The sequence below is a fragment of the Saccopteryx bilineata genome, chromosome 6, assembly GCF_036850765.1.
Source record: "Saccopteryx bilineata isolate mSacBil1 chromosome 6, mSacBil1_pri_phased_curated, whole genome shotgun sequence".
NCBI classification, from domain to species: domain Eukaryota; kingdom Metazoa; phylum Chordata; class Mammalia; order Chiroptera; family Emballonuridae; genus Saccopteryx; species Saccopteryx bilineata.
The window spans coordinates 170,628,107-170,700,195 of NC_089495.1; the positions used below are offsets into that span (position 1 = coordinate 170,628,107).

The 72,089-nt window shown below is 40.5% G+C and overlaps 1 protein-coding gene across 1 annotated transcript; it reads right to left on the minus strand.

Annotated features, from left to right (window-relative positions):
* Positions 1 to 16,850: 16,850 nt before the first annotated feature.
* Positions 16,851 to 55,156, minus strand: ZNF133 (zinc finger protein 133). Its single transcript, XM_066237924.1, has 6 exons — positions 55,082 to 55,156; positions 49,908 to 50,055; positions 31,404 to 40,880; positions 24,169 to 24,295; positions 23,937 to 24,032; positions 16,851 to 18,758 (listed from the first exon to the last, which is right to left on the minus strand). Exons 3-6 carry the CDS (start codon positions 31,560 to 31,562, stop codon positions 17,158 to 17,160), a joined length of 1,983 nt encoding a protein of 660 aa, XP_066094021.1. The 5' UTR covers positions 31,563 to 40,880; positions 49,908 to 50,055; positions 55,082 to 55,156; the 3' UTR covers positions 16,851 to 17,157.
* Positions 55,157 to 72,089: the final 16,933 nt, after the last annotated feature.

Below are 72,089 nucleotides of genomic sequence, written 5' to 3' on the forward strand. Positions count from 1 at the left end.
TGTCCCACCGAATATATCACCTCCCACCCCTGTGTTCCCCTCAGCCCCGCCCCCTTTGCCACCTTCCCCCAATGCCTTCCCCGTTCCCTCCAGGATTTGCTGTCCTGTTCTTTATAATGCTGTGTTATGTATACCTAATTTCACTAATCTCTTCCCCTTCTCTGATCCATACTCTCATTCCCTTTCCCTCTAACCGCTTTTCCTCTGGTCCCTTTGATCCCACCTCTGCCTCTATTCCATTCCTCAGTTCACATTGTACATTGGGTTCCTCAAATGAGTGAGGTCATATGATATTTTTCTTTCTCTGCCTGACTTATTTCACTTAACATAATAGGTTCCAGGTCCATCCATGTTATCGCAAAAGGTAAGATTTCCTTTTTCCTCATGGCCGCATAGTATTTCATTGTGTATATGTACCACTGCTTTTTAATGCACTCGTCCACTGACGGGCACTTGTGCTGTTTCCAGATCTTGGCTATTGTAAACAATGCTGCAATAAACATGGGGGTACATTTCTTCTTTTGAATCAGTGATTTGGTGTTCTTAGGATATATTCCTAAAAGTGGGATAGCTGAGTTAAAGGGTAGTTCCATTTTTAATTTTCTGAGGAATCTCCATACTGTTTTCATTTCATACTGTATCTCATTGTGGTTTTGATTTGCATTTCCCTAATGATTAGTGATGTTGAACGTTTTTTCATCTGCCTATTGGCCATCTGTGTATTCTCTTTGGAGAAGTGTCTATTCATTTCTTTTGCTCATTTTTGATTGGATTGTTTACCTTCCTGGTGTTGAGTTTTACAAGTTTTTTATAAATTTTGGTTATTAATCCCTTATCAGACGTATTGATGAATATATTCTTCCATTGTGTGGGTTGCCTTTTTATTTTGTTAATGGTGTCTTTTGCTGTGCAAAAGCTTTTTAGTTTGATATAGTCCCATTTGTTCATCCTGTCCTTTATTTCACTTGCCAGTGGAGATGAATCAGCAAAAATATTGCTATGAGAGATATCGGAGAGTTTGCTGCCTATGTTTTCTTCCAAGATGTTTATGGTTTCACAACTTACATTTAAGTCTTTTATCCATTTTGAATTTATTTTTGTGAATGGTGTAAGTTGATGATCCAGTTTCATTTTTTTGCAAGTACCTGTCCAATTTTCTCAACACAGTTGGGAAAATTTGTTAATGAGACTGTCTTTACTTCATTATATGCTCTTACCTCATTTGTCAAATATCAATTGATCATAAAGGTGTGGGTTATTTCTGGGTTCTCTGTTCTGTTCCATTGATCTGTATGCCTGTTCTTATGCCAGTACCAAGCTGTTTTGAGTATGATGGCCTTGTAGTATAACTTTATATCAGGAAGTGTGATACCACCCACTTTATTCTTCTTTTTCAGGATTACTGAGGCTTTGTGTTCTTTTTTGGTTCCGTATAAATTTTTGAAATATTTGTTCTAGATCTTTGAAGTATGTCATTGGTTTTTTAATAAGAATTGCATTGAGTTTCTAAATTGCTTTGGGTAATAGAGACATTTTAATGATGTATATTCTTCCTATCCATGAACGTGGTATATGCTTCCACTTGTTTGTATCTTCCTTGATTTCCTTTATCAATGTTTTATAATTTTCTGAGTATAAGTCTTTAACCTCTTTGGTTAAATTTACCAAAGAGGTAAATTTTTTTTTATTTATTGTTGCAATAGTGAAGAGGATTGTTTTCTTTATTTCTCTTTCAGACAGTTCATTATTGGTGTATCAAAATGCCACTGATTTCAGAATATTGATTTTATATCCTGCCATCTTGCTGAATTCATTTATCAGATCTAGTAATGTTTTGACTAAGACTTCAGGGTTTTAGATGTACAGTATCATATCATCTGCAAATAATGATAGTTTTACTTCTTCTTTTCCAATTTGGATGCCTTTTATCTCTTCTTCTTCTCTGATTGCTGTGGCTAGGAATTCCAGAACTATGTTGAATAAGAGTGGTGAAAGGGGGCATCCTTGCCTTGTTCCTGATCTTAAAAGGATTGCTTTAAATTTTTGCCCATTGAGTATGATGTTGGCTTTGGGTTTGTCATAGATGGCCTTTATCATGTTGAGATATGATCCCTCTATCCCCACTTTGCTAAGAGTTTTTATCATAAATGGGTGCTGGATTTTATCAAATGCTTTTTCTGCATCTATTGATATTATGTGATTTTTATCCTTTCTTTTGTTTATGTGTTGAATTATATTGATTGATTTGTGAATATTGTACCAGCCTTGATTCCCCAGAATAAATCCCACTTGATCATGATATGTGATTTTTTTCATGTATTGCTGGATCCGGTTTGGTAATATTTTGTTGAAACTTTTAGCATCTAAATTCAGCAAAAGTCATAGGGTACACCAAGGCCACCCCCACCTTCCTGGGGTCTGCCAACCCTTGTGGTGTAGCAGGGGTTTCAGGGAGTCACCAGTGTGGATCAAGTAGAGTTCATCAAACTAAAACAGATAAAGACTTGGCTTTGTGGAGGAAGGGCTCTATACAGGAACTCTGACACCTGCCAGGCATGTGGGGGAAAATGGACCTTGCTCTAAAGCCATACAACTCAGTCTCTCTCTGTATTCCTCTGGCACTCCATGGGTTTGCTTTGGTTTCCTCGAACATTTTTCAAGAAAGACTACCTTGTGGGCCCAGGCTGGTTGCATCCAGCAGATTACTGTGCAAGATGTGGACTTTTCAGGGCAGGTTCTCAGGGAGTCAGCAGGATGGGGTTAGTGCATCTCCCCAGGCTGCTACCATATAGAGGGGATTGCTTGATCCAGGAAAGATGGTGTCTATAGGTGGTATAGGAGAGGGACTCAGCACAAGAACATTGCCAGTCATCCCTCCAGCCCTTTCTCTGAAGCCACACAATTCAATCTCTCCCTATACTACTCTGGTCCTCTCTGAGCTGCTGTTCCTCCACCAGAGTTCAGGGTGAATGTCTGTGAGCAAGATTTTGTGTACTGGCCCTTTAAGAGGGCATCAGGGTTTCCAGTTGTCTTCCATATCACCCTGGTGGATAAAATTCTGCTGATTTTCACAGCCAGGTGTTACATGGGCTCTTCTTCTTGACATTGGTGTTCTAGGCTAGAGAGGTCAGCACAGGGCTGAGACATTTCACTCCTCAGGAAGGAATCTCTGCAGCTGAGACATCCCTTCAGATTCTCAACCATGGCACATGTGGGGTCAGCCCTTTCCATGTCTCCACCCTTCCTACTCGTCTCTATATGGCATCTTCTTTAAATATTTTATTGTAAGACTTCTGTTCAGCTAGCCTTCAGATGTCTATTCATGTTGGTTGTTCCATAATTTAGTTGTAATTTTGATGTGATCATATGAGGAGGTGAGTGTAACTGTCGCTTACTCTGCCAATATCTTGGCCTCTCTTTGGTATAATTTTAATCTTTTCAACTTTATGTGGTCTGTCTGGAGAATGTTCAGTAAGCACTTGAGAAGCATGTGGATTCTGTTGTTGCTGACTGGCATGTTCTACAGAGCTGTAGGGTCTGTTAGGTCCAGTTAGATTATAGTGTTCAGTTTCTTATTTTCTTGCTAATTGTTTTATCCATTATTGAAAATGAAGTGTTAAAGTCTCCAATATTTATTGTTAAACTGTTTATTTCTCTCTTCAATCTTGTCAGTTTTGCTTCATGTATTTCAGGGTCTGTGATTAGATGCATATTATGCTTACAGAAAGAGCTGGTTGGGACAAGTTAGTCATCTTTATTTTATTTTCTCTAAAATCTCTTTGTTGAAAATACCAGCAATGACATAAATTAAAAACTCAGAAATATTGGGTGAAAACAAATCCTTAGTGATACCAGCCCCACCTTTAGTTCCTCTAAGTCATTTATTAGTGAGACTGTCTTTATTATTATTGATTCTCAAAAGGGGGAGAGAGAGAGAGACAGAGAGAGACAGAGAGAGACAGAGACAGGAAGGGAGAGAGATGAGAAGCATGAACTCAGAGTTGTGGCCCTTTTGTTGTCATTGCTTCTCATATATGCTTTGACTGGGGGGATCAAACCGAGCCAGTGACTCCTTGCTCAAGCCAGCAACCTTTGACCTTAGGAGCATGTCAATGATCCTGTGCTCAAGCCAGCAACCCTGCACTGAAGCTCGCAGGCCCATGCTCAAGCCAACAAGCCCATGTTCAAGCCAACGACCTTGGGATTTCAAACTAGGGACCACAGCATCCCAGGTCAACACTCTATCCACTGTACCACCATCAGTCAGGTTAGACTGTCTCTTCTAGAGAATCATATTCACAGTGGTCAGTTGCCATAACATCCCACCAATGTCCCCTTACTGCCTTACTAATGGTATTCCAGAATGTCCTTTTATGAGGTCACACATTCTGAGTTCCAGATTCCTTGAAGACAAGGACCACAAACACCTCAAAGTGCAAGCTTCCTCTGGAAAGGCAGTGGGTGTGTTCCCAGCTATAATCTAGTAATGGTGATTCCCTCAATTTACAACAAGGCTTCTACTGTCAAATGTTTGGCCCCTCTTCCTGTGAGTGTCAAGCCTGTTTTTCTAGTAATGCCAGAGTCAGTACTCAGTTACTGAGGCTTCTCTTTAGTAGGTACTACTTAGTAGTTTTAGTAGGTACGACAATGCCCTTCCAGAATTTAAGTTGGGGAGTGCTATAAAGTAGACAATGTAAAGTATAAGCTGTAGCTTTTAAGAACACTTTAATAGTCTTTCCTTTTCACTCTTCCATTGAAATGTAGTATTTGTCATAAACTCAATGCCTATAGAAGTTTGTCTTATTATGGCTCTCTAGTATGCTTCTGAAATGTCTTAGATGCAGTCTCTCAACCTTTTCTTTGCTTTTTTCAGAAATTTTCTCTTCTACATGATCTTTAGAATCTAAGATGGCTCGCTAAAAATCTTATTATTATTATTATTATTTTGTATTTTTCTGAAGCTGGAAACGGGGAGAGACAGTCAGACAGACTCCCGCATACACCCGACCGGGATCCACCCGGCTCTGCCCACCAGGGGGTGACGCTCTGCCCACCAGGGGGCGACACTCTGCCCACCAGGGGGCGATGCTCTGCCCCTCCGGGGCGTCGCTCTGCCGCGACCAGAGCCACTCTAGCGCCTGGGGCAGCGGCCAAGGAGCCATCCCCAGCGCCCGGGCCATCTTTGCTCCAATGGAGCCTTGGCTGCGGGAGGGGAAGAGAGAGACAGAGAGAAAGGAGGGGGGGGGGTGGAGAAGCAAATGGGTGCTTCTCTTATGTGCCCTGGCTGGGAATTGAACCCGGGTCCCCTGCACGCCAGGCTGATGCTCTACCGCTGAGCCAACCGGCCAGGGCCAAAATCTTATTATTTTTATTTTGTAGATCAATATATGTGGGGGGAGAAGGAGAGAAATCTATACTTCTAAAACATTGAGTCTTTCCAAACATTATAATTTTATCTTTTCAATTAGATGTGCCCTTTAAGATATCTTTCAGAAAATTTTATAGTGTTCTTTTAAATCTTAGATTTTTTTCACAGATTAATTCTTAGGTACTTAGTTTCTTGATGTCTAAATGATATATGTATCTTTAATGATGTTTTCTTATTGGATTTTTCAGATACATGAGAATTTTTCATTTATGCATTTATTATATGGTTTTCTTACTAAAATGTATTTTTTTTTCAAGTTGAGAGGAGGGGAGATAGAGAAACAGTCTCTCAATGAGCCTTGACCGGGATCCTCTTGGCAACCCCCATATGGGGCAGATGCTCTGCCCATCTGGGGCCATACTCGCAACCAAGCTAATTTTAGTGCCTGAGATGGAGGCTCCATGGAGCCATCCTCAGCATCTAGAACCAATGCACTTGAACCAATTGAACCATGGCTGCAGGAGGGGAATATATATAGAGAGAGAGCAGAGAGACAAAGAGAAGCAAGAAGGGGAGGAGAAGCAGATGGGCCTTTCTCCTGTGTGCCCTGACCAGGAATTGAACCTGGGACATCCACACACTGGGTTGATGCTCTACCAGAGTTAACTGACCAGGGTCTAAAATGTTTTTGTTTTCTTTTTTTAATTAGATTTTTTCACCACAATTGTGTGTGTGTGTGTGTGTGTGTGTGTGTGTGTGTGTGTGACAGAGACAGAGGGACAGATAGGAACAGACAGACAGGAAGGGAGAGAGATGAGAAGCATCAGTTCTTCATTGCGGCACCTTAGTTGTTCATTGATTGCTTTCTCATATGTGCCTTGACTGAAGGATACAGCACAGTGAGTAACCCCTTGCTCAAGCCAGAGACCTTGGGCTCGACCTTAAGCTTCAAGACAGTGATCTTTGGGCTCAAGCCAGTGACCATGGGGTCATGTCTATGATCCCATACTCAAGCCAGAGACCCCACACTCAAGCTGGTGAGCCCTCACTCAAGCTGGATGGGCCCGAGCTCAAACTGGTGACCTTGGGGTTTAGAACCTGGGTCCTCTGCATCCCAGTCCAACACTATCCATAGTGCCACTGCCTGCCAGGCTAAATAAGATTTTTTCAAAGAACAGTTTTAGGTTTACAGAAAATGTGGGCAGAAAGTGGAGAGTTCCCATCTATCTCCTTCTCCCAGCCACATCAGATACACAGTCTTTATTAACATCTTTTATTAATGTGGTATATTTATTATAATTCATGGGCCACTATTACATTATTTTAAACTACAGTCAATAGTTTACATTAGGGTTCACCCTGTTTTTGTACAGTTGTATGGGCTTTAACAAATGTGTCTACCATTGCAGTACCACACAGAATAGCTTTTCTGCTTTAAAAATCCCCTGTGCTCCACCTTCCAAATCACTGGCAAACCCGATTTAGTATTATTGGCTATAGCTTTGCCTTGTCCAGAATGTCATATAGTTGGAATCATACAGTGTGTAGCCTTTCCAGACTGGCTTCTTTCACTTAGCAGTTTGCATTTAAGACTAAAACCTCATTTTAACTTGTAAGAGCTTTTCAATTTGTTTCATCATATTTTGGAAAGATCTATCATTTGCAAAGACTGACGGCTTTGTTTTACTATAACTTTATATAATATAATAATTACAAACCTCATTCTTTGTCCCAGTTTTCTGAGTGGGAGCATAATAATGCAAATTCTAATAGTTTTGATTGTATTATCATTTCTTGTAGCATTTTACCACTTAAAGATGTTTATTCTATAATCTTCATTGATGTCATTAGTTATGGTAAGTGTCTTCTCTTCCTACACTTCTAAAATCTGGGGAGTCAGGAATGAAATGACTTGGTAAGGGATAACATTTCAGCATCTGTTGAAATAAATACACTCTTTTACTTAAAAAAAATCAGTTTCTTTATTATTAACTATATTCCCTATATTGTATAGTCAGTAATATTGTAACAACTACAGTGTGTCCGTAAAGTCATGGTCACAGGAAAGCAACAAAAGACGATAGAAATGTGAAATCTGCACCAAATAAAAGGAAAACTCTCCCAATCTCATACTTATTCAGTGCAGTTCAATGTGGGCTCACGCACAGATTTTTTAGGGTTCCTTAGGTAGCTATCCCGTATAGCCTCTACAGACTCGTCACTGACTGATGGCCTACCAGAATGGGGTTTCTCAACCAAACTGCCGGTTTCCTTTAACTGCTTATCCCACCGAGTAATGTTATTCTTATGTGGTGGCGCTTCGTTATAAATGTGCCAATACACGTTGCACTTTGTCACAGATTCAAATTTAGCGAGCCACAAAACACATTGAACTTTCCTCTGTACCATCCACATCTCTACTGGCATGGTCTTGGGTTGCTCTGCTATATACACGGTGTTACGTCATCATCTACGCATGTGCACATGCTGCCACATCATCCTACAGAAACTGGGAGGGTTTTCCTTTTATTTGGTGCAGATTTCACATTTCTATTGTCTTTTGTTGCTTTCCTGTGACCTGTCAAAAGTGCACCATGATTTTACGGACACACTGTACGTGTAGTGCTAGGCGGGTATTAAATTTATCAAGTGGATCACTTCATAAATTATACAGATGTCTAATCATTATGCTGTGCAACTAAAGGTAATATAAAATAATACTGAATATAAACTATAACTGAAAAATAAAAATTCAGTTCATTTACATCATTACAGTGATGGGTTTTGCTAATGCTGAACTGTCTTTTTATTTCTTGGTATACCTATTCAGCCCTGCCATTGTTTTCTTCTCCTTCTGCACCCCAAAAGGCAACCCTGTGTCATGAATGGAGAGCAGTCTCTCCCATTTCCCCTTCCTCTTAGTTCCCAGGAAGCACTAATTTACTTTCTGTCTCTGTGGATTTGCTTGTTTTGGATAATTTGTGTTAATGTGACATTGATTTCCACATGATGAACCAGGAACCCACTTAGTCAAGGTGTAAAACCCTTTTAATATGTTGCTGGATTTGGTTGCTAGCATTTTGTTAAGGATTTTTCTATCTATATCTATAAGGGGAATTGGTCTGTTCTTGGGTTCTTTGTAATGCTTTGTTAGACTGTTATCAAAGCCTCACAGAATGAGTTAGAAAGTGTTTCCTACTCTTCTACTTTTTGAAAGACTTTGAGGAAGATTGATGTTAATTCTTCTTTAAATATTTGGTAGAATTCACCAGTGAAGCCACATGGTCCTGGGATTTTCTTTGTTGAAAAGTTTTTGATGGCTGATTCAGACTCCTTAACTTGTTATTGGTCTGTTCAGATTTTCTATTTATTCATGATTGTTTTTTGTAATTTGCATGTTTCTATTAGTTTGATCTTGGTTAACTAATTTGTTGACATACAATTATTCATAGTTGGCCCTGGCCACTTGGCTCAGCGGTAGAGCATCAGCCCAGTGTGTGGAAATCCCAGGTTCGATTCCCAGCCAGGGAACACAGGAGAAGTGCCCATCTGCTTCTCTACCCTTCCCCCTCTCCTTCCTCTCTCTCTTCCCCTCTCTCAGCCAAGGCTCCTTTGGAGCAAAGTTGGCCTGGGTGCTGAGGACAGCTCCATGGCCTCCACCTCAGGCACTAGAATGGCTCCAGCTGCAATGGAGCAATGCCCCAGATGGGCAGAGCATCACCCCCTGGTGGGCATGCCAGGTGGATCCCTGCAGGCGCACGCGGAAGTCTGTCTAACTCCTCACTTCTAACTTCAGAAAAATACAAATAAGTAAGTAAATAAATAAATAAATAAAATTATTCATGATATGCTTTTATTACTTATTTCAGTGAAATCATTAGTAATGGCCCCACTTTTAATTTTTAATGTTAGTCATTAGAATGTTCTCTTTCTTTCTCTTGTAATCAGTCTAAAGATTTTTCAGTTTTAAAAATCTTTTCAAGAACCCAAATATTGAGCTTGCTGAACTGAGGTGCCATTTTCTCTCCACCAGCATTATGCCACCATGACTCGAATACTCTTACCTAGACACGGATTGTCTTATCGTGGTGTAATACAGCAGGATTCCAGAAAATCCCACCCCGGACCACCTTGCAGACCCAGACCTGTATACTAGGTGCCTATTCTGCTCCACCTGCTGCTTGCTGTGCATTGGGTGAATTTGATGAATTTCTTGGAATTCCAGACCCACCTGTTTTAAAGTAAGAGGCTGATTTTCCTTTAGCTGTTTTTTTTTTTTTTAAATTCTTGAGGTGGAGCTAAATGTTAGGGTGAGAGAACCTAGGCTAAAGATAAAGGTTGAGGTAACTAAGGACAAGGGGGTAAAATGGGTGGCTGATTTTGAACTTTGGCTTTTCAATTGGAACTACTTTCTGAGGGTCTGAACAAAACCTTTTGCTAGGTAAATGAGAGCCTGAAATCATTTGGATCTGAAGATAAGGGGCACTTCCTCCCTCCAGCTCCTATCTCAGACATTCTTGCCTGACCTGTGGTGGTGGAGTGGAGAGAGTGTCAGCCTGGAACACTGAGGTCAAAGGTTCAAAACCCTTTGCTTGCCTGGTCAAGACACATATGAATGCTTCTTGCTCCCTCCCCACCCACCCCCTAAAATCAGTAAATAAAATTAAAAAAGAAATCTCAGACATTCTTAGGTGACTAAGGCTCTTTGTAGAAGTCTCAGAGGGCACCCCTCTCAACATGCACAAGCCCCATAGGGAATTCCAACTCAACTGTAATTAAATAATTAACTCGTCCAGGGACGTGCACATAAGGGTTGGTTACCTAGCGCTCTCAGTCCTCAAGGCTGTATTAGAGAGCCAGAAAAAGAAACTGAGACATGTAAGAGAATTTGAGGTGACTCTGGAAGTGGCAGTATCTTGAAACTCAACCCACAAGCAGCACACTTTAACCCATTACACAATATCCCTACAAATGTGTTCAGACTCTATAGATATCAAAATAAAACTAAAATTGACATAGGAAATCATGTCTCCAAGCCTGGAAACTCCCACAGCCCAAGTCTCATTAATCCTTTGTGAGGCAGTCCAGTTAGCCAGAACAACTGGAAAAGGGAAACTGAGACAGTGAAATGGCCAAGCAGTTTACAGCTACCTACTCAATGAGACTTAAGAGTAAAAGGTTTACACTCTTCCCCAACCAGAGGATCAATAGTTTAAATCAGTGGTAGTCAACCTGGTCCCTACAGCCCACTAGTGGGCGTTCCAGCTTTCAGGGTGGGTGGTAGCAGAGCAACCAAAGTATAAATAAAAAGATAGATTTAACTATATAGTAAGTTGTTTTATAAAGATTTATTCTGCCAAACTTAGCAAAAATCCGACATAAAGTACTTGGTAAGTAATTATTATATGCTTTAACTTGCTGTAACTCTGCTTTATAAATTTTATAAAGTAAAGTTATTTCCCTACTTTATAAATCATCATTACTCTGGAACTGCTGGGCGGTTAGAAAATTTGACTACTAACAGAGATACAAAAGTGGGCAGTAGGTATAAAAAGGTTGACTGCCTCTGGTTTAAATCATCCTACTCTGGGAGATAGATAGCAGAAATCCAATTAAGTGCCATTTTCCAACCACAACCAAGGATAGATGAAGAAAATAAATCTCATTTTGGTTCATCAACATAAAGCTGATGAATATTCTTTTGGGTTTATCTCCCAAGAACTCCCCTCAAACCCCAGCCTTTAATACCCCCAAAATGAAGGTTATAGCATGTGCTCTCCATACCAGGACCACACCTGTGCCTTTTTTCTTCCTCCTCTTCTTTCCCTTTGCCCTCTCCTTCCTTCATGGGCATGGATCTCCTAAACTTTAAGGGTCCCCACAAGACTTGCAACCAGGGGAGCAGTGGGCAGTGACAGCTTATGTTGGGCTAACCCCCTGGACCTGCCTCTAAAGTCCCCTTTTCTGTGACTCCCCAGGGAGCCAAAGCAGTTCCCCCACCCCCATGCTCTCCTGTTGCTTTTTCCATCCTAAATCCTTAGTTGTTGCACTGTCCCCAGCTTTACTCAACATACTATCACCATTAAAAAAAAAAAACCTTTTCAAAGAACCAGCTTTTGGTTTTATTGATTTTTTTATTGATTTCTATTATCTACATTAATTTCCACTCTAGTCTTTATTATTGCTTTTCTCTTTTCTTCAGGTTGAGTTTGCTCTTTTTGTAGTTTCCTAAAATCAAAGTTTAGGTTATTGATTTGAGATCTTTTTTTAATGTAGGTAATTTAAAGCTATACATTCCCTTCTAAGAACTACTTTTTCTGCATCCCATGTTTTCAAATATCATGTTTTCATTTCACTTATCCCAAAGCAATTAATTTTGCTATTGAAGAATCATTGGTTTGGTTTTAATCTAAATTAGTTTTGATCTTTAAGCTTTTAAAATAAAATCAACCAGAAGGCAAAGGTGTAAGGGAAATAATTTTGAAGCACTTTTTTTTTTCAAGTGAGAGGAAGGTAGATAGCGAGACAGACTCCTGCATGCACTCCGACCAGAATCCACCTGGCACCCCCATCTAATGCTGATGCTTGAATCAACCAAGCTATCCTCAGCGCTTGGAGCTGACTCTCAAACCAATCAAGCCACCTGGCTGCGAGAGGAAAAGAGAGAAAGAAGTGGAAGAGGAAGGGGAAGAGGAAGCAGGGAAGAAGCAGATGGTAACTTTTCATGTGTGCTCTACCAGGGCTCAAACCCAAGACATCTGCATGCTAGGCCGAAGCTCTATCCACTGAGCAAACCAGCCGGGACTTGAAGCACTTTTCATGTAAACTCAACGTTGGGCTTCAAACCAGTGACCTTTGGGCTCAAGCCAGCAACCATGGGGTCATGTCTATAATCCCACACTCAAGCCAATGATCCCGTGCTCAAGATGGTGAGCCTGCACTCAAGCCAATAAGCCCATGCTCAAGATGGCGACGTCAGGGTTTCACATCTGGGTCCTCAGCATCCAAGGCCGATGCTTTGTCCACTGTACCACCACCTAAAGCAAGGGCCCCTCCTGGGGGCAGGCCTGGGAAACCTGGACAATTCATGTCTAATGCCAAAACTTAGCAGATTTGTATAAAATATTTTGTTTTCATAGCACTTCAGAAATACAGCATATCATTATGTTTAAAAACCATCTTTCTGAACCATTATGAAAGAAAAAAATCACAAGAGATATATCCAAAGAAATTTAGTGTTTGGGAAAAAGCTGGCATAGAACTTACATATAAGAAACTGCATTCTGGGATAAATTTGAATTTAAAAAATGTGTTTAGGGGCCACATTGGAAGAAAACCTGGCACAGGACTTATGTCTAATAAACCTCACAATATTAGTAATTTTTTAAAAAAACATTTCATGGACATTTTCTTTTTTTTTTATGGACATTTTCAAAGAACAATTTTGCACAGAACTTACCCCAAACACCACAATTTGAGAACATCTGGACCAAATACCACATTTTTAGGCCACTCTGGTACTGGTAGAAAATCTGGCATAGGAATTACTGTGTCTAAGAACTCTAAAAACCAATTGGAGCCAATTTTAAAAATCAAGTTTCTAGGCCATTTGGAAGATATTTCTTTTCATTGGACTTATGTCCAAAAGATGCCAAGATTTGAGAAAATTTAGATGAGAAATCACATTTCCTGTATATTTTAGAAAAAATATCTATTGTAGGACCTACTTCCAATAAAGCCCCAAAGTTTGAGCAGATTTGGTTGAAAACATCACAATGCCAGGGCATCTGGGGACAAATATTTGGCATATGATTTATTTACCAAAACTCCACTATTCACATGAAACTGGATATTAAAAATCATGTTTTTTGTCCATTTGGAGAATTTGCACTTCCAAACCAATGATTTGAATAAATTTGGATGGAAAAGTGTATTTCTTGATCATTTTGTGAAAATAATTAGCATAGAATTTATAACCACAGCACTCTAACATTTTCAGCAAAGATATAAAAAATCCCATATTTGGGTCATCTTAGAAAAATCTGACATAAAAATTATTTTCAAAAAAACCTAAGACATTGAATTTGGGTAAAATATTAATTTTTCAAGACCAGTGTGGTATGTATTACAGTCAGAAAATCCCACATGCCAATTTGGATGGAAAAAAAATGTCTTCCTGAGCCATTTTAGAAGAAATATCAGGTGTGTTTAAGTTTAGGTGCAAAAATTAAACTTTAAATTAATTTTGTGTGTGTGTGACAGAGAGAGAGAGGACAGATAGGAACAGACAGGAAGGTAGAGATGAGAAGCATCAATTCTTCATTGCAGCAACTTAGTTGTTCATTGATTGCTTTCTCATATGTACATTGATGGGGGGGCGGGGGGTCTACAGCAGAGTGAGTGACCCCTTGCTCAAGCCAGTGACCTTGGGCTCAAGCCAGCGACCTTGGGTTCAAGTCGGTGACCTCGTGGTTTTGAACTTAGGTCCTCTGTGTCCTAGTCTGACTCTCTATCTGTTGCACCACCGCCTGGTCAGGCTAAACTTTCATTTATTAAAAATTGCATTTTCTGTGCTATTTTGGAAGAAAATTCTGCTGTATGGTTTTTGATCAAGAAACTCCAGATTGATTGGTGTAGCTTAAATAAGTTTTGAAATTGAGACGTGTAAGTCCTTTGACTTAGTTCCTCTAAAAATGTGTTCTATCGCTTCTTTTAAACCTAAAACAGCACACTGGATGTAGTGTTCATAAACTGTTTCCCCTACTGATTACTCTTGGGAGATTCTCTCATTTAAGTACACTGCTTATTCTCTGACAAGATAACATACTGCATGGTTGGCTTTTATTTAATGAGTTCTTCTATTGGAGCACATTTTTTCTTTACTAAAATTTGAAAATACTACTGCACTAAAAATACAAGCCATTTTGCACTTAAATATGTATAGCTATAGAATAAATTCCATTAAGTGAGATTTGGGGCTCAAGAGGGATATAATTTTTAACTTTGGTAGAAATCACCTAGTTGTCCACCATAAGGCTTGTACCAATTTATATTCCCAAGATTAATCGTATGTGTGTATCTGTTTCCAGGCTATAACAGTATGTTTTCAAATTTTGTAATTTTGCCAACCTGGTATCTGTGTGGTTTTCGTTTGTACTTTTAATGATATTAAGGACATTTTCAAATGAAAGGATTTCCTTATACTGTGATCTGAGTCTGATCAGTCTGAGTATTTTTTTGTTGCATCTGTTTTTAAAATCCCATGTCTAGAAATACTATGCAGTCCCTTAGTGATAGGGACTGCAGTTTTCTCCTCCAGTTTGCCTTTTGTTTTGGCTTAAGGTGTGGGTTGCCTTGCAGAATTTATTTTTCTGTTGCAAACCTTGACCAATTTTCATCATGGCTTCAAGATTTGAGTCCCAGTTAGAAAAGTCAGTCCTGTTATAAAGGTGTTACAATTATATCATCACTCACAGTTCCGTAGGTTGACTGAGCTCAGCAGAGTGGTTCTCATTTGAGATCCTAAGGCTTGACAGAATGGGACTTCCAAGATGGCTCAATCATATGACTGGGGTCAATGTTCACTATTGGCTAGCTCAGCTAGGGCTGCTGACCAGAGTGCCTCTATGAGGCCTTCCTGCGTGGCTTTAGGTTTTCACAGCATGCAGCAGGTTCAAAGAGTAGAAGCTCTAAGGCTTCTTATGAACTAGTAGCAGAAGTCCCATATTATTACTTATCCTACATTCTACTGATCAAGCAAGTCACTAAGGCCAGCCCAGATTCCTGGGGAGGGAAACCAGTTTCTGTGTCATCATATATATTTGAGATTATATGAAAAGAAATTGATGATAGTGTTGGGGACTATCTCCACAGTTCACCCTCTGAACACCAAGCTTCATGTCCATCCATATATACTCATCCCTAAGACTCCCCAAAGTCTTATCCTATTATGGCATTGCCTCAAAGTTTAGGACCTTTTTATTTGAATCAGGTCAAGGTGTGGATGATACTTTATCTGAAGACTTGGGACTAAAGCATTATCTCACATTCAGTGTTGATTCAGGGGTAGGATAACTACAATAAATGCTTCTGTTAAAAAAATAGAGAAATAGCATATATACAGCAGGTGCTGGTTCGTAGAATTTATGAAATTCAGCTGGGCACATGCCACCGGCTCTTAGATTAGTGCCCAGTACTGCCCCAGGGAGTGCTTCTCCATAGCTTTTGTGTATACAGTTACTCCTTTTCTATAAGAAATCACCCGTTTGCAGCTTCATATATTTCTTAGCCTGTCTATCATCCCTAAGGGGTTTTTCTATGTGCTTTTCAGACTAAGCTGGTGTTTTTATTGCAAATGTCAAGGCTTTCCCGTGGCTCTTATTGAAGTTCATTTCATCAGATGAAAGGATAACTACAAAGTTCTTCAAGTCAAGCCCCTCTTAAGTTTGGGTTGAGGGTCAAAGTGCTATAGGACGATATCCTTAAAATTCATAGAGACAATTTTGTGTAGTTGAGAGGGGTCTAGGAACTGCACACTTAAATCTTCTGTAGTCTTTAAAAAGGATATTACACCCACATCCTTGAGATAATCATTACCTTAAAGGCCACTTGTTGTGGGCAAAACCTTTGGATGGAAACACAATGGAAGAGGTATGATAGAGAATCTTTAAACATGCATGGTTGAATATCTTTAGCTTTGTAATTAGAGAACTGCTGCATGTGTGTGGCTAAGGGACTGCAGACCAGTTGTTAGATGGCTGGCATGGAGACTGGGCCTGAGATGGAGTGCTAAGAGCATGACTGTAAGTTCTACACCCTCATATTATAGGGCTAATTTGGGAATGTGGCTTCAAGCGTCTTACCCCGTTATTGGAGGGCTGAGGAGAGAACGTGGTTCAAGGCCATTATATTGTGAGTACCGATGAGGAGGTATAGAGAGGGGTGGTCTGATATGGGTGTGATTGGAGACCCAAGGCTCTGAGATGAAGGAATTGTTAGGTCAGAGCTGAAAGATCCCTGGGAATGGAGCGCTGGGGACAATGTATTGTTAAAGAGGCTCCATGACGGCAGAGCTGGGGACTAAAGCCCAACAAAAGCAAGAAAGGTGGTCAGGAGATGATTCAGCAAAAATAACAGACAGCTGAGAGCTAAGAGGAGAAATGCAAGGAGGGGAGCTGTCACAGAAGCCAAGGAGAGGGCAATCATGACGAAGGGGACTGCAGAGGAAGGTGTACTTTCTGGAAGAAGCCTGGAAGGTCTCCTCTCCTCACCTGAAACTCCTGAAACAGCTCCTAAATATTCTCCCTGCACAAGGGATCAGACTTTCTAATAAGTAAACTTGTAACTCAGTTCTTATGTCTCCCAAGAAATTGAATTCTTGTAGAATAGTGGACTTAGGAGTTCAAGATACCTGTACCGCTCCTTAATACCTACCTTCATAGATGAGGAAATGAGGTACACAGCCAAGGTTAGAGATTTGTGAAGAAGCAAAGTTTATTAGAACAAAGGCCACAAAACTAAGACTTGGTGTGAAGAAAGTAAACTAAGCCAAATATTCTTTGCCTGCTTTATGTAATGCATTTTTCTATTCCATTTCATAAGAGTGGAAAAATTTTGGTTATATGTCCTCTCCACCATCTTCACTTTCACAGAGAGTGTAACAGGTTGGAAGATTGTCCCAAATAGGTCTCAGAGTCAGTCTGGAGTGGCAGTTTGTGGTGGAGAGATTGCATCCTCCCGTTCGTTGAGGTGAGACATCTAGCTAAAGCCTTGCCCACATGTCCTAACACCTACAGCTTCTCCTCCTGGTGTGTCATCTGATGTAAGATGAGGTATGACTGCTGGATAAAGCCTTGGCCACACACTCTGCACACACAGGGCTTCTCTTTCGAGTGTACCCATTTATGCACGATTAAAGCTGACTTATTGCTAAAGCCCACTCCGCACTGCCTACACACGTAAGGCTTCTCCCGTGAGTGTTTCCTCTTGTGCCTGATGAGGCCTGCCTGGTGACTGAAGCCTCGCCCGCACTCCCTGCACACATACGGCTTTTCCCCTGAGTGTGTCCTCTGGTGTGCAATGAGGTTTGACTTCTGGCTGAAGCCTCGCCCACACTCCTCACACACCATGGGCCTTTCCCCTGAGTGTGTCCTCTGGTGTCTGATGAGATTGGACTGCTGGCTGAAGCCTCGCCCACACTCCTTGCACATGATGGGCTTATCCCCTGAGTGTATGTTCTGGTGTCTGTTGAGGTGTGACTTCAGACTAAAACCTCGCCCACACACTCCACACACATAAGGCTTCTCCCCGGTGTGTGTCCGCCTGTGTGAGATGAGGGTGGAATTCTGGCTAAAGCTATGCCCACACACGCCACACACATAAGGCTTCTCCTTGGAGTGTGTCCTCTGGTGGTTGACAAGGGTTGTCCTCTGCCTAAAGCATCGCCCACACTCCTTGCAGGCGTAAGGCTTCTCCCCTGAGTGCGTTCTCTGATGTGAGATGAGGTTTGACCTGTCACTGAAGCCCAGTCCACAGTCACTGCACACGATGGTCTTCTCCTCTAAGTGTGTCCTCTGGTGTCTAACGACAGCTGACTTCTGGCTAAAGCCTTTCCCACACTCCCGGCACACATAGGGCTTCTCCCCCGAGTGTGTCCTCTGGTGTATGATGAGGTTTGACTTCTGGCTGAAGCCTCGCCCACATTCACTGCACACATATGGCTTTTCGCCCGAGTGTGTCCTCTCGTGTATGATGAGTGTTGACTTCCGGTTAAATCCTCGTCCACACTCTCTGCACATAATCGGCTTCTCTCCCGAGTGTGCCTTCTGGTGCCTGGCAAGGCTCTTCTTTAGACTGAAGCCCTTCTCACACAGCCCGCACATGTACGGCTTCTCTCCTGAGTGGATCCTCTGGTGACTCAGCAGGTTTGTCATCTTGCTGAAGCCCAGTCCGCACTCTCCACAATTGACTGTTCCAAACCCTAACACCTCTATCCTCTTCAACAATTTGTCTGTTTCCTCAGGACTCCCCATCTGAGCAGGGCTGGCCTCCATTTCCACCCCTCTTACGCCATTCTTAGAGCTGGCTGGCTGCCTTTGGGGTGGCTTGGGGGATGCTGCTAAAGGTCTTTTCTTTGTCTTTCCAAACGATGGCTTGGCTCCTTCTCTCTCCTGACGTTCTGCTTTATCATCCCAGGAACTGGAATCAGAGGCCTGTCGCGGCTTTCCCTGGTCTCCTGGGCACAGATCCCCTTGCAGGACGTGATTTTCTGCACACAAGCACGGGAAGATCCATGGAGGATGATTACACAGCACGTGCTGCACGTGGAAGCTCTGGCTAGAGAAATCCGGAGGGCGGAAAGCACACAGGGGAAGTTCCGGCTGGGGCTCTCCTGCAGAGGAAGGAGTCTGAGTCAGAACTGAGACGAGTGGGGCAACCCGGGTAATTCTGCTGAGTCTGACAGCAAGACTCAATTCTCTGCTCTTCAAATGCTTAAAATTTAAGTCTACCCAAACAAGATCTTCCCTCGCATGACCACTTTTCCAGCCATCGCAACATCTTCCATTAGAATCTAGAAAACCCTCTCCTAAACCTATTCTATGTATCAGATGGTTAAATCATCACAGGCAGTTTCGGCTCTGTAAATAAGACCAACACTCAACAGTCTTCCCCCCATGCCATTACACTGATCTTCTAATGCACAGCCACCCACACTAATATAAACTATGTCCACAAGTGTTTTCTTGGAGAGATATCTAACCAGAGGACCCATGTGGAAATGTCATGTTGTTTCCTATTTCCCTACAAAGACAAATGGATAAATTGAGAGTAGCCATTCAGACTGAAGAACTCCTGTGCAAAAAGTGGCTAAAGAGATCACATGGGAAATGACTGAACTATTCCCCCACTCACTAATAGACATTTATTCGAGGATTACTTTGTACAAGAGTTCCTACAAGGCAGGCATTTTCAGCAATGGGCAACACTGTGGCAAGATGTGCTCCTTCCTAGTGCTCTGGACCAATTCAAGCCCCGATGATTTCCAAAATTAATCTAAATAAAAGTTTCCCCAGAAATCAATATAAGGAAAAATATTCTTCTTGTAGTATCTGTTGTGTAGGAGATGTTTCATCACAATTGGTTCTAGTCAGCCAAAGGCAGGACATGACCACACAATTTGAAAAACCAGATACAGACCTTACTGGATCCACCTGAACACTCATGCCTTGATCAATGAACTGAAAATTTAAAAACCAACTGTGTATCCCTCTACATTCCAGAATCAGTTCATCCTATATAAAATGTTGCTGTATTTGGAGGTAGGGTCTTTTTTTTTTTTTGTCTTTTTCTGAAGCTGGAAATGGGGAGAGACAGTCAGACAGACTCCCGCATGCGCCCGACCGGGATCCACCCAGCACGCCCACCAGGGGGTGATGCTCTGCCCCTCCGGGGCATCGCTCTGTTGAGACCAGAGCCACTCTAGTGCCTGGGGCAGAGGCCAAGGAGCCATCCCCAGCACCCGGGGCCATCTTTGCTCCAATGGAGCCTTGGCTGCGGGAGGGGAAGAGAGAGACAGAGAAGAAGGAGGGGGGGGGGGTGGAGAAGCAAATGGGCGCTTCTCCTATGTGCTCTGGCCGGGAATCGAACCCAGGTCCCCCGCACGCCAGGCCGACGCTCTACCGCTGAGCCAACCGGCCAGGGCCTGGAGGTAGGGTCTTTAAAGAGATAGTTAAGTTTAAAAGAACTCAGAAGGGTAGGGCCCATTATATAAGTGACATCCTTGCAAGAGAAAGAAGAGACAGTAGAAATGTGTATGCACAGAGAAAGGGCCATGCAAGGTCACAGTAAGAAGGCAGCCATCTGCAAGCCAAAAGGAGAGGCCTCCTGAGCACCCAAACCAGCTGACACATGGACTGTCCAAGAACTCTGAGCTTCCAGAACTGTAAGAAAATGAACTTCTGCTGTTATCCCGCCTTCTCTGTGGTATTATGTTTTGGCAGCCTTTACTTCCTTTGCCTCAACCTTTCCTATCTCTATAGTCAAGCACCCATGCATCTGCCCCTCAGTAAGTCCCGTGAAACTTATCAGTGAGTACAGTAATATGGAAGGGTCACAGTCCCTATTATAAAAGACAACATTTGGTTTGGAAGAAATGTAGTACCAGGTACATGCTTCTGCTTAAAGTAGAACACCCAAATCACATTATTCTTATTTAAAAATAAAAGGATGAACATAGAAATACTAAATCAAAAATAAAAATAATACACAAGAAAGTAAGTGCTAAGACTAACCAGAAAGGAAACTTAAAGGAGTATCACATGGAAAAAGAGAATTTTAATGTTAAAAACTTCATTAATAAATGAGAATGAATTGTGCTGAATCTTTATATACCTAACAGTTTAATGAAATAAAATGTAAGGCAAAAACTTAAAAATGAAGGATTTCGTATAAATTACAATGACTTTGCAGAGCTTTATGACTCCTCCAGTAGGTAAAAAAATAAGGACATCACTTAGAAAATAAAATAATTTCTATTATATGTGCTATAATCCTTTGATTCTAGAAAAAATAATTGTAAAGTTCTCTTTTAAATTTAATAAAGCATATGCCTGACCAGGCAGTGGTGCAGTGGATAGAGCGTCGGACTAGGATGCGGAGGACCCAGGTTCGAGACCCTGAGGTTTGAGCAAGGCTCACCAGCTTGGACCCAAGGTCTCTGGCTAGAGCAAGGGGTTACTCAGTCTGCTGAAGGCCCACGGTCAAGGCACATATGAGAAAGCAATCAATGAACAACTAAGGTGTCGCAAGGAAAAACTAATGATTGATGCTTCTCATCTCTCTCCATTCCTGTCTGTCTGTCCCTATCTATCCCTCTCTCTGACTCTCTCTCTGTCTCTGTAAAAAAAAGTAAATAAATAAAAAATAAAGCATAGAAACAGTTAATTTCTCAAACACAAAAAACATATACTGTGTGTATGAAACATTTATAAAATTGTTGAAATATTTAAAAATTAAAAAATGCACACATAATTCCCTAAAGTTATCTACACTTCTATCATTTAAAAATAATCCCAAGTAGAAAGAAAATTTTCCAGAATCCTTGACCCAATCTCTCCAATTATATCTCCACCTAGATAAGTACTAGTCACAGTAAATAACAATACAGACCTTTATTTCACATAAACATATTGGTATATAGTCTTTCACATGCTTCTCCTTTTTTAACAAAAAACTGAACAACACTGTTCTGCAACTTTTTCATTTAATACTATATCCATTAAGTATCTGAGTTATTCTATTAAAGAAGATTAAAAAATCTACTCATCATTAATAACATGAAATAGCAACACATAAGGCATAAAATTATAATAAAAATAAATGGAAATGATAAAACTGAAAAATATCTGAAATGAAAAATGCACTGGCCACAGTTTAACAGCATATTAGAGATGACAGAAGAGATAGTAAATTTCAAGACAGATAAAAAGTAATCACCTAATCTGAATAACAGAGAGAAAAAGACTTAAAAATATGAACAGGCTCCAATACCTGTGGGACAATGCCAAAATGACTAATACACATTTAACTGTATTCCTCAAAAGGGAGAGAGAGAATGGAGTAGAAAAAACACATGATGGAATAATGGCCAAAAATTTCCCAAATTTGACTCTAGTCATAAATTTACAGATCCAAAAATCTCAGCAAACCCCAAGCAGGAAAAAGAAAAAGCATGCCTGAACTGTCACATCATAGTCAAACAGCTGAGTACCCAAAATACAGAGGAAGGTCTGAAAGTAGCCAGAGCAGGGAAAAAAGGTAATAAAGAATAGGTTAACAATTATGGAAATGACAGCTGACTTCTCATCAGAAACAATGGAAGCCAGAACAGGGGAACAGTATCTTAAAAGTGCTGAAAAGATAATAACAAATCTATAATTCTATATCCAGAGAAAATACCCCTCAAGACTGAAGGTGAAATAAAGACATTTAGAAAAAAAAACAACAAAGTATACTGCCACCTGCACCACAAGAGATGTTAAACAAGTCCTTTAGGCCAGGGGTTGGGAACCTATGGCTTGTGAGCCAGATCTGACTCTTTGGATGGCTGCATCTGGCTCACAGACAAATCTTTAATAAAAAAAAAAATGTTAAAAATATAAAACATTCTCATGTATTACAATCCATTTATTTCCTACCGCTCATGTTCATGGTTGCAGGTGGCTGGAGCCAATCACAGCTGTCCTCCAGGAAAACACCAAATTTTTATTGGATAATATGTAATGTACACGGGTTGTTGTATGGCTATCACAGAATTACATTTTAAAATATGTAGTGTTCATGGCTCTCTCAGCCAAAAAGATTCCTGACCCCTGCTTTAGGCTAAAGAAAAATGATGCCAGGTGGAAACTCAGATCTCCAGCAAATAAATGAAGAGTACAAAAATGATAAATTATCTGAGTGCATATACAAGAAACAACAACTGTAGAATAGAGGCTGTTGGGGGAAGAGGTAACTAGAAAGGTACAATGGCAAGGTTCTTACATTTTTCATGAAGTGGTAGCCAGAATAAGTAGAGTAAAAGTTACAGCTGTACATCATAATTCCTTAGAGCACAGGTCAGCAAAATTTTTCTTAAAATTGTCAGCAAATAGTTCAAGCTTTGAGGATAAGAGGTAAAACTGAGGATATTAGTTACTTTTATAAAAACTATTTTTTAAAGATTTTAATTATTGATTATTTTTAGAGAGAGAGAAGAAAGAAAGGGGTGGGGAGGAATGGGAAGCATCAACTCGTAGTAGCTGCTTCCCGTATGTGCTTTGGGGTGTCGAACCAGTGACCTCAGCATTCCAGGTTGACGCTTTTATCCACTGTGTCACCACTAGTCAGGCTAAAAACTATTTTTGACTCACAGTTTTTTAAGAATTCCATTTCAATTTCTCAGCTGGATTTTTAGCCTTCATCCCCACCCCAGGCTTGCCTTATTTTTTAGCTCACTCAGTTTTCCCCCACACTCTTGATTTCTTTCCTTCCTTCCTTCCTTCCTCCCTCCCTCCCTCCCTTCCTTCTTCTCTTTCCTTCCTCCCTTCCTTCCTTTCCTTCCTCCCTGCCTTCCTTCTTCTCTTTCCTTCCCCCCTCCCTCCCTCCCTCCTTCCTTCCTTCCTTCCTTCCTTCCTTCCTTCCTTCCTTCCTTCCTTCCTTCCTTCCTTCCTTCCTTCCTTCTCCTTCCTTCCTTCTTTCTCTTTCTCTTCTCTCTCTCTCTCTCTCTCTTTCTTTTTTTTAAGGTAGGAACAAGAGGAAGAAGCCTACAAATGTGGAAGAAAACTGAGTGACGCAGAGAAGGCACACTCAGTAGGAGGAAGAAAGGTTTCTCGTGGAGGAGGACGCACCAGGAAAGCCCACATGGAGCAAGGATGAGATCTGGAAGGGAGGCTGTGCCAGGCGATGCGAACAACAGCCCAGGAGGTGAGGAGAACATCTTCCCTCTCCAGGCCCTGAGCCCTGGCTCCTCTCCCCTACTCCCAAGCCGCTCGCAGCTCTGTGATCTATTTGCACAGTGTTCCCCACTCACCTGGACGGGTGGCTGGTGGGCATTTTCTCTCCTCTCTCCAGGTTTCCTTCCCTTGCTCCAGCTGGCTGATGAGTTTTGGTTTAGAAAATGGAATCCCTGCTCACAGGAAGAGAAAACAAGGTGGCTGCAGGTTATGGACTCTAGGACCATGTCAGAGGCAAGATGGCTGCTTCAACCATATCCTAAAATGCCCAGCAGCATGAATGGAAGTCCTAAGAGATGCCAGGCTTACCCAGCGAGACCAGGTTGCTGTAGTTCTCCAGCATCACCTCCTTGTACAGGGACCTCTGAGCAGGGCTGAGCAGCATCCACTCCTCCTGCGTGAAATCCACAGCCACATCCCTGAATGCCATGTGTGCCTGTAACACAAAACAAAGCCTTTCTCACTGAGGAGCCAGCTTTGTCATGACTCAGGGTGGAGGCAGGAGAGATCTCTAGGTCCTGCTTTTCAGTGTGACCTTGGGTGCCATGTGTTCCAAGACCTTTATTATTATTTTTAGAACAAAAGTGAGGTGGGGGGAAAGGAGATGAGAAGCATCAAGTTGTAGTTGACTTACTTTAGTTCACTGACTGCTTCTTGTATGTGCCTTGACCAGGGAGCTCAAGCCAGTGACCTTTGGCATCAAGCCAGTGACATAGGATCATGTTGATCCTGCACTCAAGCCAGCAACCTCAGGGTTCTGAACAGGGGACCTCAGCATCCCAGATTGATCCTGTATCACTGTCCCACCACCAGTCAGGCTGTTCCAAGACTCTTAAAGTTCTGTTGCTATTCAGCCAGTTGCAATTGTGAATCTATACGTTCAAGATCCTGGCTGAGCTGTTTGGAGAATATATGCCAGAGTCCCTAACTCTCAGGAATTTTAAGCAGCGAGAAGAGCAGACAATATATAAAAATTAAATGACAGTAAAGCATAACAGACTGCATTTTAAGAATTTATAAGATGCTCTGGCCATTTGGCTCAGTGAATAGAGCATCAGCCCAGTGTACAGATGTCCCAGCTTTGATCCTGATCAGGGCATACATAAGAGAGCATCTGCTTCTCTTCCCCTCCCTCTCCCGCTTCTCTCCCTCTTCCACTCCCATAGCCAGTGGCTCAACTTATTCTGACTCAAGTGTCGGCCCGATAGGGGTTGCCAAGTGGATCCTGGTCAAAGTGCATGCGGGAGTCTATCTCCCCTCCTCTCATTTAAAAAGAAAAAAGAATTTAAAATATTAAATAGTATCCTGACCAGACAATGGTGCAGTGGACAGAGCATCAGATGCTTCTCATTCCTCTCCCTTCCTGCCTGTCAGTCCACTCTCTGTCTGTTGCAAAAAAAATAAAATAAAAAGTATAACTAAATAAATCACTATTGAAGCACTTAAGTGATTAAAGTTCATACAATTCATTAATGGCATAGACTAAACTACAACTCAGTCCTTCCCCTAAATCCCATGGCCTCCCAGCCTTCTCAGGCCTGAGAGGCACAAGCAGGAAATGGTGAAGAGCAGGGACCTGAATCATACTGCCTGGGTTTGTGGCTCAACTGCCGTCAGCTGGTGCTTCGGTTTTCTTTGCTGTGAAATATGGATAACAAGCTTACAGCCCACACTGTGCTCAGGACGAAGCTTCTTGGCCACTCAATCTACAAATTCATTTCTAAACCCTATTTTCACTCCCTGAGCAGTTCTATATCCTCAACGCTATTTCAAATTAGAGGTCACACAGAAATACAGACATCAGGAAAGATTCCATGAGAGAGGCCCAAAAACTTGGTCTTGAAGGATGCACCAGAACCACAGCAAGAGAAAAGTACTAAGTATTGCAGAGAAGGGAAGCAGAGGAGAGGACTCTGAGCAAAGAGGAAGCCACAGTGTGGACAGGGAGGACTACCTGGGTGGAATAAAAGGCACTGAGAAGTACACAGGCAGAGTGTGGCATTAGCAGGGTTTTTATTTTCACCATAAAATATACAGAAAACATTTTATTTTTATCATTTTCAGTATACATTTCAGTAAGATTAAGTATATTCACACTGTTATATAACCATCACCACTATCCATCTCCAGAACTCGCTCATCATCCCATGCTGAAACTCTATAACCATTAAATAACTTTCATCCCCTACAAACCCTGCTGTCATTTTACTTTCCATCTCAATGTTTGTGGCTATTTTATGTACTGCAAATAAGTGAAAACATACAATATTTGTCCTTTTGTGTTTGTCTAATTAAACTTAGTGTATGTCTTCAACATTCATTCATGTACTCAGAATTCCCTTCCTTTTAGCTCAGGGGTCGGGAACCTTTTTGGCTGAGAAAGCCATGAACACCACATATTTTAAAATGTAATTCCGTGATAGCCATACAACGACCCATGTACGTTACACATTATCCAATAAAAATTTGTTGTTGTCCCAGAGGACAGCTGTGATTGGCTCCAGCCACCTGCAACCATGAACATGAGCGGTAGGAAATGAATGGATTGTAATACATGAGAATGTTTTATATTTTTAACATTATTTTTTTAACTAAAGATTTGTCTGTGAGCCAGATGCAGCCATCAAAAGAACCATAGGTTCCCGACCCCTGCTCTGCTAAAGATATTCAGTTGTATGTGCATATCATTCATCCACCAATAGACATTTGGTTTGTATCCATCTTTTAACTATTACAACCTGGTATATAATTACCTGTGTAAATCTCTTTCAATCCTCTTGTGCATATACCCAAAAGTGGAATTGCAATATCTAAGGGTAATCATTACATTTAATTTTTTACTATTTCTAACTACTGTACTGTTTTCCAAAGCAACTGCACCATTTTACATCCCCACTAGCAGTGCAAAAGGGTTATAATTTCTTCATATCTTTGCCAACATTTGCTGCTTTCTGTTTTTTTTTTATCATAGTCATCCTAAGTGTGTAAATTGGTATCTCACTGACATCTTGATTTGTATTTCCCTAATGATTAGTGGTTAGCATATTTTCATGTGCTTATCAGCCATTTGTATATCTTCTTTACAAAAATGTCTATTCAAGTTCTTTGCCCATTTTTTTGTGTGTGTGACAGAAAGACAGAGGGACAGACAGACAGGGAGATGAGAAGCATCAAGTCTTCGTTGTGGCACTGATTGCTTTCTCATATGTGCCTTGATTGGGGGGCTATAGCAGAGCGAGCGACCCCTTGCTCAAGCCAGAGACCTTGGGCTTCAAGCCAGCGACCTTTGGGCTCAAGCTAGTGACCATGGAGGATGTCTATGATCCCACACTCAAGCCAGATGAGCTCTTGCTCAAGCCAGTGACCTCAGGGTTTTGAACCTGGGTCCTCTGTGTTCCAGTCTTATGCTTTATCTTTGCCCATTCTTGAATTGGGTGTTTGGTTCTTGAGTTATAATTCTTTATATATTCTGGACATTCATCAGTTACAGATGATTTGTAAATACATTCTCTAGCTTCAATGCACAAAGGTTTTAATTTTGAAGTCCAATTTATTTCCTTTTGTTGTCTGGGTTTTTGGTGTAATATCCAAGAAATCATCACTAAATCCACCTCCATAAAATTTTCCCCTATGTTTTTATAGTTTATATTTCCCCTAAGTTTTATAGTTTTGGCTCTTACCTATTGAGATCTTTAATCCATTCTCAGTTAATTTTTGTATATGATGTAAGGCAGTGTTTTTCAAAAGTCTGTGGACCACTCTGCAAGAGTTAACCATCCTGATGTTATATGAAGGTTATAGACCTGATGATCTTAGTCAAATCTGCTTATGCTCAAGGTGATTTCTGCCTTAGCGGTCCCTGAAATAATTCTATTTTCACTAGTCCCCAAGTGTAAAAAAGTTAAAAACCAGTGGGGTAAAGTAATGGTTAATTAATATCCTTTTACTTTAAGGAACAGTTTGCTGAGCAATATCTATGAAACAGACTGTTTCCCATTGAATAGTCTTGGTATTCTTGACAGAAATTATTTGACCATTACGTGAGGATTCAATTATGAGCTCTCTGTTCTATTCTTAGTCTGTAATTCTCTTTATTCCATTATCGCCCAGTTTCAGTATTATAGTTTTGTAGTAAATTTTGAAATCAGGAAGTGTCAGACACCCAACTTAATTCTTTTTCAAGACTGCTTTGATTATTCAGAATCCCCTGAAATTCCATATGAATTTTAAATGAATTTTTCTATTTCTGGAAATAATGTCATTGGAATTTTGATAGGGATCACACTACATTGGTTTGGGTAGTTATCTTAGCAATATTAAACTTTCCAATCCATAAACATGTAATGTCTTTTCACTTAATTCTTTATGGCTTAATTCTTTCAGCAATGTTTTGTAGTTTTCAATGTACAAGTCTTTCACACCTTGCTTATGTTAATTTCTAAGTACTTTCTTCTTTTTGATGCTATTGTAAGATTATTTTAATTTCAGTTGATTGTTCATTATTAGTGTATAGAAATGTAACTAATTTTTCCGTGATTTTGCATCCTGCTACTTTGTTGAATTATATACCAGTTCTTAGTTTTTGTTTTGTTTTATTGTATCTGGAATCTTCTATATATAAGATCATGTCATCTGCAAACAGATACTTTTATTCTTCCTTTCCAATTTAGATGCCTTCCCTCCCTCCCTTTCTTTTTTGGACACACGCTCTGGCTAGAACTTCTAATTATGTTCAACAAAAGTGGCAAAAGTGGGCATACTTGTTATATTCCTGATCTTACAGGAAGAGCTTTCAGTCTTTCACCATAGTCTATTTCAGCTGTGGCCTGACCTGTGATGGCTCAGTGGATAAAGCATTCAACCTGGATTGCTGAGGTCACCAGTTCAAAACCCTGGGCTTGCCCAGTCAAGGCATAAGTGGGAAGCAACTATGAGTTGATGCTTCCAGTTCCTCCCCACCCCTTTTTCTGTCTCTCTAAAAATTAGTAAAATCTTTTTTTTTAAAGTATGTTAGCTGTGATTTTTCATGTACGGCCTGTATTATGTTGTATTTCCCTTCTATTCTTAGTTTGTTGACTGTTTTTATCATAAAAATTGGTGTTGAATTCTGTCAAGTATTTTTACATCAACAGAAATGTTCATGCAATTTTTACCCTTCATCTGTTAATATGGTATATCCACTGATGTTCACATGTTGAACCATCCTTGAATTCCAGAAATAAACCCCACTTGATCAGTGGGATTATTTAATATGCTACACTGTATAAAATACTTTTAATAGTGTTTAAAAAATTTTTATTTACTGATTTTAGAGAGGGGAGAGAGTTATACAAGAGGAGGAGTGAGAAGTATCAACTCATAGTTGCTTCCCATACGTGCCTTGACCAGGTAAGCCCAGGGTTTTAACCCGGCAACCTCAGCATTCCAGGTCAATGCTTTATCCACTATGCCACCACAGGCAGGCACTTTTAAGTTTTTAGCATGTAATTCTTTTAAAAAGCAGTTAAATTCGGTTTGTTAGGATTGTGTTCAGGATCTTTACACCAGTGTTCATACGGATATTGGCCTATCTTTGTCTATTTTTGGTATCAATGTAATGCTGGATTCATAGAATGAAGGTAAACAGTCTTTCTTCTTCAATTTTTTTGAAAATATTTGAGAATTGGTATAATTTCTTTAATTGTATGATAGAATTCACCAGTGAAACCAGGGCTTTTGTCAGAAGGTTCCTGATTTCTGTTATTCATCTACACAGAATTTCTATTTCTTTGTAATAGAAAGAAACCTTCTTCAAGGTTTATCTTGATAGGTTTGTTTCCAAGAAATTGTTTATCTCATCTAAGTCATCTGATTTCTTGGTGTATAGTTCATAATATTCTTATATTCCTCCACATTTTGTACAATCAGTAGTAAGGTCCACATTTTCATTTTTGATTTAGTAATTTGTAATTTGTGTCTTACTTTCTTAGTCAAGCTACCTAAAGGTGTTGTTGCTTTTATAATTTTTCTATTCTCTATTTAACTCTGCTCTAATCGTTATTTCCTTCCCTCTGCTGGCTTAAATTTAGCTTGTACTCTTTCTAGTTTCTCAGTTTGTAATAGGTTGTTGCCCATAGATCTTTTTTCTTTTTCAATGTGTTTATAGCTACAAGTTTACTGCTTTGTACTTTTGCTGCAACCCATAAGTTTTATGATAGTATGCTATATTCTGTTTTCATTTGTTATTTTTAAATCCCCATTGTATTTCTTTTTTGGTCAACTAGTTCTTTATGAGTATTGCTTAATTTCCACATATTTGTGGGTTGTTTTATTTTATTTTTTTTCATTTTCCATCTACTTTGGTTACTAACTTTATCTCATTTGGGGAGAAGAACTTTACATTTTTCTTTTTTTGTGACAGAGACAGAGAAAGAGAGAGGGACAGATAGGGATAGACAGACAGGAAGATGAGAAGCATCAATTTGTTGCGGCACCTTAGTTGTTCATTGATTGCTTCCTCATATGTGCTTTAACCAAAGGGATATTGCAGACCGAGTGACCCCTTGCTCAAGCCAGTGACCTTGGGTTCAAGTTGGTGACTTGTGCTCAAACCAGAAGAGCCCATGCTCAAGCCGGCAACCTTAGGGTTTTGAACCTGGGTCCTCTGCATCCCAGTCTGATGCTCTATCCACTGTGCCACTGCCTGGTCAGGTTGTATATCTATCTTTTTATTTTTATTTATTTTTTTATCTAGACAATTAATTTTAACAGGGTGACATTGATTAATTAGGGTACATAGATTCAAAGAAAACATCTCCAAGTCATTTTGACATTTGATTATGTTGTATACCAATCACCCAGTCAAATTGTCTTCTATCACCTTCTATTTGGTTTTCTTTGTGCCGTTCCCCTACCCCCACCCACTCCCATTCTTCCCTTCCCCTCCCCTTGGTAACCACCACACTCTTGTCCATGTCCATGAGTCTCATTTTTGTGTCCCACCTATGTATGGAATCATATAGTTCTTAGTTTTTTCAGATTTACTTATTTCACTCAGTATAATGTTATCAAGGTCCATCCATGTTGTTGTAAATGATCCTGTCATCATTTTTTTTTTACACCAACATGACAAATCACACAATTTCAACAATTACTAAGGTACATTTCATCAGTCCCTGAGCACTTTGCCAAAAGCGTAATATGTCCTCGGCCTTCTTTTTAGCCATGGGAAAAAATTCCCAGCAGGGGAATGCTTCCAGCAAAGCAGCCCCCCACCCCCATCAGGGTATTTCACATTGTCCAAAATCCATATGTCCATTCAACAAAAGAGCCAGTTCTTATTCCGGTCATAGTCTAAAAAATTGGTCCACGCATATGGGGCATCAGCCACCCCCCTCATTCCTGCCATCCTGGCAGGTCTGATACTGTCCTAAAAAGGAGCACATGGCAATGGCAGTCAGCATTTTCATCTCTGTTCCAGAGAGCATAATGGCGCCCACCGCTATGTCCCAAAATCAAAGACCTAGCAGGAACATAGTAAGTATTACTTTCTACTGGCCTCTCACCTTCTGGAGACTGCGGATCACCACTCCAGCCTGATTCTCCTCATCCTCCAAAGAGGAACTAAAAACACCAGCTCCCGCTGCTGTTTGAGCCCTGGGCTGCCACGGTCTTCTGCTTTGCAAAACTTTTGGTTCTGGACCCAGCCTCAACCATGGCATCATACCGCTGCTGTCTCTCCATAACGTCCAGGACAATCTCCAACTCACAAACCTGTGATTTCTTCTCCAGCATCTGCTCCAGTTTCAAACGAGTCTCATGAACCTGATCAACCTCCTCCGGTGCTTGCTTCAGTTCCAAGGTCGGCACCTCTTTCTGCCATGTTTGCTCCAGCTCCTTCCACTGCTCAGTTTTCAGGTCCCAAGCAGCCTCTTCCACAGCGCTCCTGATTTTCTCACACATGGTTGTAAAAGTAAGCAAGCCTACAGCCCCCAAAAGGACAGCCATAGAGAACCATAACAGCAGCCAGTCCTCTACTTTATTGCTCAAAGGTGGTGGTGGCTCCATACTCATATGAATTAAATCCTGCCATACTACTCCAAATGTAAAGCCAGTATCCATGGCACCAACACAGCTGCCTGGCCCATGCAGGTCCGTGTTGGATTCAGACAGAGAGTAATAAAACAATGGAGCCAAAAGCTGATGGGCCATCATCTTTAATCCCAGCTTGAACCAGTGGGTAAGTAAAACACACTGGGATCCAAAACCCACTCATTCAGTGCTCACAAAGCTAATGACTTATTCGTTTCCTAGAATCAAAGGTTTCTAGCTCATCACACTTATTTACCTCTGTTCCCCATCACCATCCTTCACCCTGCACAAACTGGCTTCTCACTCAGCACTCCACCGTCTTGGCTGCTTCTCCTGTTGTCCTCCATGTGGCCTTACTCTGCTATCTTCTCTAATGCTAAACTCAGGAACCAAGAGCCCCGTCATCATTTCTTATGGCTAAGTAGTATTCCATAGTATATATGTGCCACATCTTATTTATCCAATCATCTCTTTACGGGCTTTTTGGTTGTTTCCATCTCTTGACCACGGTGAACAATGCTGCAATAAACATGGGGCTGCATGTGTCTTTACATACAAGTGTTTTTTAGTTTTGGGGTATATATCCAGTAGAGAGTTGCTAGGTCACACAGTAGTGCTATTTTTAATTTTTTGAGGAACCACCATACTTTCTTCCATAATGGTTGTACTACCTTACATTCCCACTAACAGTAAATGAGGGTTCCTTTTTCTCCACAGCCTCTCCAACACTTATTACCTGTCTTGTTGATAATAACAAATCTAACAGGTATGAGGTGGTATCTCATTGTAGTTTTGATTTGCATTTCTCTAATAGCTAATGAAGATGAGCATGTTTTCATATATCTGTTGGCCATTTGTATTTCTTCCTGGGAGAAGTGTCTGTTCATGTCCTCTTCCCATTTTTTTATTAGATTGTTTGCTTGTTTTTGTTGAGTTTTATGAGTTCTTTTATATTTTGGATATTAGGCACTTTTCTGTGCAGTTGTTTGAAAATATCATCTCCCATTTCGTTGGCTGTCTATTTTGTTTCTGTTTCTCTTGCTGTATAAAAGCTATTAGTCTGATGTGGTCCCATTCACTTATCTTTACCTACAGTTCCCTTGCCTTCGAAGTCAAATTCATAAAGTGATCTTTATGGCTAAGGTCTATGAGTTTAGTACCTATGTTTTCTTCTATGTAATTTATTGTATCAGGTCTTATATTTAGGTCTTTGATCCATTTTGAACTAATTTTAGTACAAGGGGACAAACTGTAGTCGAGTTTCATTCTTTTGCATGTGGCTTTCCAGTTTTCCCAGCACCATTTGTTGAAGAGGCTTTCTTTTCTCCATTGTGTGTTGTTGGTCCCTTTATCAAAGATTATTTGACCATATATATGTGGTTTTATTTCTGGGCTCTACTCTGTTCCATTGATCTAAGTGTCTATTTTTCTGCCAGTACCATGCTGTTTTGATTATCATGGCTCGGTAATATAATTTGAAGTCAGGTATTGTAATGCCCCCAGCTTCCTTCTTTTTCCTTAGGATTACTTTGGCTATTCAAGGTTTTTTATAGTTCTATATAAATTTGATTTTTTTGTTCCATTTCTTTAAAAAATGACATTGGAATTTTGATGGGAATTGCATTAAATTTGTATACCACTTTGGGTATTATAGTCATTTTGACTATCTTTATATTTCCTATCCAGAACAAAAAATATTTTTTCCATTTCATTGTATCTTTTTCAATTTCCCTTAACAATGTTTTGCAGTTTTCATTATATAGGTCCTTTACATTCTTTGTTATGTTTATTCCTAGGCATTTTTTTTGTTGCAACCATGAATTATATTTCTGAGTTCATCTTCTGATGTTTCATTGTTGGCATATAGGAAGACGATAGACTTCTGTATATTAATTTTGTATCCTGTGACCTTACTGTATTGGTTTATTGTTTCTAATAGTCTTTTTGTGGAGTCTTTGGGGTTTTATATCATCTGCAAAAAAGTGAGACATTTATTTTTCTTTCCCAATATGAATGCCTTTTATTTCTTTCTCTTGTCTGATTGCTCTGGCTAGAACTTCCAGCACTACGTTGAATAAGAGTGGAGTGAGCAACCTTCTCATGTTCTTGGTTTTAGAGGTAAAGTCCTCAGTTTTATGCCATTTTATGAGTTTAGCTGATGGTTTATCATAATTGGCCTTTATTATGTTTAGATATTTTCCATCTATACCCATTTTGTTGAGTGTTTCAAACATATAATGCTGTTGTATTTCATCAAATGCCTTCTCTGCATCTATTGAAAGGATCATATGGTTTTTGTTCTTTGTTTTGTTGCTATGGTGTATTATGTTAACCATTTTATGTATGTTGAACCATCCTTGTGATTCTGGGATGGATCCCAATTGATTATGATGCATTATTTTTTTAACATGTTGTATTAGATTTGCTAGCATTTTGTTGAGTGTTTTAGCATCTGTAGTCATAGTGGTCTGTAGTTTCCTTTCTTTGTGTTATCCTTCCCAGGTTTTGGTATGAGGGTTATGCTGGCCTCATAAAATGTGTTTGGGTGTATTGCTTCTTCAATTTTTTGGAAGACTTTGAGTAGAATAGGAACCAAGTCTTCTTTGAATGTTTGATAGAATTCACTAGTATAGTCGTCTGGCTCTTGACTTATTTCTTAGGTGGTTTTTGATAGTTGTTTCTATTTCCTCCCTTATGGGTCTGTTTAGGCTATCTACTTCTTCATGACTCAGTCTAGGAAGATTGTATTGTTGTAGGAATTTACCCATTTCTTCTAGATTGGTAAATTTGGTGGCATATAGTTTTTCATCGTATTCTACAATAATTCTTTGTATATCTATGTTATTTGTGGTGATTTCTCCTCTTTCATTTTGGATTTTGTTTATATGAGTCCTTTCTCTTTTATCCTTAGTGAGTCTTGCCACAGGATTATCAAATTTGTTGACATTTTCAAAGAACCAGCTCCTTGTTTTATTTTTTCTAGTTTTTCTGTCCTCTATTTTTTATTTCTCCTGTTATTTTTTTATTATTATTTTTCTGAAGCTGGAAACGAGGAGGCAGTCAGGATGACTCCCGCATGCACCTGACCGAGATCCACTGGGCATGCCCACCAGGGGGCAATGCTCTGCCCATCTGGGGCATTGCTCTGTTGCAACCAGAGCCATTCTAGCACCTGAGGCAGAGGCCATCCTCAGCGCCCGGGCCAACTTTGCTCCAATGGAGCCTTGGCTGTGGGAGAAGAAGAGAGAGACAGAGAGGAAGGAGAGGGGTAGGGGTGGAGAAGCAGATAGGTGCTTCTCCTGTGTGCCCTGGCCAGGAATCGAACCCGGGACTTCTGCATGCCAGGCCGATGCTCTACCACTGAGCCAACTGGCCAGGGCCTCTCCTCTTATTTTTATTATTTCATTTTTTTTCTGCTGGTTTTGGGTTGCCTTTTTTCTTCTTTTTCTAGTTCCTTAAGATGTGAAGTTGTTTACTTGGGCTCTCTCTTGTTTGTTCATATAGACCTATAGTGATATGAACTTCCCTTATTACTGCTTTTGTTGCATTCCAGAGATTCTGATGTCATATTGTCATTTTCATTTGTATGTATTCTTTGATCTCTGCTTTTATTTCTTCTTTACCCACTCATTTTTTAGAAGTATGTTGTTTAATTTCCACACTTTTATGTGTTTGTTTACTTCTTTTAGGCTGTTGAATTCTAGTTTCAAAGCTTTATGGTCAGAAAATATGCTTGGTATAATTTCAATCTTTCTGAATCTGTTGATGTTATTTTTGTGGCCCAACATATGGTCAATTCTTGATAATGTTCCATATACACTGGAGAAAAATGTATACTCTAGCGCTTTGGATGAAATATTCTGTAGATGTCTATCATATACAATTGTTCTAGTGTTTTGTTTAAGACCGTTATTTCTTTATTGATTTTCTGTTTGGATGAACGATCTTGAGCCGTCAGTGGTGTATTGAGGTCTCCAAGCATGACTGTATTTTTGATGGCTTTTATTTTTAGGTCAGTCAGTAGCTGTCTTATCTATTTTGGTGCTCCTTAGTTTGGTGCACATATAATTAGAAGTGTTGTTTTTTTTATTCAATGTCCCTTCTATCATTATGAAATGACCATCTTTGATTACCTTTGCTGTCTTGTAGTCAGCATTGTTCGATATCGGTATAGCTACACTTGCTTTTCTATGGAAGTTATTTGCATTGAGAATCGTTTTCCAACCTTTCACTTTGGATTTGTTTTTAACCTTGTAGCTTAGATGTGTTTCCTGAAGGCAGCATATAGTTGGATCTTCTGTTTTAATCTATTCTGCTACATTGTCTTTTTATTGGTGAGTTAGATCCATTTACATTTAGTGTAATCATTGACCCTTGAGGGTTTCCTATTGCCATTTTATATATTGCTTTCTGATAGCTTTGTGTCTTGTTTGGTTTTTCTCGTTTGTCTATCATTTGTTTTTGTTTGGTTGTATTCCATACTGTTTTCCTGTTTCTTCCTTTTTTTAAGTTAACTTATTCTGTTTACACAGATTCAAGTGTCCCCCCGAATACATACTCCCCTCCCTTATTTTCCCCAGTACATTCCCCCCACCCGTCCTCCTACCTAACACCCTCCAACCTTCGCTCTAGGATTTGCTTTTCTGCTCTCATCCCATCCTATCAGCCTATCATCCTCTTTCCCTTGGCTCGCTTTCCTTCTGGATCTTGTGATCCCATCTCTGTCTCTATTCCGCTCCTCAATTCATATTGTTCATCAGATATCTCTGATGAATGAGGTCATATGATATTTTTCTTTCTCTGCCTGGCATATTTCACTTAACATAATACTTTCTAGGTCCATCCATGCTGTCACAAAAAAATTTTTTTTCATGGCCCCATAGTATTCCATTATGTATATGTACCATAGCTTTTTAATTCACTGGTCAACTGATAGGCAACTGGGCTGTTTTCAGATCTTGGCTATTGTAAACAATGCTGCCATATACAAGGGGGTGCATTTCTCCTTTTGACTTGTTGATGTGGTGTTCTTGGGATATATTTCCAAAAGTGGGGTGGCTGAGTCACAAGGCAGTTTGATTTTTAATTTTTTGAGGAATCTCCATAAGGTTTTCCACAGTGGCTGCACCAGTCTGCAATCTCACCAGCAGTGCAGGAGGGTTCCCCTTTCTCCACATCCTCTCCAGCACTTATTCTGTGTTGTTTTGTTGCAGAATTCCATTCTGACTTGTGTGAGGTTATATCTTATTGTGGTTTTGATTTGCATTTCTCTAATGATTAGGGATGTTGAACATTTTCACATATGCCTATTGGCCATCTGTATGTACTCTTTGGAGAAATGTCTATTCATTTCCTTTGCCCATTTTTTGATTGGACTGGTTATCTTCCTGGTGTTAAGTTTTATAAGTTCTTTATAAATTTTGTTTATTAACCCCTTATCAGACGTATTGTTTCTTCCTTTTTTAAGCCATGGGTTTCTGTGATTTTTTTTCAGCGGTGGTTACCATTAAGTAATAGAAAGGATTCATATCATGTTCATTGTAGTGCATTATCCCATGAGTGCTTCTGCATTCCATCCCCCTTTGCTTCTGTTAATCTTTGTCCTCTCCCCTTTTTTGTTGTCAGAGTAATCTTATTTTTTATTGTGATCTTGATGGAGTTTTTACTTGTAGTTTTGTTTTGTTTTGTTCTTTGTATCTGGTTGGATAACCCCTTTTAGTATTTCCTGAAGTGGGGGTTTTCTGGTGATAAATTCCCTCATCTTTTCTGTATCTGTGAATGTTTTTATTTCTCCTTCGTATTTGAAGGATAGCTTTGATGGATACAGTATTCTTGGCTGGAAGTTTTGCTCTTTCAGAACTTTAAATATTGGGGTCCATCCTCTTCTGGCTTGTAGAGTTCCTGCTGAGAAATCTGATGATAATCTAATGGGCCTTCCTTTATATGTTGTATTCTTCTTTTCCCTGGCTGCCTTGAGGATTCTTTCTTTGTCCTTGATTTGTGATAATTTTATTATGATATGCCTTGGAGTAGGTTTGTTTGGGTTAAGATAACTTGGTGTTCTGTTTGCTTCTTGAATTCTAGGCTCTAATTCTTTCCACATCCTTGGAAAGTTCTCATCTATTATTTGTTTGAATATGTTCTCCATTCCATTTTCTCTCTCTTCTCCTTCTGATATACCCATTATTCTTATGTTGCTCTTTCTGATGGAGTCAGACAATTCCTGTAGGGCTTTCTCATTTTTTCTAATTCGTGTGTCTATTTCCTCTTCTTTCTGTAGTGTCTCTAGTTGCCTGTCTTCTATGTCACTAATTCTCTTCTCTATCTGGCCTGTTCTATCAGCTAAGTTGTTACCTCGTTTTTCAGTTTGTGAATTGACTTTTTCATCTGTTTGATTCATTTTCTTAGTTCCAATTTCCTTGGTGAAGTATTCTTTTTGTTCACTCAATATCTTTTTAAGCTCTGTAAAATGCTTTTCTGTGCTTTCTTTTATTTCCCTGAGTATTTTCAGGACTTCAATTTTAAATTCTCTGTCATTTAACTCCAAGGTTTCCAAGCAATTGAAATTTTTTTCTTTAGATTTTTCCTCATCTATCTGAGCTACATCTCTGTCTTTTGTATCCATGATATTTGATTTTTTTTCCTTAATGAAATTTGAGTCGTATTGTTAATAACACTAAAAAAGATTAAGAAAAAACTGAAAAATTACAGTGAAAAAATGATCATTCTATTGTGCTAAGTGGAACAAAAACTACATAGAATGGAGAGCCTGAGTTGGTGAGAAATGACAAAAAGATAAAAAATGAAGTAAAAAACTCACAAAATTCCACAAAGAAAAAATTTGAATCCAGAATAAAATAATTTGTTTGGAAATGATGATTGATTGCAAGAAAAATTGAAAGAGAAAAATTGAAAAAATACAGTAAAATAATGAAAATTCAATTGTGTAAGTGGAACAAAAACTACATAGAATGGAGAGTCAAAGTTGGGGAAAATGACAAAGAAATAAAAAAAAATGAAGTAAAAAACACACAAAATGCCACAAAAGAAAATTTCAATTCAGAATAAAATAATTTGTTTATGAATGATGATCGAATGAGAAACAGTGAAAAATAAAAAAAAAAGAGGTACGGTTTTTGGAATGTAACTCTCATAAAAAAAAAAAAAAAAACAAGAATGGAAAATGTAACTTCTATGAGTAATGAAGTTCAAAAGTAAAAGGAAAGAATAAGACAGAAAGAGGATAAAATGACCAACGTGGAAAAAATAAAATGAAAAATACAAGAAAAAAATGGAAAAAGTTATAAAAAATGTAATTCCCCCCCCCCTGGTTTTAAGAGGTTATCTTCTTTTTTCTTTTTGACCGGTGGTGCTGTACCCCAGGTTTAGCTCCTGTGGCACTCTTGAGTAGAGATTTGCAGTTGATGTGCCACTATAGCAATGACATAAGCTAGGCCTCAGGATTTGCAAGCTCTGACAATGGGAGAGTCAGTTTTCCTGGTGCCTCTCCCCATGTCCCTCCTTCTTGAGCCAGCAGCCTAGGGACCCAGCTGTGAAGTTACCCCAGCCACTGCTTTCAGAGCAGGAGGCTCTAAGAGCTGCCAAGTCCCCCCTCCAGACCTGCTCAAAGCACAGTTCTGGGTAAGGCTTTGCCGGCCAGAGCTGCCAGCGTAAGCAGGCAGGGCAGGGTGCCAATTGCCTTTCAGGTGTCTAAGAACCTCTGGGATGGCTAGTATGCCTCAGTGCTCTGTGGGTCTACTCTCCCAGGCTTTTTTCCCCTTGTGCACTGTTTGGAATCCCACAGCCCAGTCCACACTACTTCCGCAGTGTTCTCTGAGGTCTGCTCCACGGGAATGTGCTTTGTAACCTGTACCGGCTGGCGGGAAGTTGTCTCAGCCACTGCCTGTAGAGCAAGAGGCCCTAAGAGCTGCCAATTCCCTTGTCCGGGTATGCTTAAAGCACAGTTCTGGGTAAGGCTTTGTCAACCAGAGACGCCAGCATAAGTAGGCAGGGCAGGGAGCTGATTGCTGGTCAGAGTCCTTTCTAAGGGAACCTGGGTATGTCTAGTTTGCCTCAGCATTCCGCGGGTCTAATCTCCACAGGCTTCTCCCTTGTGCCGTTTGGTAGCTCGTAGCAAGCTGCTTGCATGACCCCCCAAGCACACAGCCCCCACCACTTCAGCAGGTCTGCTCCGTGAGAATGTGCTTTGTAACCTGCATTGGATGGTGGAAGTGCCCCGCCCAGACAGGTCCAGGCCTAGGGAACCTGGCCCTTGTGTACTTCCTGTGCTGTTGGTCGGGGAGCCGGGACCAAACAGAAACTCTGGCTACAGCCCACGCAGAAGTTCGCTTACAGTTTCCAGCCTAGCCCCTCCAAATGCGCGCACCCAAGCCAGAGTCACCAGTCAAAGCCACTAGCACCTCACCCGCGGTCACAGACGGGAGTGAACAAAGCCCAAAGTCACTCTGGTGCCAACCTCTATAGGCAACCTGCTTGACCACCTCTGCCGGAGTCTGCCGCTCGCACTAGCTCCAGGTCCACGATCTTAGGCTGAGCCACAGGCGTGCTCTCTCTTTGGCTTAATCGTCTGCCCTAGCCCAGCTTCTTCCCTCTCCCCAGCACTCCTTTCCTCTCAGTTCCAAGTGAAAGCAGCCTTTCCTCAGGTCAGTGAGGAAAGCAGAATACTCCGTTCTCCATGTTATTTCCTTCAGAGTGGATTGTATATTCAGCCACCTTTTCGCCCAATCGTACCTTTGTTTGGTGTATGTGTATTTCAGATGCTCCTGATATTGTTTTTCTGTCTCTAGTTGTTGAATTTGTTGAAATTTCAGGGGGAGATATAGGAGCACCCCTCACAGCGCTATTTCTCTGATGTCCATATCTGTCGTTTTAAATCACTGGGACAGGTTGTATTTTTCTCTCCATAAGGCGCATCTGACCATAAGACACACCTAGGGTTTTAAGGAGGAAAATAAGAAAAAAAGTATTCTGAACCAAATGGTGTGTTAAAATATTTAATAAAATATACCACAATAATATTTCAACAATGTAAACTCAACAGCAGTATTAACAACCATTAGCACTGTTATTAACAAATGAGAAGAAACTTTAATATTCAAATACTGTCCTAGTTGTCAAGGAAGCAGCAGCAGCTAAAAAAAAAAAAAAAAAAAGAACATTTGCTCCATAAGACACACAGGCATTTTCTCCTCCATTATTGGGGGGAAAAAAAGTATATCTTATGGAGCAAAAAATATGGTAATTAGCCTTGGCCGGTTGGCTCAGTGGTAGAGCGTCAGCCTGGCATGCAAGGGGTCCCAAGTTCGATTCCTGGCCAGGGCACACAGGAGAAGTGCCCATCTGCTTCTCCACCCCTCCCCCTCTCCTTCCTCTCTGTCTCTCTCTTCCCCTCCCGCAATGAGGCTCCATTGGAGCATAGATGGCCGGGGCACTGGGGATGGCTCCTTGGCCTCTGCCCCAGGCGCTGGAGTGGCTCTGGTCGCAACAGAGCGACGCCCCGGAGGGGCAGAGCATCACCCCCTGGTGGGCAGAGCGTAGCCCCTGGTGGGCAGGCCAGGTGGATTCCGGTTGGGCGCATGCGGGAGTCTGTCTCTCCCCGTTTCCAGCTTCAGAAAAATACAAAAATATATATATATATATATATATATATATGGTAATTTGTGGCTTAACATCAGATCTGTCTTAGAGAATCTCCCACCTTAGTGTACTTTGTGTTGGGTAGAATGTTCTATATAATTCTATTAGATTGTGTTGGTTTATTCAGTCTTCAAGTCCTCTCCTTATCTTGTCTGGTTGTTCTATTCATTGAGGTGGAATATTGTTTTCTCCAAGTATATTGTAGAACTGTTTATATCTCCCTTTAATTCTGTTCATTTTTGCTTCATATATTTTCAGGGTGTTATGAAGTATGTAAGTGTGTGTGTGTGTGTGCGCGTGTGTTTCTACCTTCTTACTATACTGAACCTTACATTGCCTCTTCTGATCTTTGATTTAAAATCTACTTTTTTTCTCATATTAGTTTAGCTAACTCTATGTTTTTGGTTATTATTGCATAAAATATCTTTTGGCATACTTTTACTCTTAACATATTTGTCTTTGGAACCAAAATATCTTGAGTACTTGGATCATGATTTTTTGTTTTTATACATTGTGCCAAATTGTCTTCACTGGAGAGTTTAATCTACATAGATATCATGTATGGAGTTTCTGAAAAGGACTTCTGCTTTTTTGCTATTTTTCTTCTACATGCTTTGTAGCCCTTTTTCTGTCATTCATTTCTTACATTACTGTCTTTTGTATTTAGGTGATTTTAGAGTAACTTTTAAACTCCCTTCCCTTTTGTGTATATTCTCATCTATTTCTTTGTGTTTATCATGAAAATTAAATTTATCATCCTAAAATTATAGCACTCTAAACCAAATTTATATCAGCCTATCTTCAATAACATACAGAATTCTCCTATACAGCTCAATCTTTACCTCTTGTCAATGTTATTAAAGTCACAGAATTACACTCCAATACGTTGTTTGTCCCAAAAGAGACTAATAATTGTTTTTTTTAATGCATTCGTCCCTTAAATAATACAAAGAAACAAAAAGTACAGGAGACCAAAGTGACAGTAACACTAGATTATATAACTGCCCATTTATTTACCTTTACTAGAGAACTTTATTTCTTCATATGACTTCAAGTAACTGTCTTAGTGTCCTTTCTTTCAACCTGAAAGACCCCATTAGCATTTCTTTCAAGGCAAGCATACCTTTTGTTTTTCTGGGAATGTCTTACTTTCTCCCTTTTGAAGGATTGTTTTGATGAATACAGAATTTTTAGTTTATCCTCTGACCCCCACCCCCACACTTTGAATATATCAATCTGCTGCTTTCTGCCTTCCAAAGTTTCTGAATAGAAATGTGCTGGTATTAGAGGATCCCTTGCATGTGGCAAGTTGCTTCTCTCTTGTTGCTTTAAAGATTTTGTTTCTTCTGGCTTTCAGGGGTTTGATTCCAATGAATCTCTGTTTGGGTCTCTTGAGAATTTATCCTATTTGGAATCTGTTGAGCTTCTTGTTTCTTTTTTATGTTTTCTATCTCTTTGATATTTCTATTTAGGTCTTACATTGTTTGCTTGACTTTGTTCATGTCTTACTCTAGCTCTGAGAATTATGACAGCTGTTTTAAAGTATTTGTCTAGTAAGTACACCATTTGAACCCTATCAGAGATGGTTTCTGATTTTTTTCCTTTGAATGGACACTGTCCTGTTTCTTTGCATGTCTCATGGTTTTTTCTTTGAAACCTGGATAGCAAAATCTTATCATACAACTATTCAGGAACTCAAGATTCTCCAGGATTTGCTAGGTTTTAAAATTGTTGTAGGTGTCTCTATGCCAGGGTTCACCTCGAGGTATAAACTTATTGTTTTCTCAGGCCTTTTTTATGCTTTTTGGATCATGTAACATTCCATGAGCATGCATGATAACTATCTGAATATCCTTGTATATGCAGTAGAAGGTCATATCTTGAAATGTCTGGCCCCTAAAAGGGGAAAAAATGGGAAAGTCAAGAGGGAGAAAGGGTAGTGCCTGGTTCTTTAAATTTCCTACTTTAGCCAGAAGGGGTGGTAATAATGGTGGCCCACTACTATGATCAGAAGCAGCAATCAGCATCAGAACACAGAGCCTCAAAATTTGGAGAACAAGGTCCTCACTGTCCACCCTGGCTACCACAAGTCATGTGCAAGCTGCTTCAGGAACACATGCATAGCTGTCTGCCATGGGGCTGTGGTGACTGATGGGTAGCAGCGACTGTGCCAAGAGCTGAAACTCTTGATTGTTCCAAGCCTCACCCTGGAACCTGTAAGCATTCAGCTAGATTCGAGTTCCAAAAATAGTTACATCAGAGAGATTCTGCCAGTATAATTGTTGCCTAGGTAACAAGACAAATTCCTGGTGCTTCGTACTTCACTTTCCCTGATATCACTCTCAGGCTGTAGAAGTTTTAAACAAAGGAATATAGACTTTATTCTGTACAGTAAAATTATGTTTTTCAGAGTTAACTACTTGGTAAATGACCAAGTTATGAATTGAACCAGTTGCAACTAAGATAAATTACATCTTCAGGACTAGAGCTGGACTCTGCCAGGTATCAAGGAGGCAGTCTAGACAAGAGAGGAGAATGTGTCCATCCTGCTACAGCTAGTGTGGAAATGCAGGAAACATTCACTATTACCCTGGCTTTCCAGGACCCGATGGCCATTTTTCCTGCTATCCCCAAAAGATATCTCAGAAAGTAGATCTGATGAAAAGGTGTCAGATGAAAATGCTCTCCCCATGAGTGAAGTACAACCTATTCTCCAATTTTACAATTGAAAAAGAGGGTGACACGATGAGGAATTTAACAGTCTGGTTCTCCATGAGGCCCTGGATAAACATCCAGAAGGCCAGGTATTTAGCATGTTTAATCCCAAACTCTTCTGATTCCAAAAAACTAAATGTAGAAGGATAGTTTTGAGGCCATTTACTTGACAACAGATGATGCCAATGCATCGTTATTAATCTGAGGAGCTATAAAAATGGTACTGTAATTGTTTTTCAAAGAAATACGTACAGAAGCATTTATGGATGCAGATGATTCATGAAATTGCTTTATTCCGGAATAAAACATTTCAGAAAAATGGGACAACATGGTTGTTGGGCATAGTTATTTTTTCTCACCCTTATTGTTAAAGATGGCCACTGCCCTCACGATACAGCTAGTTGCCCTTCTTGCTTGGGATGGGCTTGGTTATGCTAATGTGTGCTAGAGGAAGGGGTTGTCCCAGGAAAAGTTTTAAAAGGAGGAGTTAGGAGGTCATTCTAGAGAGATCACATTGTTCCAGGAGAGAGTGGCCACATTCTTGTAAAGAGGAGGAGCCCATGCTGTAGCAAGGCAGAGAGAGGCCACATGGGGGAGAGAAAGCAGCCAAAATGGTGGCAAAGAGGTGGGAGCCTTCAATTCTAGGAAAACTAAGATGAGTCAGTGGCTTTGGGAGCCCTGAGTGGAAAGGGAGATGTTTCCTGCTGTGTGTATTTACTCACTTGCCGGGTGCAAGCTAGGATAAAGGAAAACAGACCACCAGTTCTTGCATCAATTGTTTATATGCGATCAATCTGAATCAAACCTTAACCTGCATTGACCAGGCAGCCGCAAATACTGGCTTTACAATGGTATACAGAGATGTGTCATGGAGTTGGGCACCTGAGACCTGTATAATTATATTAACCAGTGTCACCCCAACAGATTCAATTAAAAAAGAAAATAGTGGAACAATAGAATGAAATAAGATTGTTACATGGTGATGACTGTTAAAGCTGGGGCTTTATTATACTATTCTTGTATTCTTGCCTCTTTTGAACATGCTTGAAACTTTCCATTAATAAAAACTTACTTAAAAATTATTAAACATGACCAACCCACCCCCAAAATCAAAACAATAACCAAAACCCCAGATGCAATAAATATGGTAATATTAAGAATTGTTAAATCAAGATACACATAGGATGTTCAAATGTCTCCATTTTTGAGATTTTATTTTCATTAAAAGTCAAAAGTATGTAATTTTTCATTGGGGAGCCAGGACCCAAAAAAACACTACACTGAGAACAGAACCAGTAAAACCTAAAGTAATAACCAAGGACAGAAACTGGCCAAGAGAATGAATTACCAGTTTTGAAATAATGAATTATGTCAACTCAGATTAATTTATAAATATTACAATTTGGATGAAGAGGTCAAGAAAGAAAAATAAAACTGCAAATCATTAATAAAGGAAGTCAAAAGGCTTTTTCTATTTTTTTTTAAAGACCTTTTTAAAAAAATTGTATCCATTGATTTTAGACCTCAGCATTGCAGGTTGACGCTTTATCCACTGCGCCACCACAGGCCAGGCCCTGTCAGTATTTGAAACATCAATTTGTTATTCCACTTATTTATGTATTCATTGATTGATTCTTGTACATACCTTACCTGGGATTAAACCCACACCCCTGGTTTATTGTGATGACATTCTTACCAACTGAAAGCCCTGACCAGGGTAAAAGGTTTTCCAGAAATTGATTTTTTTGAATGTTTTAGTAAATGTGTGTATCACATTTCTATCTTTTCTGGTGGGTCTTTAGAGTTCTTAGATTCTAATTTAGTAAGAAAACATGGTATTTTGATATTTATCAAAGATAAATGTTAAATATCCCTCCCCCATCTGTGCTATTCATCTGAGAAACATTAATTCTCTTTAATGTACAGGAAATAGTGCTTGGAGCAAAAATAGATATAAGAATTAGAATTGTAAACAAATAAAAAGAAATTTATTTTTGTGGTTTAATTCATTATATTTAACTATAGGTGTAACATGTTTGTTAGTGTTAGAAAGTCTCCAGAGCAGTCTGAAGATTAGAAAGAAAAAGATCTAGTCTTCTTTTGCACTCTGCCCCAGGCCCTCCCCCACCCCCCAGGATAACCACTGTTAACTGTTTCGTGACTACTCTTCGATCTATACCTTTATCTCTTCATTTTCATTCATATTTGTGTACACATGCAAATAATGTTATTTTCCCATAAATAAAAACCATCTGTATTGTTCTTTGACTTATTTTCCTTTAATATCTTGGGGCTATTTGTATACCAGTATTCACAGACTTAATTCCATTCTTTTTAATAACTGTCATATTGTTTCCACCAGCAGACCACATTTTTTAAACAATGTATTTCTCCGTCAATTGACAACTTCTAGTGTTTATCACCAACAAGATAATGAGCAATACCTTTCTGCACATATGTATTTATTTATTTATTTTTAAAGAGTGAGAAGAGAGGGAGAAAAGGGGGAGAAGTAGGAAGCATCAATTCATAGTAGTTCCTTGTCGTACATGCCTTGACCAGGCAAGCCCAGAGTTTCGAACCTGTGAGCTTAACATTTAAGGTCAATGCTTTATTCACTGTGCCACCACAGGTCAGGGCCATGTAGTATATTTGAATGAGTGTTAAAGGAGTAGAAATATGGGGCTTAATATTGAACCCACGTTTATACTGCCAATTGCTCTCCAAAGGTATACCAATTCATAATCCCAACAAACAAACATGAAAGCCCCTTTCCACACTTCTAAGATTCCAAAAATGTAGAGATAAAAAAACAAGCAAACAAGAAAAAACAACTAATTGTTTTCACTTGTCTTCAACTCCTGAAAGTAGGAAAAGAAAAACAGAAACTGAAGAAAACAAAAGAATGTTTTTAAACAGAATAAGAAACAGTAAATTAAAAACCAGTAGTATTAGATTCTGATACTGACAGAATAGCTTGTATCACTAACTATAAACCCTAATCAAAATATAAATATAAAGAGCAACTATCTGAAGATACCGCAACCAAAGTGGTCAGACACACCCTGGGTGAGACCTGTATTTAACTGGCTTTCATCTTGAAATGAGGACACTCCCTAGCCCACGTAGCAAACAGGCAGCAGATCAAGAGTCTGTGGCTTTCAAACTTCCTGGAAACTGTAGGGCAAAATCCTAGAAGGGTGGGAACAACAAAGTATGAAACACTAAATCTACATATAAGCTCCTCTTAAAATTTTTGGTTGAATACTTTGAGTACATAAGGCAAGAAAATGGAGCTCAACTGCATACTGACAGCTGGAAGACTAAAGGAACTATGCAGATTTCAGCTGTTGTTCACCATAGGAGAAACCAAGTTAAGGGTTTGAGTCCCATCAAGTAAGAGAAGAGTGCTAAATACTTGAGTTAAGTTTCTACTGAGACAAGTACATAAATTACACAAAACATACATCCTTTCAGCACAGCTAGACAGATTCTGAGTTCAATTCCCGGTCAAGGCACACATGAGAAGCGACCATCAGCTTCTAATCCCCTCTCTCTCCCCCTTCTGTCTCTTCATCTCCTGCAGCCAGTGGCTCCACTGGTTTGAGCGTCAACCACAGGTCAGGTGCTGAAGACAGCTCAGCTGGTCCCAGGGTTGGCCTGGGCAGAGGATAGTTCAGTTGATTTGAGCATCAACTCAAGATGGGGATTGCTGGGTAGATCCCAGTTGGGGTGCATGTGAGAGTCTGTCTTATCTCCTCTCCTTTCACTTTAAAAAATAAACAAAAAAACAAACAAAAAATGCCCTGGCCTAAAATAGCTCAGTTGGTTAGTGTCATCCTGACATACTGAGGTTGTGAGTTTGACCCTGGTCAGGGCACATACAAGAATTAACCAGTAATGGCATGAATAAGTGGAACAATAAGTCGATGTTTCTCCCTCTCTGTGTCACTCTCTCTCTTCCTTTCTCTCTAAAAATCAATAAATAAAAAAAGTAAAAGCAAGAGACATTAAATCAGTGAACCATCTCCCATACTCTGTACTTCAAACCACTGGGGAGCAGAAAAGCTGCTCAAGGGGGAAAACCACATGAAAGAAAGAAAAAAACTATTTTAAAAAAGAAAGAGAAGAAAGGCACTAATAGTGACATAAATCAGACAGAGAATGGCAAATACCATATGATTTCACTTAGATGTGGAAGTTAAAGAACAAAATAAATTGAAACAGAATCATAGATACAGAGCACAGACTGAAGGATGCAAGAGGGGAGAAGAGGCTGGAGCACCGGGTGAGAAAGGTGAGGGATCATTAGCAGTACAAACCGGTAGTTACAGAACAGTCACAGGGATATGAAGTGCAGCTTCGTGAGTCTAGTCAATAACATTGTAATAATTATGCTATGGTGCCCGGTAGACACTTGAAATATTGAGGGGTTCATTTTGTAAAGTATGTCATTATCTAACCACTGGGCTGTACACTTGGAAGTAATATAAAATAACACTAAATGTAAACTGTAATTGAAAAACAATCATAATTCAACCCTTGTGTATTGCTGTTAGGAATGTACTATGGAAAATGGTTAGTGGTTTTCAAAAAATTAAAAATATAATTAACATATGGTATATCAATTCCACTTCTGGATACAGCCTCAAAAGAACTGAAAATAGAAACTCAAATATACTTATAGACTCATGTTTACAGCAGCATTGTTCACAACAGCTAAAACATAGAAGCAACCCAAGTATCCATCAACTGATGTATACACAAAATGTGGTGTATGTGCAATGGGATATTATTTAGCCTGAAAAAGGAAATTCTGCCACATGCTGCATGTGTCATGGATGAATCTTGAAGACATTATACTAAGTGAAATAAAGCAGACACAAAAGGACAAACACTGTATTATTCCACTTATATGAGGTACCTAGAACATCAAATTCACGTAGACAGAAAGTAGAATAATGATTGAGAGTCTAGAGGAAAGGGAAATATGGGAGTTACTGTTCAATAAGTCCTGAGTTTTAGTTTCAAAAGATAAAAATGTTCTGTAGATGAATGGTGGTGATGGTTATACAACAATATGAATGTACTTAATACTAATGAACTGTACACTTAGCCTGACCAGGCGGTGGTGCAGTGGATAGAACATCAGACTGGGATGCTGAGGACCCAGGTTCAAAACCCCAAGGTCGCCAGCTTGAGTGTGGGCTCATCTTGCTTGAGCACAGGCTCACCACCTCAAGCAGGAGGTCCCTGGCTTGAGCCCAAGGTCACAGGCTTGAGCAAGGGGTCACTTGCTCTGCTGTAATCCCCACCCCGTCAAGGCACATATGAAAAAGCAATCACTGAACAACTAAGGAGCCGCAATGAAGACTTGATGCTTCTCATCTCTCTCCCTTCCTGTCTGTCCCTCTTCATCTCTGTCCCTATCTGTCCCTCTCTCCGTCTCTGTAGCAAAAAAAAAAAAAAGGGTTAAAATGCTAAATTTTATGTTATATATATTTTACCACATTTAAAAAAAAATGCATGGCAGCATCATTCAAAGCAAGGCAACAATGGAGCTATATTTACAAAAAACTTAAAAGAAATTAACAAACCAGCCTGACCTGTGGTGGTGCAGTAGATCAAGCGTCGACCTGGAACACTGAGGTTGACGGTTCAAAACCCTGGGCTTGCCCGGTCAAGGCACATACGGGTGTTGATACTCCTGTTCCTCCCCCCTTCTCTCTTGCTCTGTCTCTGTCTCTCTCTTCTCTATAATGAATAAATAAAAATAATTAAAAAAAAATAACAAACCAAAAGACTTACATTCATCCACAAGCTAGATCTATGATTCACACAGAACCACCAAGCTGATCCAGGTAAACCCAAGGAATTGAGATGATAACATCTTGGTTCTTCTAAGCAACTAAGTTTCAGGATGGTTTGTTGTGTAGCAATCAATAATCAGAATCTTTCCAGGCATTGTGCCTTCTATGTCCTCAGCTTTCTTAATGACAGAATGCCTTCCCTATCATCCATGTGCCTACTCAGGTACCACAGCTACTTCTCTATCTGTTGTATCAAACCAATTATCAGGGCCAACTGGTTCCACCTCTGAGACCTGTCAATTCCTCACCACATCAGTTGGCAAGAGTCCCTTCTGACAAAGTCTCTGTGTATATATATATAGACAATCTCTATATACACACGGTTAAAGTCTTCGCTCATTCAGTGTTTACTAAGCTACTACTGTGTGACAGGACCTATTTTAGACACAGGATTCAGAGGTTAATAAAGACAAACACATCTGTCCTCACTGATGTTAAAGTCAAGGGGGAGGAAGATGAACATATTAATAAATAAAATAAAACAGTACATCAGAAAGTGGTGAGATGAAGAGAAATACAGCAGGAGATACAGGCAAGAAGTAACAGAAGTTGAATGGGTTCTGGAATTTTAAGCAGTGATTAGGGAAGGCCTCACCGAGGAGGTGATGAAGTAAGAACCTGAATGATGTGAGGGAATGAGCCAAGTAAGTAACTCTGAAAAGAGCATTGCAGGCAAGAGAAGAGCCACAACCAAGAGTCAGCTGGGCGCGGTCCAGGTACAGTTCAGAGGCTGGTGTGGTGTGACTAAGACATAACGGTAGAGATGAGGGTCAGAATGAGGTTCAAGAGTAAATGTTGGTGGGAGATCCCATTCCAGCCTGTGAAATACTGGTTTTGACTTTGGTTGAGAAGCCACTAGGTTTTGAGCATGACATATTTGATTGACATTTTGAAGATCCCTCTGGTTGCTGTCCTAATTAATGTGTCCTGGGGGAGGGGGGACAAGATAAGAAGCAAAGAGACCACTCAAGGGCTATGATCATCCAGATGAGCTGGTGGCCTTGACCATGGTGGAAGCAGCAGAGATGGGAGATCGTTAAGAGTCCAGATTTGCTTATTGAGGATGGAGGATAAGAACAACAAAGAAGTCAAGGATGACTCCAAGGTTCTGGGCCTGAGCAACCTGAAAGGAGCTGCCATGTCTCTGCTCCCTTTTAGAGCTAAACTCCTTGAAATAACTGTCTACGCCCTGGCCAGGTAGCTCAGTTAGTTAGAGCACTGTCCCAATATGCCAAGGTTATGGGTTTGATCCCTGGTCAAGGCACATCCAAGAATCAACCAATGATTATATAAATAAGTGGAACAACACATTGATGTCTTGCTATCCTTGCTATCCCTCTCCTCTCCCCTCCCCTCCCTAAAAGCAATTAAAACAAAAAAAAAAAATTTGCATTTACTCCACTAGGGTGGAGCAAGTTTGGGGAAGAAGATCAGTTTGTCACTGGAGGCATTAGGTGTGGGATGTCCATAGATATCCAAGAGGAAATGTGAAGCAGACAGCAGGAAACTGAAATTTGGAGTTGAAGGTAGAGGTCTAGGCAGTGGTCGGCAAACTCATTAGTCAACAGAGCCAAATATCAACAGTACAACGATTGACATTTCTTTTGAGAGCCAAAATGTTTAAACTTAAACTACATAGGTAGGTACTTTCCTTATTGAGGTAGCGCCGCACGTGGTATTTTGTGGAAGAGCCACACTCAAGGGGCCAAAGAGCCACATGTGGCTTGTGAGCCAGTTTGCCGACCACTGAACCTCAGAAAGATGGTATTCAAGTCTTGAGAATAACTAGTGCCCACAAGGAGAGAGCTGTAGCCAAAGAAGATGAGAGGTCTAAGAACAGAACGAGGACCTTTCACAGTGAGGGTTTGGGAGGAGAGAACATGGCAAAGCAGATAGAGGAGGAGCCACTACGAGGCAGGAGGAAAACCTGGAAACCAGGGGTAACTGTGCAAAAGCATCTAAGAAGGAGGAAGTAGGCAACTATGTAAAAGGTTGATAAGAACTGACAGTGGGAGGTCATTGGTGACCTTGACAAGAATACTTTTTAGTGGGTGGAGCTAAAAGAGCCTCATTGCAGCCCTGACCAGATGGCTCAGTTGGTTAGAGGATCATTCCAAAGCACAGAGGTGGCCAGTTCGATCCAGTCAGGGCACATACAGCAAGATATCAATGTACCTGTCTCTCTCTCTCCCTTCTTCTCTCCAGTAAAATCAATAAATAAAAATGAAAAACAAACTTTTTTAAGCCTCACTGCATTATTTAAAAGATGTGGAAGAACAGAAATAGAGGCAGCAAGTATAGACAATTCTTTCGAGGAGTTTAGCTCTAAAGGAGAGAAGACATGGCAATAGTTAAGAGGGGAAGTCATGATAACTGCTGTCCTGAAAACCCCTGAGTGGGTCCCTCCTGTCCTTAGATCAAGTCCTCACTAATTAACTTGTCACCTAGGCTCACTCCAATAATGCCCATGTGCACCTTTCTAGTCAAACTCCCCATGTCTTCTTGCTGGGATGACCTGTGTCTTCACACTGCATCACCCAGTAAGTCTATCCAGGTGCTAGGTACTATATCAATGACCAAAGAGGAACAAGATGAGGTGTCCAACCCTCAAATAACCACCTCATAGTTCAGTGGGACAAGCAAACAGCAATGATGCAGTTTGAGAGCCCCAGAGTCCTGAGGCATCAAGTGTTCTGCTGCTGACAGGGAGACGGGGAATACCGGCGAAGGAAATCCAGGAATGTTCTACAGTGGGATCACATCTGAGCTCAATCAGCAAGAGTTTATACTGAAGCAGAGGCGTGGAGAAATAAAAGCATATGACAGAATATATTTCCATGCAGCTGTAAAACAAGATCTGACAGGGTGTAGGGGAGGAGACTGAAAAGGTTACTTGGAGGAAAAGTTGGAAGCAATAATAATCCTAACTAACAATAATTTGTTATCTCCTACATATCAGGTTCTTTAACCTCATCACAAGTATTATCACAGCTAACATCCCTGTGGGGTGGACCACTGATAAACCCCATTTTACAGATGAGGAAAAGAAAGCTCAGAGAAGTAAAGTAACATGTTCATGGCTACACAGCTAGAATACGGTGAAGCTGAGATCTGAACCCAGGTAGTGTGGCTTTGCAGTCTGGACAGAAGATAAACAGATTAGAAAGGTCTCTTTATAGTAGTTTAAATGGCAAGTTAGTACAGCATGTACCACAGACATTTCAGTCAACAACAGACCACATATACGATGGTGGTCCCATCAGGTTATAATGGAACTGAAAATTCCTATTGCCTAAGTGACATTGTCGCAGCACAATGCATTACTCACGTGTTTTTTGTGATGCTGGTGAAAATAAACCTATTGTACTACCCGTCATATAAAAGTGGAGCACATACAATTATATATCATACATATACTGGATAATGATAATAAATGACTATGTTACAGGTTTATATACTTCTATACTTCATATTAGAGCGTCCCCTTTCTACACACATAGGAAAAAAGTTTCCTATAAAACAGTGTGCCCTGTTATGCCAGCAGCAGCCTCATACCTCTCATGCTTAACCACATTTCTTGATTGCATCATTTTCTCTTGTGTTTGACATAATCTCATGTTTTATAAATTCAGTGTAGCCTCAGTGTACATTATTTATAAAGTCCACATGGACAGTAGTGCCCTAGGTCTTCACATTCAGTCACCACTCACTTACTGATTCACCCAGAGCAACTTCCAATCCTGCAAGACCCATTCACTGCAAGTGCTCTACACAAATATACCACTTTTTTTTTTTATACTACATTGTTACTCTACCTTCTCTATGGTTCAATATGTTTGTATCACAAACGCTTACTGCTGTGTCACAATTGCCTGCAGTATCCAATACAGTAACATGCTGTACAGGTTTACAGGTTAGAAGCAAGAAGCTATACCATAGGTGTGTTAGTAGGCTGTACCATATAGGTTTGTGTAAGAACACTTTGTAAAGTTCACACAATGACAAAATTGCCTGACGGATGCCTCACTTCTCAGGGCACACCCCCATTGTTAAGCAGTGTGTGATTGTATTTCTACTTTAGAAGTCCAACTCAAGAGGCAGGGAGGAAAGGACAGGAAGGTAGAAAAGATACAGAAAGCTAGTGCAGTATAGGAGTGGACACAACAGGGAGGAGGAGAAATCAAGGGGTACCACTTAGGCGGAATCGAGAGAACACAAGAGCCAATCACATGGGACAGGTTTGAAAAGAAGAAAGAGGCAAGGAGAACTCGAGGCCCAGCTTGCACGACTAGCAGCAGTTGCAGCTGTTAATCTAGGTCAGCAAAAGCAGAAGAAATGGGAGGAAAGAGAGACAGAGAAAACCACCATGCTAAATTCCAGATGTCTTCCTTTTCCACCTCTGACCAGGGCTATTCTGACTGACAATAAATAAATAAATAAATAAATAAATAAATAAATAAATAACTGGGGAAAGAAATATTAATTTTGTTGGGTATAACAATAAAATTGTGGTTATGTTAAAATAAAAAGTCCTATTTGTTAGAGATTCCTACTGAAGTATTTTAAGGTGAAATAACATGACGGTTTGCTGTAAAACACTCTAGCAAAGAAAAGAGTAAGTGAGGGCAGCAGATAGAAAAAGAACAGAGTGCTGATAATTTCACAAGGAGATGAACCCTGGAAGTGAGCAGTCTGAACGAACACTGAGAGAAGAAATGCTGGCACAAGGACCGAGAGGGCATGAACGAGGAGAGAAGGTCTGAAGAACAGTCCCTGTGAAAATCATCACCCTTACTGCAGACCTGTTTCCTGGGAAACTAGCTTGGGCTCTGACCACTGGATGGGATATCAAAGTTGAGCAAAGGAAAGCCATCAGTAGTTCAGCATGCAAAAGGTAAGCAGGACCCTACCTGAAACTGGGCTGTCAGGAGCTCAGGGGTCCCCCGTCTGCCCACTAGACAGTCCTCTCTGGGCAGGCAGGAGCTGCAGGGGGCAGAACAAAAACAAAAAAGTTCAGGTGTTGTAAAGTACCGCACCCCAGATTCTGAAAGGCACCATACCGCACTTCATCGGGTCTACGTAGAGACACCAAGTCCAGATGAATTTTGAAGAGTTTTATTAAAGGAGGAGATTTATCAAATATGCCGGCCACATAAGGCTGACACTGGGCAGAGCAGACCCAAATCGTGCGCCCCGAGTATATTTCAGAGGCTGGTTATATACCCTTTGACTACATACAGGTTGGGGGGGCATGACACCATGACACAATCATTAACAAGATTATAACATTTGTCTAGGGGATTTACAAAGAACTTAGAACTTTCAAGGTAATACAATTAAAGACATTCACAAATCCTTTTGGTATCTATCTCTCCTCTTTTGCCTAGAAATACATGTTAATCTCAGATTCCAGGAAGGGAGGGAGAGCTAAGATCAGGGTAGAGTGGTATGTAAATTTTGCCTCTTATTGAAGGCGAGAGTGAGTTCCGCAGATAACCTTAATCCTTTCAGAGAACTTAAAACCAAATGACCCTAGTTGTCCTTGTGAGTCAGGAGACTTCTATATTCTTTTTCCCTCCATTTTCCAAAGAAAGGACAGGACAGAAAGCCTGACTTTTCTTTTTAAAATGGCATTGCCAATACTAAGTTTTACAGTTCTCTGGCACCTTACCACACAGGAGAATCACTGGAAACTCCCTAGATCCAGCTGGCAGGGCTTCCTCTTGCTTATAAATATTAGGAATGGACCTGTCACATTAGAAAGGACTGTGGGCAGCTTGCTGGGAACATAGCTGATACGTGGGCTATGATCAGTGCCCGCCCAGACATGCTACTGACACTGACCCTGAGCTGATCCCCTCATTTTTGCTCTTAAAAAAGTTAATACCTATAGGCACTTAGTATAAATATATACCAGGCTATTACAGACACTGTTTTACCTCATTCTATTCTCAAAACCCAATGAAGTACGATTTATTATATCAACTTTACAAATAAGAAAATTGAGGCACAGTGAGATCAGTCTTGCCCAAGGGGACACAGCCATAAAGTGACAGAGCCTGGATGAAATATGGCTGTGAAGACCACACTCTTACACAGGGCCGTGCTAAGAAAGCACTGTGGGTTGTAAGGGCTCTCAGGGCATCATTTTGAGATGCTATCAAGAGCGGTGAGGAAGTGATAAGCATTGACTCTGGGTGATGGATCTGTGGAGTTTTATCTACTTCTGCCTTAAATTTCTCCGTAATAGAAAGTTAAAATAAAACTTAAAATCTCAAAGCCTGGGCACATAAGCGATGTGGGAATCCGTGATTCCCTGGGACCAGTGACAGTAGTCCTCCGGATCTTTGAAAAACGTGCCCAGTGGACCCAAGCTCCACTTCTTCCTCCAAGGCCCGAATACGGGGCGACCTGCCCAGTTGAGACCCCAGGATCGCGCCAAAATGGTCATTCGAACACCTAGTCCAAGCCAGGGACGTTTGGCCAAGCCCGCCAGCCCCTCACCAGCCTCAGCAAAGCGGGGAGAAGTGTGGCTGGAAGTAAGACGATCGGGCCCCCACCCACCACAACCTCAGTGGCAGCCCCCACTCCACCACCTGGGAAATATTTGCCCCCGACCCCAAACTTCCTTCCTCAACCCCTCGCAACCCGGGGACTGGTGGCATGAGCGACCCCCTTTCCTCATATCGCTATTTCGGCCAAGGCCGAACATGTCTCAACCCGTAGGAACCCTAGGACGAAAGGCCGGAGCCCAGCACCCACCACCCTGAGCTTCACGGCTGAGCTTCACCCACGGCGGAGATGCGCGCCCACACCCCCAAATAAAACGTCCGGTAGAGCACGGCCCGAGCCATCACAGCGCGTCCCGCCACTGCCTCCTCTCCCCGCCATCTGCACGTCCTCAGCCCAGCCCGCAGACAGCCTTTCAGACCTACCTTTCTGGGCACAGAAGGGCACGGCTGCAGCTAAGGCGCCGCGGGAGCTCACTCACCAGCGCCACCAAAAAACAAGGGGTCAATCCAGCCACCAGCTGGGGACTTGCTCCAGCAGCGCACCCGAACTACACTACCCAACACCCGCGATGCGGCCCGGACCACAGCTCCCAGGATGCTCGGCTCCACCGGCGTGCGCGGACGGACAGCGGCCCCCACTGGCCTCCGAGGGAGCCGTTTCCGGATAACTTGCTTAGGTCACAGGATGACCACTGTGGCACCTGGATTTCCCCTATTTTTTCCTAAAACCACATTCACAAAACATGTACAGGACCATGGGGGCAGCTCTACTGGAACCTAGACTGCTTCGAATGCCTTCGCCTCAGAGACTACACTTCCCAGTGACGCCTGCAGTGACGTGTATATCCGGCGCCGCCCACCCTCGGCGCGCGGAGGTGACGTATAGGAGGAGGTTGCATCTCCCGCTATGGGGTGGACGCGGTTATTCGCCGATCGGAAGTCCGACTTTCCCATCTTCTGCTGTAGGTTGCAGACCAGTGCCCGTGAGCGCCACGTGAACCCCTGGGGACACCAAACTAGGAGAGGGGCTGCCTTCTTCCCGGGGCTCCTCAGAGTAAATTAGGCCGAAGTGACACACGTCCTCGACCTAGACTCTGCACAGCGGGTGCCCCAGACTTTTTCCCTCTGTTGGAGGCCGCCGAATTATGCGCAAGCTCATTTGGGGGACAGGAACTCTTAGGCGCTGTCGTGGGGCTAGGCCCTTTGTCGGCTTGACTCTCTGGGTCCTTTTTCAGGGCTCTGGTTGGGATCAGAACCCCAGTACCATGTGGGATACCTCAGCTGCGGAGCCGGAGAGCGGGCCCCACTTCCCTTGTGGGGGCGCATTTCCACTCGGACACCCTCTCACTTCTCTTCCCCTTCTTTAGGCTTTCTGGAACTTACTCCTTCGCTAGGAAGACCAAAAAAATTTCTACGTGTCTTAGAAAACCAGGAGGAGACGAGAATTTTCTAAAACGAATAGCCCTCGCGGGATGAATCCATTCCCGTCTCTTGCCTCCGGGCTGTCTTGTTCATAGTGCGTTCAGTTCAGCCCTGGCCCTGGATGAGTGCGGTTTTACTTAGAACTTTCTCGTGGCCTCTCCACAGCCCGATCTGTGACTCAGTCATGTACCTAGAAATTAGCCGTTAACACATAGAGGTTCAAAGTAACAATACAGGGACGTCCATGTTTAAGTGTCCGTGATGCTGCTTGTATGTGAAAGGCAGGATCTGAGGGTCCCGGTGATAAGAGACCAAGGAAGACTTACAAGATGAGGGGCTGGCTGCCTGAGCTTCCTGGAGGTGAATAGGCAAAAAGAGTTGGAGAAAGGCCAGTCTCAGGGTCTGAGCCACTGGGAAGACTGCCCTGGCTTCAGTGAGGTGGTTTTCAGTAGCAAGTGGTCTTGCATCCCGCTGATTTTCATGCATATAGGCAAGGATGTCACCTAGCTGTACACATGTGGCACACAGGTGTTTGGTTTGGCCAGCCTTGTGTTTTCATATTTGAAAGAGTTCTCAGCATTTACTAGTTAGGAGTTTCCATATAGAATCTGCTTTCTTGCCTCTTCATCTCTTTCCCTGCGGTACTTCCCACCCCAATCTACCCCACTCCACACCTCATCTGGAATACTTTACTTGCTCCTTTGACTCTTCTAAATCCTATCTTTCAAGATCAAATTCCCAGCTATTTCATGAAACTTTCCCTGATCTCTATTCTGTGGTGACTTCTTAAGATTCCTCTGACCCTGGCTGAACCTGGGAGATTTCAAAATAGAGTGCCTGGCTTGGTGGTGATACAGTAGATAGAGCATTGTTCTGAGATGCTGAGGTCTCAGGTTTGAAACCCTGAGGTTGCTGGCTTCGGCACAGGTTTGCCAGCTTGAGTGTGGGGTTACCCGCTTGAGTGTGGGACCATTGACATGATCCCATGGTCGATGGCTTGAAGCCCAAGGTTTCTGGCTTGAGCAAGGAGTCAGTGGCTCAGCTGGAGTACTCCCTGGTCAAGGCACAAAAGAGAAGCAATCAGTGAACAACTAAAGTGCTACAACTACGAGTTGATGCTTCTCATCTCTCTCCTTTCCTGTCTCTTCTCCCCTTGCCCCTCTTCTAACTAAAAAGAAGAGTGCCTGAACACTACCTCCAAGAGATTATGAGTTTAGGGTTGGGACTTGGCATTCATTATTCATAACAAAGCTGCTTTTACCCCAAGAAAGGAAAGTGTTGCGATAATGTAGAGGAAAAACCTGCTTTAGAAAACCTGAAGTTTTGTTGTTGGTTAGTTGTTGCTATTACCGAACTACATTTGTGGGCCTATCATTTAACCCAGTGCTTCTCAAATGTTAAGTGCATACATATTGCCGGGGATCTTGTAAACCCGAATCAGCATGCCTAGGATGGAGCCCAAGCATCAGCATTTCTAACAAACTTGCAGATGTTAGTGGCTACGCTTGTCAGACCACACTAGGTAGCAAAAATTTAACCCATTCAGGGGCCCAGATCCTTAAAGCTAGTACAGTTAGATCAACTAATCCTCAAATTCCTAAAACTGAGACACACTATGACTATATATTCTATTTTTATGTGTACTTTTTCTAAATTTAAACACCTTTAAAATAGGAACTCTTTTTGCTTGTAAACCCCATAATAGCCAGACTAGGACCTAGACTAGACAAATGATACTGGTTGGATAAAGAATGTTTAACTTGGCACATTTCTTTTTAAGTGAGAGGAAGGGAAGTAGACTCCTGCATGAACCGCAACCAGGATCGACCCAGCAACCCTTCTGGGGTGATGCTCAAATCATATCAAGCTCTTCTGAGTCTACTGTGCTCTAGACTAACCGAGTTATCCTCAGCTCCCAGGGCCAATGCTTGAACCAATTGGGCACTGGCTGTGGGAAGGGAAAGGGAGATATGCAGATGGTTGCTTCTCTTGTGTGCCCTGACGGGGAATTAAACCCAGGGTGTCCATAGGCAGGGCCAATACTCTGTCCACTGGGCCAACTGGCCAGGGCCTAGCTCGGAACATTTGGTTCTAGTTTGGCTTATGTGATCATAGGCAAGTGCTTGCCCTCTCCAGGTTGGTCAAGTTAATGGTTTTGAAATCCAAGCAGGAGGATCTAGACATTTTCCTTCTCTTCTTCAGGGCAGCCTCTTGCACCCTCACTTATCCATGGGCAAAGCTGGCCACAGAGTGAAGACAGCTATGTTTGGCACAGAAGGTTTTATGGCACTCAGGTATGTGGCTGTGAATTTTGTCTAGGAAGTGTGGACGTGATGGAGTCCTGCACAGAAGAATCTATACAAGGGTAATGCTAGAGAACTATAGCAGGTTGGTCTCACTGGGTAACACTGGCTTCCCTTACAATTTAAAATCTGATCCACTGAGCTGCTCAAATCGCTTAAATGCAGAAAAGGCAATGGGTGGAGCTGACAGGCATAGCGACCTTTGCTTTTGGATTGGACTAGACAACAACAATGTGCTTTCTCACATCTCTCCTGACCTCCTGGGAAATCCTGGCGTTTTTGGTGCAGTTGAGACTAGGTAAGTAGGTGTGTGTGTATGGGATTTTTGGTACAGTTGAGACTAGGTAGGTAGGTGTGTGTCTGTGTGTCTACCACATCAGGCCTTTTCTTCAAGCTGGATTCTCTTAGATATTCTTGTTTCTAGCGGGGGGAGATATTTCATCCACTCAGCGAGGATTAGACTTAATGTGCTATCTGCCTGATCTGAAATTCCCTTCCCTTATTCATCCCTTTTCCACTACTGAGATTTTACTCTTCAGGGATCCCTTATGCCATATTCTGGGTTTCCCTACCATTTGGCTCTGAGTTCTGAAATGGCACTTTAAACCAATATCCTACAGTCACCTCATCTTCTTTACCTATAAGCAGAAATTCCATTTTTCCAAACCATAACTCATCACTCAGCATGGATGGACCAGGAAAACATGCTGTGTGAAAAAAACCAGTCCCAGGAAGACAAATACTGCATGGATCCTCTTATCTGAGGCATCTAAAATAGTCAAAGGTGTAGCAATAGATAATAGAATGATGGATACCAGGGGCAGGGAAGGGGATATGGGGAGTTGTTCAATAGGTATAAAGTTACAGTTACACAAAATGAGTAAGTTCCAGAGATCTGCTAAATAATACAGGGCCTATATTCAACAATAAGATATTGTGTACTTAAAAATTGTCAAGAGGGTAAGTCTCATGTTAAGAGCTCTTACCACATACAATCACACAAAGAGATACAAACTTTTGGAGATGATAAATATGTTTATTACATAGACTGGTGACAGCAACATGAGTATACATAGGTCCAAACTCACCAAATTGTATACATTAATTATATGCAGTTTTCTCTGTACTAATTATACCTCAGTAAAGTTGAGGGGAAAAGGATTATTAAGGGCATAGCTGCATAAGGAACATTAAGTTTTGGGCTTGTTACCCTTTCTCTGGAATACCAATGAAGTAGGAAACTTTTATTAGGATATGCTACTAGAAAATCATCAGTTGATGGGCACATAATGTAATCAACAGTTCAAATGCTGTGGAGATGTTTACCTGAAACATATGTATTATTGATCAATGTCACCCCTTTAAATTTAATTTCTAAATATAAAGAAGTTATATTGAAAAAACCATCAGCTATTATAAAATTTGTCCAATAAAAAGATTCATTTATATTTCTCTTTGACTCACAAAAATATACCTTAAAGGTAAATATTATATTCGGTGACAGAGGTAATTAATGTAAGTTCATTTAATGGATTAAAAGTTTTAAAGGTATATTGTTAGTAGTATTCTTTTTTTTTTACAGAGACAGAGAGAGTCAGAGGGATAGATAGGGACAGACAGGAATGGAGAGAGATGAGAAGCATCAATCATCACTTTTTCATTGCGACACCTTAGTTGTTCGTTGAGTGCTTTCTCATGTGCCTTGACCGTGGGCCTTTAGCAGACCGAGTAAACCCTTGCTTGAGCCAGCGACCTTGGGTCCAAGCTGGTGAGCTTTTTGCTCAAGCCAGATGACCCCGCACTCAAGTTGGCGACCTCAGGGTCTCGTCGAACCTGGGTTCTCCGCATCCCAGTCTGACGCTCTATCCACTGCGCCACCGCCTGGTCAGGCTGTTAGTATTATTCTTATCCTTGAAAATACAGCATGAATATTTCAGTTATACAATATTTTCACTTTTCTGTAAAACCATGCAATCCATAATTATGATGATGTTAAATTATAAAACATAACTAATAACTCTCATAACAGTTAATGTCCTTGTTCTGGTTGAATTAATTATACCTTTAAATTATAATGTTAGGCAAATTTTGTGACACTGACTTTCTGATGTCTGAAAAATACTTACAGAACATACCAAATCTACTCTGGATATGCCTCTCCTGACTTAATACACTCGTGTAGAGGTGTCATTACCACATAATGCTGATCTTGGAGAGAGGAAGAAATCTGCCCCTGAGAAATGGTTTTATGTCATTATTTGGTTTAATATGACTATACTCCTTGCTGACATCTCAAATGACTTAATCATCTCCTCTCAATATGCCTGTTGAAGTAGTGTACAGACTTCCCAGGAGTTGGAGATAACTGGTTTCCACTGCTTTATGTCCAGGTTTCTCCCTAGGTTATGAGTGCTTGAATTTAGTAGGGTACATGTGACACCTCTCCTTTACAATGGCAGTTGTGACCCATGTAATCTGTGTCTACTTTGGCAACTCAACAGAAAAGCTTTAACTCATTCATTGTAAAGATGTTGGACAAAGACTTGCTTTTGGATATTTATGGACCAAACAATTTGGCACTTGTGTGCTGGCTATCATTTTTGTTTGTATTTGGATAAATGCTCATGAATAATAAACTTCAAGAACAAGCTAACTGGTTATTCCAGATAGGATGAACTCAACCATCAAATTTTCTTTTACATGCTGTAGTTTGGCCAAATACAAAGTTGGCTGAAGGATCCTCTACAAATGCTAGTTAGGCTATTTTTTTTTTTTGCATTTATTCCTAATTGTTGCTGCTGTCAAGTGTATTGTTACCAGCATATGAAATAGTTTGACAGCTGCCAATCCATTGGTTCAAACCGAAAGGAAATTGAAGTGACAGATTAAAAAAAACTAAGAAATTTGATGAGCATGACACTGGAAACAGTATGAAGATGTAGAACTGAAAACCTGATAATTTGGCTATTTATGTTATTTAAAATTAAAGTGATTTTTAAAATTTTTTTATTTTGAAAATTAACTTTAACAGGGTGACATTGATCAATAAGAATACATAGGTTTCAGGTAAATGTTTCTATAGCATTTGAACTGTTGCTTATGTTGTATACCCATCACCCAAAGTAAAATCATTTCTTTTTTTTTTAATTTTTCTTTTATTAATTTTTAGAGAGGGGAGAGAGAGAGAGAGAGAGAGAGAGAGAGAGAGAGAGAGAAGGGGGAGGAAGGAGCAGGAAGCATCAACTCCCATATGTGCCTTGACCAGGCAAGCCCAGGGTTTTGAACCAGCGACCTCAGCGTTCCAGGTCGACGCTTTATCCACTGCGCCACCACAGGGCAATAAAATAATTTCTTGTCACCATGTATTCATCCCTCTCTACACCCTTTCCTCCATTCCTCCCCCACACCTCTCTCCTCTTGGTAACTACTTCACTTTTATCTATGTCCATGAGTCTCAGTTTTATATCCCACCTATGTGTGAAATCGTACAGTTCTTAGTTTTTTCTGAGTTACTTATTTCACTCAGTATAATGTTCTCAAGGTCCATCCATGTTGTTGTAAGTGACAATATATCATTATTTCTTATGGCTGAGTAGTATTCCATTGTATATATAGTGCATATATATAAGATATACTTTCTTCTTATACTATAGAGCCATGATAATCAAAACAGCATGGTATTGGTAGAAAAACAGATATATAGCCCAATGGAACAGAATTGAAAGCCCAGGAAAAAAGCCACATATATATGGACAAATAATCTTCAACAAAGGAGCCAAAAACACACAATGGAGAAAAGAAAGCCTCTTTAATAAATGGTGCTGAGAAAATTGGAAAGTCTCATGCAAAGTATGAAACTTGACTACGGTTTGTCCTCCTGCACAAAAAAATAATTCAAAATGGATCAAAGACTTAAATTTAAGATCTGAATAAATTACATAGAAGAAAACATAAGTACTAAACTCATGGACCTTGGCTGTAGAGAACAATTTATGAATTTGACCCCAAAGGCAAGGGAAGTAAAGGCAAGAATAAACTAATGGGACTATATCAAACTAAAAAGCTTCTGATCGGCAAAAGAAACTGACAGCAAAACAAATAGGCAGCCAAATAAATAGGAGATGATATTTGCAAACAACAGCTCTGATAAGGGGTTAATATCCAAAATATATAAAGAACTCACAAAGCTCAGCAACAAGCAAGCAAATGATCCAATTAAAAAATAGGGAGAGAGAAAAATAAAATTTAAAGAGAGAAAGTATACACATAAAAATATCTTAGAAAAATAAAAAGTCTTTTTCTCATTGGATGAAAAAAATTAATTAATTAAATTAAAAAATGAGGAGAGGACCTGAACAGACATTTCTCCCAAGAGGATATACAAATGGTCAGCAGATATATGAAAAGATGCTCATCTTTGTAGGAAAATGGATGGAGACTGTTGTCCTGAGACAAGTCTTTGGTGCGGGACTTTGGAACGCCAAGTCCTGCGGGGGCAGAACACTACCCCTGCAAGCACTGATAAGATTGTTTAAAAGGAAACAGCTGATCCCTATGGCTTTCCCCTACATACCTGAAAGGTATTAGTTAATTACCCTTCTCTGCACCTGAACCCAGGCTCTGCTAATTTGCTTGATGAGCAAAGAGACCAATAAATAGATGAGGCTGCAGCGATCTGGGCTCTCAGTCCTAGAGGCTGGGAGTCTCCTGCACCCATCTTTTCTCTATGTTGTTCCTTGTGTGTTTTATTTCTTAAGTCTAGCAGCACCTTCCTTTCTTCCACACCAATTGCCGAGCTGGTTGGAACAAGTGGCACCCAAACAGGGACCTGACAAACTGGGACCCGAATGGAACAGTGACCCAATTGGAAGAAGAATCACCAGAGCAATAAATAAAGTAAGAAAATAACCGCTGGACCCCGAGGGGAAATAGAGGCCTCATTTCAGTCCATCACAGGAAAGTGGTAAGGACATCCTTGGGAAAATACAGGGTAACAATGGGGAACAGGGACAGTGTTATGAAACGTTCCTATATCTGTCTCTTAAAACAATTGTTGAAGGCTGGAGGGGCTAAAGCCAGCGAAGCAGGACTTTTAGAATTATTCCAAGTAATTAAGAAGCATTGTACTTGATTCCCTACTTTAGAAAGTCTAGATTAACATGACTGGGAAAAGGTAGGAAAAGAGTTTTAAAAAATTATATACTCAAGGTATTCCATGGCCAGTTACTATCTGGCAAACTTGGACCTTAGTAAAATCTGTCTTAGAACCTTTACAAACTGATGATGATGATGATAATGAGGGAGATGAAGAATTTGAGATTAAATACGCTGAGTGTGAAAATACTCTAAAGGTTCACAAACCTTATTCACCATCTGCTCCTCTCCTTGATTTTGAGAAACTTTTGCCGTCCCCTCCACAGCCTGTTTTTGTACCTAGGGAGTTTCCACCACAGTTATCGGCTCTTCAGAAAGGAATATTTGCCCTGGCCGGTTGGCTCAGTGGTAGAGCATCAGCCTGGCGTGCGGGGGACCCGGGTTCGATTCCCAGCCAGGGCACACAGGAGAAGCGCCCATCTGCTTCTCCACCCCCCCCCCTCCTTCCTCTCTGTCTCTCTCTTCCCCTCCCGCAGCCAAGGCTCCATTGGAGCAAAGATGGCCTGGGCGCTGGGGATGGCTCCTTGGCCTCTGCCCCAGGCGCTAGAGTGGCTCTGGTTGCGGCAGAGCGACGCCCTGGAGGGGCAGAGCATCGCCCCCTGGTGGGCAGAGCGTCACCCCTGGTGGGCGTGCCGGGTGGATCCTGGTCGGGCGCATGCGGGAGTCTGTCTGACTGTCTCTCCCCGTTTCCAGCTTCAGAAAAATACAAAAAAAAAAAAAAAAAAAAAAAAAACCCTAAAAAAAGAAAGGAATATTACAGGCCCGTAGAGAGGGAGACTTGGTTGCATTACAGATGGCTTTTCCAGTAACAGTTACAGAGAGAGTGGCTCCTGGAGTAGATCCCCAAAATTCTAAATTGCTGAGCTGGTCGTGGCACATTTTCACTAGCTATTCAAGCAATTCAAATCAAAACTACAGTGAGATACCACCTCACGCCTGTTAGATTGGCTATTATCAACAAGACAGGTAATAACGGGTGTTGGAGAGGCTGTGGAGAAAAAGGAACCCTCATTCACTGTTGGTGGGAATGTAAAGTAGTACACCATTATGGAAGAAAGTATGGTGGTTCCTCAAAAAATTAAGACAAACTACCATATGACCCAGCAATCCCTTTACTGGGTATCTACCCAAAAAACTAAAAAATACTGGTACATAAAGACACAATGCACATTTACAAAACATGCCACAAAGGTATTAGCTTTCCACTAATAAGTGGAAGGTATTAGCATCCTTCTTTGGTTAGAACTATAATAAATTCCCTTTTATAAAGTAGAGTCTTGAAAGTTGAATAAGCTGGAGTAACATATTTAAAGATAATAAATTATTTAATCTACCTTAATCCTTTTCCTCCCGAAGTTTTACTATGAGAAAATTTCTAACATAGAAGTTGGGAGTACCATACATACAGTGAATATCTAGAGGCGCACCACAGTTAACATAGACTGTATTTTTTTTTCACACACTGTTTGTCATCCCTCCTTCCACCCATCTAACTTTTAAATACATTTCAAAGCATCAGATATCACTTCACCCCTAAACATTTCAGCACACATATCATAAACTAGAGTTGGAGTATTGCACAGGCACACCCTTCACACCATAGTACACACATCAACACATTTGATCAAAGAACATTATAGTCTCATGTGAGAGCAGTGTAACCCCCAGGGTTGGAGATTCAATGGCCTTCAGCAGTTGGCCCCAACCTGGAGCTCTGAGTTACCTTTGAACCCATTTTATTATTTTTAATGAAATGTTTATTTTCCACAAGGCAGCACAGACTGACAAAAATAGCCCCTTCCCTTATTATTAAATCATAATAGCTAACATTTCCAGAATATTTGTTCTGTCTCAGTCACTATTTTAAGTGGTTTACACGTTGTCAATTGATCGTCTTGGCATCAATTCAACACCAACAGTAATCCCCAATTTTGGGTGCAGTAAAGAAAGGAACTTTATTCAGTGCAAAATAGACCAGTTATGATACAACACAGCTGTGAGGCAGCCCTGGAGCCAGGCCCCCTCCAGCTAGACAGCTCTGCTCTACCCACTGGTCTGCTCTACTCTGCTCTGGCAAGACATCTTTGGTGTTTTAGCTTAGCCAGAGAGACACAGTCTCTATTCTTTGGCGGAAAGAAACCATACACTCTCAGAGCCAGAGGGAAGCTGGCTTAAATAGACAGAAGTCCCTACCCCTGGTCCCCAATTGGTCTATCCTTATTCAAATAAGGACTTCAAATTCTCACAGTTTGACCAAAAGGATTGGTCAGACTAGAGCTGCTATGATTGGTCAGAGATGCACAGCTCCAATTGGATTGAGAAAGCTTCAGCCCTTACAGTTGAAATACACTATTCACAAAAATTAGTGGATATTTTATAGCTTCATATTCATTTTGAAATATCCCCTAATTCTGCTCACAAAAATAGGCAATGTTTTATTGCTTCACATTCATTTTGAAATATCCCCTAATTTTTGTGAGCAGTATAAGATTCCCAGAACTCCTCTATAAGGGCTGGCTCAGATGGCAGGAACACAGTGCTGGCAGTTTAGTGCAGGCTTCTCCCTAAAGTGCTGTTTGTATGAAAGGCTCCTGTGTAGAAATAGCTGCTAGGCTCTGTTGTTGTTTTTAATTTGTGCCCAGTGAGCCACCAAGAGCCCTTTTTAGTGGGTATCTTCTTTCTCTGGATTCACAACATTTTATTTCATTTGATAATATCAGTCAGTAGCATAACCTCTTAGACATGGTAGTTGTGTCCTTTTAAAAGTGAGAAAACACATTTTTCTCTAAATATGTACATGGTTTTGTAGATTAAAAAACATTCATAATATAAGGCTTATAAAAAAACTAATGGAAGAAATGTCTAGGCTAAAAAGAGGCAAGTCTCTCTTCAGTTATTAAGGGAAATCATTCCCCAGGAGCCCTCTGGATCTAAAAATAATAGATGATTCTTAAAATTGGTTTTATTTTTAAAAAATTATATATTTAAAATATGAATAGTTCACTTTATAGGAAGTTGAAGGTATAAATAAAAATGGGCACAAATTTATGATTAGCCATTTTTAATTTAAAAATTCATATTTTTTAATTTAAGAAACTGCTTTGCATTATTCACTATATAAAAGAAAATCAATCAATACAGAACCGAATGAAGAAGAAAGACGTCATCCCAAATCCCATCACCCAGAAACAATATTCATTAACATTTGGTAAGTATAATTTACACATATGAATGTCATCTTTATAAATAACAGAGATGGAATGAGAGATAATTATAGCTAACATTTGAGCCCTGTACTAAGAACTTTATATGGATTACTTATAAACCATAAATCCATTAATCCCATTTTACAGATGAACTCAGACACAAAGCAGTGAGTAACTTTGCCAGGGTCACACTAGCAATCTGAATCAAGACTTGACTCTTAAGCACTTTGCTATAGTTTTACAAAATTGGGATTATATTAGTCATGCTATTTTAAAGATTTAATATATTAAATTAGATTTAGTTAAATTTATAGGGAAAGAAGTAAATTAAATGATGCTAAATAAACTTTGAACATCAACTAAAAATTTATAATATGATCCCCCCATAAGGAAAAGAAGAATTGGAATATTTTTAAACCACATATTTCAATTTTTGACAGTAGCATTGATTTCTTGCTGTGAGAAATGTAGAAGCGTGTGTGTGTGTGTGTGTGTGTGTGTGTGTGTGTGTATTTTCCCAACACAATTTTTGTCAACTATTTTTATGGAAAATTTTACATAATTTACATTCTGCAAATTATACTGTAATGCCTATGAATGCTTATTCTTGGATTTATATTATATTGGCTCCTAGGCTTGCTAATATTCCATTTATCACAGCTTTTCTAAATGTGAGTTCATCATTAATGTCATGGTTTCATTGGTTGGATTTCAACAAACTTTTTTTGTGTGTGATAGTCTTAATTTATTTTTTAATTTATTGTGTTGACATGGTCTCATGTGTCCCACTCAATATGACACCATCTACACACCACACATGCCCCTCCCCATGTCCCATGCAAAGATTTAATTTTTTAAAAGGCAAGAGAGAGACTAGAGTTAAGTTCAGTTTCCCCAGATGGGAGGCAGGGGTCAGGGAATACAGCTTCTTTTCAAAATTTGACCAGCTGTGTGATCATGGATGAGACATTTGACTTCTTTGGGCCCCGGTTTCTCCATTTCTAATATGTATGCTTGATCTAATCACCTTTAAGGTCCTATCCAGCAATGAAAGTAGGCTGTTCTCTGACCTTTAACCAAAGGTACTCATCCAAAGAAAGGCCAGTTTGTTTTCCAAGCTGCCTTAACATCATTGAACAGTAGGGGGCGCCCTAAACACAGCCATCCATTCCTTTCCCTCTAGTCCCTTCTGACAATTCAGGTGGAGAATGGGAGCAGGCCGACTTCTCACAAGTCAGAGTTAAGTTGTCCAGAGGCTAGCCTTCTGCCTGAGCAATATGGGTAGCCAGGGCCTCAGAGACATTTGTTGATTTTCTATCTTTCCAAGAACTTGTGGAGTGAAACATTTAATTGTATTTTTAAGTATGGATATCACTGAAGATAATGACTCATATTCTTATAATCTATGGTAATTTGCTGCTCTAAAGTTAAACACAAATACTTAACATAATTTTTGTTTTTCTGGTGGAGAGGCAGGCATTTTTCACATAATTTCCAAGGATTCTCAGAGCATGAATTGATTCATTGATTCAATTTTATAGAAGATCTATTATGTGCCGACATTGTTTACAGCATTAACAAAACAAAGCCCTTGCTCCCATCAAAGCTTGTATCGCATGAGCATTTTAAAATGGTGGGCTGAAATGGAAAGCACTTCATATATGGAGCCACATTCCAGCTAAAAAGAAAGTAGCCCTTACAAAACACCATATAGTGTCCAAATGAAATTTCTCTGGGTTTAAGAAATCTGCTATCTGTTCAGGAATTTTTCACCTAGAAAAAGGGGATAACTGAGAAAATGGCTGTTGAATGAGTTAAATGTATAGATACAACATTCTGGAAAGAAAAGAAAGCCATGTCAATCTCAGGGGAGTGATTGCATGGAAGAATATTAGTTTTCAGATTAACCATGAAAGCTACAGCACCTATTATGGTAAACAGCCCAGCTCTAGAATTAGGCTGTACAAGTTGGAATGCCAGCTCTGACATTCAGCAACTGGCTGATGTTGGGGAAATTTCTTAATCTACCTTCAGAGAGTCGTTTGAGGATTCAGTGGGTCCATATATTTAAGCCATTCAAACAGTGGCTTGGCATATAGTAATTACTCAATAAATATTCACTGTACTCATCAACATAATTATCATTATAGTTTTAAATTGGCCTAGTTCTTGATTTCTTTTCATCCTAACAAAATCCTTTTAAATCTTAGTTTTACAAAGCTGAATGAATTTGCTTAGTCAGCAATATATATATTAAGCAGCTACTATTTGCCTCTATGCATTAAGAATTTGGTAATAAACAAGGCATAGTATCTACCTTCTCAGGAGCTTGTAATTTCCAGGGGGAATGCTAGCTAATAAATACATTAAAAGTAAATATAAGAAGTGAAGGTATAATGCCTAGATGTAAGTTGAATTATTTTTGGAATTAATATTAATAATATTAAAATATGTGTGGCGTTCTTGATGATTTATTGCTATAGACTGAATGTTTGTTTTCCTCTAAAATTCATATATTGAAACCTAATCCCCAGTATTGGAGGGGGGATAACTTTGAAAATTGATTGGGTCATGAGGGTGGAGCCCACATAAATGGGATTTGTTCCCTTATTAAAAAGATCCAGAGAGCCTGACCTGTGTTGGTGCATTGGATTTAGCATCAGCCTGGGTTGCTGAAAGCCTGGTTCAAAACCCCAATGTCACCAGCTAGAGTGTGGGTTCAGTGGCTTAAGCATGGGCTTGCCAACTTGAGTGTGGAGTCTCTAGTTTGAGTGTGGGATCACTGACATGATCCCAAGGTCACTGGCTAGAGCTAAGGTTGCTAGTATGGGCAAGGGGTCACTGGCAAATGGAAACCAAAAGAGAGCAGGAGTAGCTATACTTATGTCAGACAGAGTAGACATTAAGCCAAAAACTATAACAAGAGACAAAAAGGGTCATTATATAATGATAAAGGGGTCTATTCATGAAGAAAACATAACAATTGTAAATATACTGCTCACAAAAATTTGGGGATATTTTGTCACTTCATATTCATTTTGAAATATCCCCTAATTTTTGTCAACAGTGTGTGTGTGTATATATATATATATATATATATATATATATATATATATATGCCCCTAACATTAGAGCACCTAAATATATTAAGAAAAACAAACATCTGAAAGAATAGACAATAATACAATAATAGCAGGGGACTTTAGTACCTCACTTTCAACAATGAATAGATCATCCAAACATAAAGTTGATAAGGAAAGATTAAACTTGAACTATACTTTAAATCAATGAACCTAACAGACATTTGCAGAACATTCTACC

Bases quoted from the DNA above. Each gene is read 5' to 3' on its own strand.
- ZNF133 (XM_066237924.1), bottom strand. From the start codon at position 31,562: ATGATGCCATGGTTGAGGCTGGGTCCAGAACCAAAAGTTTTGCAAAGC. The intron at 24,033-24,168 runs GTAAGCCTGGCA...TCCTGTGAGCAG, and splicing joins CAGCAACCTGGTCTCGCTGG to GGATTCCATTTTCTAAACCA. The intron at 18,759-23,936 runs GTGAGTGGGGAA...CTTCCTCTGCAG, and splicing joins CCCACCAGCCACCCGTCCAG to GAGAGCCCCAGCCGGAACTT.